This window comes from Sturnus vulgaris, unplaced genomic scaffold (assembly GCF_052056855.1).
Source record: "Sturnus vulgaris isolate bStuVul1 unplaced genomic scaffold, bStuVul1.hap1 Scaffold_194, whole genome shotgun sequence".
Taxonomy (NCBI): domain Eukaryota; kingdom Metazoa; phylum Chordata; class Aves; order Passeriformes; family Sturnidae; genus Sturnus; species Sturnus vulgaris.
Window position 1 is genome coordinate 6,678,890 of NW_028276164.1, and position 72,089 is coordinate 6,750,978.

Sequence of the window (72,089 nt, forward strand, 5' to 3'; positions counted from 1 at the left end):
AGGAGGAGTGCAAGATCACTACAAGGAAGAATTGATAAAAAATATAACTAAGGTGTTCAAAGGAACAAAGACAAACCATGGGGGAAATTTTAACTTGTATGAAAAAATAAAACAACTCAGCGAACGGGACTTACCCACCTTGGGAAAAAATTTATTTGTAGAATTAATGAAAGAAATCACTACTGAACTGAACTTAACTCACTGTTGGATATGTGGAGGAATGGAAATGACTGAACAATGGCCATGGAGGGGGGAGGGATTAGGCCCAGAGCAGTTGTTACAGTGGAATCAAACGGAAATATCGAGGGGAGTCAATAGACCTGAAGGGTGGGTTCTAAGTCATGAGGTAATAGGAGAGGTATGTATAACACGTCAGGGAAATAACTTTACCCAATATGTGGGGCACACCCCCTGTAAGACTATCCTGATTACAAATGCAAGCAATCAGTCTTGGTGGCCCAAAGCTCCAGAAGGATATTGGGGAAAGTTAAGTAAAGGTAATTGTATAAAGAACAATTTTACAGGACTATGCTGGTATAATAAAAATAGAGCCAACCCATATGAAGAAGTAAAAAGTGTAAGGACCTATTGGCAACAAACTGAATCAGTTAAACTAAGCTGGAAAGCCCCAGACGGAATATTTTGGATCTGTGGGAAAAAAGCTTATAATACCCTACCAAAAAGGTGGAGAGGGACTTGTACTCTAGGGATTATCCAGCCTGCGTTTTTTACATTACCAAAGGAAAAGGGTAATAGAGTGTTAGGAGTTCCCTTGTATGAAACTTTGTATCGAAATAAAAGGAGCACAGACATAGGGGGAACACAAATATGGAAGGATGATGAATGGCCCCCAGAACGAATTATTGAATATTATGGACCAGCTACCTGGGCTCAAGATGGGAGCTGGGGCTATCGCACTCCAATTTATATGTTAAATAGAATTATCAGGCTACAAGGCCTAGTAGAAATTACTTCAAACCGGACAGCCCGAGCAATGGAATTGATAGCTAAACAACTTACCCAAACTAGAGCAGCAGTATATCAAAACCGACTGGCTCTAGACTATCTGTTAGCTGAAGAAGGGGGAGTGTGTGAGAAGTTTAATAATTCTGCATGCTGCTTAGAAATTGATGATAATGGTGAAGTAATTACTAAAATTGCAGAAGAAATAAAACAAATAGCCCATGTACCTGTAGAAACCTGGAACTCTATGCTTCATGATAATTGGTGGAATAACCTGTTGGGGGAAACTTGGTGGAAGAAATTAGGTTTTATGTTAACATGTGCATTATTAGGACTACTGTTCATCCCTTGTCTTGTTCCATGCTTCATTCGACTAATCCAGTCGGTGGTTCAAGGAATGCAAGTTGCTACAATACCAATAGACCCTGAGAAGGCAACAAAATTAATGGCAGTACAAGAGGTACTGACAAAATTTGAAACCAGAACACGAATCAATGGGATCAAAAAAGAGAAGTGGGGAAATTGTGACAATTGATAGAAGATTCGTGTTAATCACAAAAGCATTGGGGTTTGTATAAACCAGAATACTAAGCTCTGAAGTGAAGCATGGACACTAGATAAAGGAAATTATATGATTAAATAATTCTGTTTAAAGTCACCCTGTTATGTTATATTATGTTATATTATCTTACATTATAATATGTTATGTTATGTTTTCCAAATAAGTTGTATCGATACCAGCTTGCAAAATCGGACTTCCCAAAAAGCCCTTCCTGCCTTTGTCTAATCAATACTGCCTATCTCAAGGACCAGACTCCCAGAACTTCTCTGGTGCTTTTCTACAAGGACCAGATGGCTATCTGTGACTGATTATCGCCCAAAGGCTTTGTGAATTTGTGTAAAGATGTTTGTTCAACCACCACTGCTCATGACAACAAAAATCCAAAAATTATTGATTTCAACGAAAAACCACAGTATAAGAAAAGGCAGCAAACCAAAGTTCACTGAAACGTGGAGTGGGTGGTGACCCCTCAAGTTCCCCAGCGCACTACTTGCTCTTTCTATATCAAATAAAGCAACCTAAATTTTGCTAAATATCGAGACTTTGGTCTCTCATTTATAACAGTCGTTTCGCACACCATGCAGAGCCAGGGTAGGAGGTGGAGCTGGAAGGAGAGAGGGGCGAGGGAAAGCTGGTTTGAAGGGTCTTCATTTACTTCTCATTATCCTGCTCTGAGTTTTTGGAGTTTCTGCCAGAAATCTCTCCCCTCTCCCACGCATCCCCATGGATTTGGGTAGGTTTTCCCTTTTTGGGGGAAATCAAAGCCATACACTGAGGCTCCTAATTAGGGGGTAGGAGAAGTGGGGTTCCAGGGCTTCCCGCTGAGCCGGAGACATCGAAAACACGGGGCTGGGAAAGGCGTGCCGGGAGCTGCGGAGAACTTTGTTTGTGTTTCCAGGCCAATGGCGGCTCGGGCCCGGGCCCGTTCCAGGGCTGTTCCTCATCTCCGCCTTTGCCCTCCCACAGCCCGGGGGGCCCTGAGAGCGCGGGCCGAGGCTGGGCCGTGTGCAGAGCCCGGCCCTCGCTGCCATTGGCTGATTGTGCCAATGGCACTCCTGGTTCTCGCGCGCTGATTGGGCAGAGCAGCAAAGGCGCCATTGTGGCAGCGTCAGTGCGGGCCCGGCAGCGGCGGCAGCGGCCGGAGCCCGGGGAGGCGGCGGCGGAGCTCGGAGGCGGCCCCAGCGCAGGTGGGAGCCGCGCTGGGTTGTGCGGGGGCTCGGGGCTCGCTGCGGGCCGAGGGGGCGGCAGGGGGCTCTGGCGGGTTGGTTGTGCCGGTGCCGGCCCGTGTTGGCGCTGGGCTGAGGGCGCTGCGGGAGCGGCTGCCCGCGGTCTCCTTCCCGCTGGGGCCTCGGCAGGAGCCGGTGCCGGAGCAGCGCTGGCTCGTCCCGGTTGCTGTGGGTGGCACAGAGGTGTCTGCCCTGTGCCCGGGGCTGTGCGGGAAAATTCCCGTGGCCAGAGGTTTGTGTGCCCGCAGGAGACAGAGGAGTCCTGTAAAAGTGACTTTATTCCTGAACAAAGAGAGAGGCCATGCGGCATTTGCCATGCGGTCTCTAAAACGCAGCCTCCTTTTTATCCTCATTTTCCCGTCTGCATCTCCCTCTCCCATTCCCCTCTGGCTGACGTTTTTGGAAGGTTCAGACTTCCCGTTTCCCGTTTTCCTATTGGATCTGGATTTCTCCTCCTATGATGTTAATGAGGTCCTACTCCTGGATTTCTTTCTCAGCCTTTTCCAGACCAGGTGTCTCCATCTATGCCGGGGCAGTGTCTGGGGTGGGTGTTCCTTGATGTTTGCTGGTGTTTCCTTGATGTTTTGTTGAATGTTGTTATCTTTGTTGGTATCTTTTGGGCTATTCCCAGTCTGTTGAGATGTTAAACTCTTCTCTGTTGAGTGGTCTAACAGTCCATAAAAATAACTTTTAAAATTTCTTTCCTGAGAGAAAGTAAACCAAGCCTGACTAGTAAAATGGAATGTTAAAAAAAAAAAATTCTTTATACTTGGTGTATTTTGCAACAATGGAATCGCAGGCAGCCCAGTGTGTGAGTGTAATTGAGAGGCAGAGTCCTGGGTGGATGCTGTGAACAGCAAAGTGCCAAGGCAGGCTCTGTGCCAGCCCAGCTTCCTGTGGCAGAGATTTCACAAGAGACAGGATTCTGGCCACAGACTGCTTGAAATATCCATCCCTTATCTCCACCCCGCACTAGGTGGAGAATTCCCAGGGTAAGGAATTCCACAGATCAATTCCAAGGGAGATAATTGAATATCTGCCCTGGCTCTGGCCAAAGGTTATAATGGCCGGATGCTTGGCCTTCAGCCAAGGGCACACACTGACTCAGAAAACACTTCCTAAATGCAGCAACGTGTTGCATATTCATAGACCTTCATGCATTATTCTGAATCTTTCTCCTCCGACCTGTAAATCATTATTTTTCCTTCCCTGGGGTTTTGGTGTCCCATAATCCAAGAATGTGAAGCGTTTCCTGATTATCTTTTTTACCATTCTCTGAGTTAGTTACATGAAGAAAAGCTTTTTACATCAAAATTTTGTAGTCCAAAAAAATACATTTATCACACAACTATTTCTAAGTTCTGTTAATCGCAGAACTAAAAGAAACTGTGTTCATACAGGAAAGTTTTCCAACATAGAGGACTCATTTTAATATTTTCAAACAGCCAATAATATAATATGTACTTCTAACGCACTTTGGATTCAGATTTCTGAGTATGGAAGAGCCATAGCTGGGGCACCACACATTTTATTATTTTTAATTTTCTCAGGTTTTTTTCCTTTTCTTCTGTCCATACCACAGCCTTGATGTTTTTGGGGTTTAGAAAGTAATAAAACGTTATGGGTAGAACAGAGAATCCTCAATCCAGGTCCTGCAATGTCCTATTAATGCTCAGAGTTCTTACACCTCCTTTTCAGTCCTGGATGACTTCTGAGATTCCCCAGACACTCTTTAGGTCAATACACCACAAACCTTCAGACAAAATATGTCCCAAATATTTAATTATTTTCTCTAGCATTTGCTCTTTTTTTTTTTTCAAATATTCAAAGATGCTTTTTAGCCTGAACATTCAGCCATTTCACAGAGGCTTCTTCTACCACTTCTTGTCCTCCTGATTGCAGCAAGTCATCCACATCCTGCATTAACCCAATCCCTGGGGGTGGGGTAAATTCTTGTGATATTTTCTGCAAGCCTTGCCCCAATAAGGCTGGTGCTTCCGTGCATCCCTGCAGAAGGACCGTCCATGTCTTTTCCATTTTTCTTTCTACCTCTTGTTCCCACTAAAAGACAAAATCCAGTTTACCATCCTGTGTAAGTGGGCATCCCCAGAAAGCATCTTTGCCATCAAGGACTGAATGGTGTCAGTGTGAGGAGGGCACCTGGTTGAAGATGGTGTAAGGATGTGAGAGCCCCTGGGTGCTGGGGCCCCCTTGGGCCCTGGGGTTCATCCCTCAGGGGCTGTAGAAACTCTGCCATGGCCTTTGCCTTCCCCTTGGCCTTTTCCTCCTCCCTTCTTGCATTCCCCTGCTGTGCCTTTGTGACCAAGTGCTCCAGGGGCTTCTTCTGCCCCTCCTGCAGCCCCCTCAGTGCCTGGGGGTGCTCATCCTCTGACAGCTGCTGAGCTTTCTGCTAAATCATTCCTTTCTGCAGTGACCCAAGGAAAATGCTTAAAAGTTAATCTGGATGCTTGCACGTCCAATGCCCATTTTCCAGCTGTTCCTTTGTGCTGCTGCTCCTTGTGCTGTGGCTGCCGTGGCCAGCCCGTATCCCAGAGCCGGTGCCTGTCCTGCCGCAGTGTCCAAACGCGGCCCCCCCGGCGGGCAGGGCCGGCAGCTCCACGGGGCCGGGCAGCGGCCGGGGCGTCCCGCAGCCTCCTGGGGGCCGGGGGCCACTGCCGGGCCTGCAATTGCCGGGGGGTGCTGGGCTCAGGCAGCGCCCGGCGCTGAGCCCCGGCTGCCCCACAGCCCCGGCCCGGCCCCGCAGCTCCCCACAGGCCCCCAGCCCGTGCTCCCGGTGCCGCCCCTCTGTGCCCGCTCCTGCCGCTGCCCAGCACAGAGAAACCCCCTGCAATCCTGACCTCCCTGTGTGCCTGTCCTGGCAACCGGGGATACAAAGGATCTGCATCAGCTGGCAACTTCTGAGGATAAGACCCTGCTGAAACACATCCCCATCCTCAGTATTTTTCTCTTTCTCCTCTTTTCCATCATTCTTTGTCTTCCCACATAGATTCTTTCTGCTGCTTCTTGCCTGAACCATATTCCCTGCACTTCTCATCACACCAACAGCATCGATCCCCTGTTGTCTAAATCCCTTCTGGACTTCCCTTATTGCCTCCCTGAGTGTCCATGTCCTTGATTACCTCTGTGAGAATGTGCAAACTCCATCAACATGTTCCCGAGGGACCCTTCAGAGATATTTTGGGATCATCATCCCTTTTGCCGGGATCCCTTCCTGGCTTTCCCTTTCTACCCTCCACGGGTGCCCTGCCATGTTTAGTCCCCGAAGATGCCACTGTAGTCACTGCTGAGATTTTCAGTGCTCTCTGGCTGCCGACTCTTCCCAGCCCCCCTGATCTGTCAGTCGTCTGTCTCCTGGCCCCAGCGCCCCCCGGCAGGGGAATTTGGGGAGGTGGGAGGGGTGTCACGATCCGCTATTAATGCAGAGCGGGGGTCGTGATGGTTCTTTTGATCTCAAAGGTGCAAACAGGCAAAATGCAGGGGACAAAATCAGTTTATTCAACAACAGAAAATCAGTTTAATCAACAACAGCAATGCATTTCATCAAATGCCAACAATTCAGTTACGGTAAAGGGGAGAGGTATAGGATAGGGAAAGGGGAAGGAAAGGAAGGGATGGGAGAATAGCTACCAACAGATGAGACGGGCGTCCTCGCGGGTCATCCGATAGACGAGTCCTCGTCCGTGGGGAGATCTCAGGGGTCTTCATCAGTGGAGAGATCTCAAAGGGTCTTTCCCAGAGGGTCGCTCTTTTATAGTCCTTCTCCAAAGCGAGTGGCCTCTAGCCAAAAGGTGGGAAGATTTATGGACCATTGTGTGGTGCTGCAGGAGACAGGTACGGACAAGCAGTCCTCAGTTGGTACAACACAGTCTCTGGTTGGTGCCACAGCAGCACAGTCCAGTGAACACAATACACCAGCACACAGTCACGAGCTTCCACCTGGCCCGGCCAGTAAACCATTGTCCAGAGTCAGCCTGGGTGGGGTCCTCGAGGTCTCCTTGCGACGGTCGGGAGGCAAAATCGAGGGGAACTTCGGACCGACCCTTACACCACCCCGTGACTCACGATCGTCGTCAAGAGCGCCCTTTTGTAGAGTTGTAGTGAAGTCTTCAGTTGTGGTGTCTTCAGGACTCGTCCCCGTTGGTAGCATATCCCAGAAAAAACAGAGACAGGAGAGTAGGAAAGAGATAAGGGACAGGATAAGGAAAAGGAGAAAAGGGAAAACAAAACAGATTAATTATGTTCAATTTTGTTGATTGCTAACGTCTTCAAACAATTTGTTCAATTTTTGATTAGAAATAAATCAATTTTTAAAGCAAGTTTTTGATCTCAATTCTTTAAATTTTTTCAGTATTGATTAGAAATAAATCAATTTTTAAAGCAAGTTTTTGATTAAACAATTCTTTGTTCAATTTTTGATTAGAAATAAATCAATTTTTAAAGCAAGTTTTTGATTAAACAATTCTTATTAAAAAAAAAAAGGAAAATATTCATTTTTTATTTTATCTGAAACCTTGTGTCAATAACCCTGGGGATGTCAACAGTAGCCGATCTGGGTACATCTGTCACAGATGCCAATTGTGTTAATCGTTTCGTTATTCTCCAAGTCATGATGTATAGAATTGCTAATAAAACAAAACCAATTAAAACTAAAATCAAGAGAACAATGGTGGGATGACACAATTTGTTCAGGATACCTGTAGCAGTAGGTGACCACCCAAATAGAGTATCCCACCACCTGTGTTCAGCATCTGCCTTTACTCTTTCTAAAACACGATGTATTTTTTCCACATTGTGATGAACAGCTATTAGAGTTTTCTGTCCGTTTTTTTTGATCTTCTTCAAAATTTCGATCAGATCTTGGTGGAGCAACAATTGCTTCACCAGAGAGAGGTTCATTCCAGTTGGAGTGGGCAATAGATGGTGGATCAGTGTGTAATTTGACTGCAAAAGATGGTGAGAAGTAACTGGGGCTACATAGGAAAAATCACATCCTGAAATCCTAGTAAAGTTGCAGACACAAAAGTTTGAATGATTTTTAGTATTCAGTACCAAATTTTCTATAAAAACACTATCACAAGCGGTTCTAAAGCATGCACATCCATTGCCTATATATACTAATACAGTTTCAGGAATCTCATTTGGATGGATTTCAAAGTTACAAACATTCTGTTCTGTGTCCAAGCAGATATCTTGAGCTCTGATTGCATTACTTTCGCAGATAAACCCTTGTTGTTCCCGGACAATGCAAGTTTCCAAATTGACAGTTTGCCACCTCCCACCGATTTGACGGGCCCATTCCCTATGCTCGAAAGGATGGAGAATAGCTCCATCATGGTTCAACCCTAATGCACTGATGGGGAATATTGAATGCACTGAAGCATTACGAATCGTCAGTACAAAGGCTGTGGCAATGCTTGTGCTGGGATCATAGGTAAAATTTACTAAGTTCCACCAGGACTGGAATTCTTTTTCAAAATCAGTGGCACTGTCCCAGACTATTTTTCGGATTTCAGTGGGAAAAGTGCTTTCCTCACCTTCTCTTATAATTAAAGCAGCAACTGACTGCATCCACAACTGGGCCTGGATACAACTGAGAGCCAAAGAGATGTTATTTTGAGTAGCACCAAGTGCATCGATTATCAATTTGTGGTCATTTACGTTTACCTTTTCCCAACTTGGTAATATGTTTGATAACAACCATTGTTGGGTCCCCAAAGCTGTTAAGGCTGTTTGCAGGGGCCGTTGTAATTTGGTTACATCTCCAGCTGTGGTAGCCAATTTATTCATTAGTACTTCCGAATCGATGCTATTCAAAATTCCCAATCCTGTTCCCACAACACCGGTAATGTCTCTTGCCATTCGTTTTTTAGCAGGATTTCGTTTCCACAGCCAGGTTGTCCATCCCTCAAAAGAAGTCTGTAGAAAGGGTGAACAAGCTGGTTGGACTTCTGAGACATTATTTTGCATCAATAATTTGATTTGTTTGAGAGACCATGCCGGATTAAACAATATTTGTTGTTGGCCAGTTTTTCTAATTACGTAAGGTCCAAATTGAAAAATCGTAGGGCTTAGCACAACCGGTGGTTGGGTAGTAGGTGTTACAACATTAACATCAAGCTCTCCCCAGTATTTTGTATCATTTTTTCCACACATGATTTTATAGGAAAATTGTACAGCAGTTAGGTTTAGCCAACAGTCTTGCTTTTGGGTTTTGCAATATAAAGTCCGGCCATGAGATCCTATGCCATAACTGTATGCAGGTTCGGTGAGGGATCCAGTTGCTAATTTACAAGTTATTGCGACATTATCACCTTGTGTCACCATGAAAGGAGGGAAAACCTTGTTTTTGTCATCCAACACTAAGGGGGGTGCTTCTTCATGTCCCTCGGTGTTCTTCTGTGAAAAGTAAACACAAACAGAGTCTGCCTCCAGGAGGCATGAGATTAAAATGATGGAACTATCCAGTGTGTAGCGTGGACTGGAATTCTGTTAACTTTCCAATCATTTTGCTGCCAAAAAGGAAGCCACTCTGTACCTCCTTTAAACACAGCAAAAGGAGGCCACTCTGTACCTCCTTTAAACACAGCATAGGTGTCAGTGTAGATGTAAACAAGAGAGATATTCTGTATCTCAAGTCGGAAAACACTCCAAACAACTGTCAGCTCACCGGTCTGAGAGCTGCCTTCTCCCTCAGTAATAATTTGTTCACCAGCAGAAGTGGGGAGGGCTACTGCCCTGTATTTCCCCACCTTTCCCTCTCGTTTGGCAGAAGCATCAGTGAACCAAGAATTTGCTGATTGTTCAGGGGAGAAAGGAGTGGCTACTTTACTTACCAAGGCAGGTTTGTCATGGCTATTTGCCAAGCTCTCAGTTTCTTGTATTGCCAGATTTTTTACAGCTCTTTCTATCACTAAGAAGATGTTACAGTAATGTTTTATCTGGGCATACCACTTCCCAACTGAGGATCTCTGGGCCACCCCGTCATGGGGAGGGGTCTCAATAGTGACTGTGATGTGTTTTCTCCAGAACACTAATAATTCTAGAGCCTGTTGGATATCTTTCCTGGATTCAGGCAATTTAATTTGATCCAGAGAGGTTAGAGTATCAGGTGGAATACATGTCATACTTCCTTTCCACCAAATTCCCAAAAACTTCACCTCCTGAGAAGGTTTTTGAATTTTCTCTGAGGAAATTTGCAAATCAGGGTTTTCCAAATGAGAGATTATTTTTTGTTTGGTATCCCCCACTACTTTTATTTCATCCCCTCCCACCAGAATATCATCAATGTATTGATAGACAGCTGTATTGTCAGGTTTGGGTATCTTTTCTAATTCCTGGGCTAAAGTGTGGTGGGCCGAAGTGGGGGAATGTTCAGACCCTTGGGAAAGCCCAGTGCAGGTGAACTGCTTTGGCTCAACTCCCAGAGCCTGTGCAGGAGATTGATTTGGTGCGTTGTTCAGAACTTGTGGAGAAGTTTGCTCTGGTACACTGCCCAGAACCTGTGGAGAAGGTTGCTCAGGAGGTGCATCACTGATATAATCATATTCTATTTTAATCACAGGTTTCAAGTTGGGGCAGCAGTGTTCCCCACAATTTTTCATCAAAATTGGGTCTTTTGGAGAGTACATTGGATTAATGTGAATAGCTTCCTTCTCCTGTGTTCCTTTTGGTGAATCAGCACGCTTTGAATTTTCATCCCATTCTTCTCTTAAGGCAGCTTTTAACAAATTATTTTCATCTCGCAACAAATGGTTCTCATTCCTTTCTTGATCTAATTGTTTTTGCAAAATTTGAACAAGATTTTGTAGAGAGTCTATAATTGTTCTTTCCTCATTTCTGTGCTCAGAGCGAGTTTCTATAGCTGCCGTAAGACAAGCTCCTAAAACCGAGCAGAGTATGGTTTTATCTTTGCCCAGTTTGAACTTTGACTCATGTTGCAGAGAATATATTCTATCAATCATATTCTCCAGATTAAACCAATTATTGTTCGCCCATTCCTCCCCACCTTGGGACGGTCTGGCGCTATACTTAGCTAATAGAGCATAGAATGCAGCTTTATCTGTTACAGTGGAATTCTCAATCATTTTGTGAAGGGATAAGTAAAAACCACAACAGGGAGGTCTATTGCTTAAGTTACCACACACAACGAAACAGCTTCGCTGTGTGCCCCCCTTCGCTTCCCTGTGTTGGTGAAGAGACCAAACTACTTGGGAGGCACTCCTTAGTTACAAAACACCAGGTTGTCTCTTCACTGCACCAAGTAGTCAAACATCATAAAACAACAACAACAACAACAGTGTCCCGCCTTTTGCACCAGTAAATCTTTTGTGAAATTCTGACGACAGAACCCTCAAGCGAGTCTGGGGATGCTCCACACCAAGGTGTCTGCAGTCTGTGGGAAATCAGAAAAACCCCCCTTGCTTTCTAGACAGGCTCACCCATCCAAGGTGGCCAGCTAGGTGCGGCTGGAGTAAGTCTTCCTTCCCCTGATACAGACTACAGACAACCTTGCATCCCTTCTGTCTGCCAGAAAATCCTGTCCGTGACGCCAATTTAATGTCACGATCCGCTATTAATGCAGAGCGGGGGTTGTGATGGTTCTTTTGATCTCAAAGGTGCAAACAGGCAAAATGCAGTTTATTCAACTGCAGAAAATCAGTTTAATCAACAACAGCAATGCATTTCATCAAATGCCAACAATTCAGTTACGGTAAAGGGGAGAGGTATAGGATAGGGAAAGGGGAAGGAAAGGAAGGGATGGGAGAATAGCTACCAACAGACGAGACGGGCGTCCTCACGGGTCATCCGATAGACGAGTCCTCGTCCGTGGGGAGATCTCAGGGGTCTTCATCAGTGGAGAGATCTCAAAGGGTCTTCTCCAGAGGGTCGCTCTTTTATAGTCCTTCTCCAAAGCGAGTGGCTTCTGGCCAAAAGGTGGGAAGATTTATGGACCATTGTGTGGTGCTGCAGGAGACAGGTACGGACAAGCAGTCCTCAGTTGGTACAACACAGTCTCTGGTTGGTGCCACAGCAGCACAGTCCAGTGAACACAATACACCAGCACACAGTCACGAGCTTCCACCTGGCCCGGCCAGTAAACCATTGTCCAGAGTCAGCCTGGGTGGGGTCCTCGAGGTCTCCTTGCGACGGTCGGGAGGCAAAATCGAGGGGAACTTCGGACCGACCCTTACACACAGACACAGGACGTATGGCCCAGGGCACGAATGCTGCTCTGAGTCCTGGGAGCAGTGAAATCGGCAGGTGTGGCAGAGTCCCTGCCAAAGGAGACCTGCTGCCCCCAAGGCCTGCCAATGCTGGTGCCTGTTCCTGCCACAGAGACCTGTGTCCCCTGGGGACTTCTCTGCCAGAGGACAGCCAAAGCCCACGTGCATTGGTGTGTGTGCTCCTTTCTGCAGGCGGCTGTTTGCAGGAGCACCTGGTGGCAACACTTGGTCTCTGTCAGAAGCTGTTACTCCTTCCTGGAATGATTTTTGCTTGGAAGTGATTATCTGCAGCACAAAAACCCCATCCACTGTTGACTTTCACAACACAATTAGATTCTTACGGAGATCCTCTCAAGTTTCCTTGTGTCCTTCTGACTGTTTTTCTTGCTTTCTGGTAAAAACATCAGCCCAGCACGTGATGCCCAATGCTGGAGGTTGCTGCTTGTCTGGCTGTGGCCAGCAGCTCACGTCCAAACACAACTGGGTGCCTGCTGGGCAAGGGAATGGACAGGAACTCGCAGTGAATTTCCCTGGTGAACTTGCAAGGAACCTGGGCAAGATAGGGATAACTCTGGGGTGAGACAACCTGTTTTGTGTCTCTGATGATGATGGTGCCAGCCCCATGAAGGAACAGCCAAGACAAGCACTGAGAGCAAACGTATCCTGCCACTTTCTTCTGTTTGATGGGCACGGAACACACTTGTTCCCACAGCTCCACAGGACTTGATCCAGGAATAAGGGAGGGCCTCCAACAAGACCAGAGCAGAATCCTCACTCAGCAGAGCCTGAGCCTATGACCTGGGCCATCTGTTCAGCAGACACCAAAGTCCTTACTTCCCTCTATCCCTGAACCTCAGCCACACGAGTCCTGCTTTTCTTCAGCATCTGCTGCTTCTTCCTTCTTTCTCAGCAAGGTCTCCATTTCCAGTGTAGACGCTCACGCTGTTTTTAGAAAGGTGCCTGAATGGAGGAGAGTGTCAGCAGCTGCAGCTAAGGGCTCGTGTCCCATCAGAGTCTCTAACGATGGCACCAACGCTGCTGCCTCGGGACAGCCGACTCTGGAAGGCGAGTGTGCCCTCGAGCAGAGCCGCTGAGGTCAGTCAGGGGGACAGGCTGCAGCTGAAGCTGCCAAGCGTTGCTGTGATTCTGGCAAGTCAAGAGAAAACCATGGTGACCATTTTCCCTTACACCCTTTGCCAAGCCGCGAAAAATTGTGCACACAGCATCCCCTCTTTTGGCATCCTGTCTGGTGTGCATGTCTTCCTGAGGAGGTACAAGCCTTCTGGGTGCTGCTGTTCCTGTGCACACTCTGGTCATTTTTCTCTGGTGTCCAGAGCCACGTTGACAGCAGGAGCTCCACAGGCCAGCTCCAGGAGACATCGTTCTTGCCATGGTGGCAGCAGCTCTGTGGGTCCCGAGCTCAGTGTCAGGGGAGTCTTGGCCACACAGCACAGTGGCCTGGACAGCTCTGGGGACCCGGGCTGATGGCCAGCGCTGCCACTTCCCACTGCTCCTCGCCTGCAGCAGCCAGTGGCCGTGCTCCAGCAGGGCCTGCTTGGGGTCCTTGTCCCTCCTTGTCCCTGGCCAAGCAGCCTGGGCACCTCGGGGCTGTCCCCACTGTCCTGCTGAGGCCAGGCCTCGAGGGCTTCTGCCACAGGCACCAGAGACGCGTCGGGGAAGCGCCAGAGCAGCCGGCTGGCAGGAAGAAGGTGGCTGTCTGGGGGCTGCTTATGGCCTCTGCCACCCAGTTCCTCAGGGCTTCCCACCAACCCATCCACACAAGTCCTCCTGGCCCATCACAGCCTCCCGCCACCCAGCACCACACGCATCCCCCTCACGCCTTCCCACTGCCTTCTCCGGGCAGGCCTTGGCAGCACCGCAGCCCTTCATGGCCTCCCACTGTCCCGTGCCCTCCACGCCTCCCCCAGGCCTGCCTGGCTGCTGAAGGAGCTCCAGAGGAGCCGCATCAAGAGGCACCTCAGAGCCCTCAGCAATCCAGCCAGCAACACACGGGCAGGACACAGATGGCGCTTCCAGGCTGGCAGAGGGGTGCTGGCCATCTCCAGGGACCGGTCTCTCAGGGATCCCCGGCGCAGCTCCGGCCTCTGCCCGCCCGCTCTGTCAGAAGCCTTAAGGCTTCCACAGAACCACCAAAGGCCAAGGGCCTTTTGGCCACGTTCCCTTCCACACCGCACGCTTGGCCAACTTGGCGAGCACAAGCATCCTTTTTGCCCTCTTCCCCATTGGCCTGAAGACTCTGGGCACCAAAAGAAAGCTCCTGGACCTCTGTGTATGACAACAGCAATTTACTAATCCTACAATGGCGTGAAACAAAGTGCTTGCAGAGCAGAGGTGTTCCCTGCAGACTCAGGTGGCCCCAGCAGACGCAGCCTCCCGGATCAGTTCTCCACAGTGCTCACGCAGGACAACCAGCCCCTGAGACACAGAGAAGGCCGTGACTTCCAGAGGCGGCGGAATCCATCTCGCATCTGCTGGAGTCGGGAGGAGGGAATGCTCTGTACAGCTCTGTTGATGAACAGAGTCTGAAGAGCCAGGCATGAGATGGCAGGGCTGGTGTCATCTGTCATGTCCTGAAGGGCTGGAAGAGAGAAGAACAGAGCCACAGTCAGAGCCTGCATCTGCAGGGACCTGGGGAGACCCTCCTGCCCCATCCCTCCCACACGGCAGCTCTTGCCATAGCCTGAAGGAAGCAGGAGACAGCAAGGATCAGCTGGAAGGCGCTGGCCACGAATGTCCCTCCCGCAGGCCCCTGGAAGGTCTCTGTGCTCTGCCCACGCCGCCCCTCGTGCGCGCAGGGAGCAGAGCCCTCCCAGCCGGGGCAGGGAACGCAGCTGCCAGCGCCAGCCCCCGCTGACAGCCCGCTGGCCTCACTCACCCCTGCACATGAGCTGCAACTCTCGCTGCTGCTCTCTCAGGAACCGCCCGGCCATCCCTGCCAACACAGAGCCTGTCACGGCCCCAGCCGCACAGCTGCCCCGCAGCGGCGCTGCCAGCCCTGCGGCCACAGCAGCGCCTTCCCCTGCAGGGCTCAGGCCGGGCCCTCGCCGCATCCTGACGCCCAAGGACACGGCTGCGAGAGGGCGGCAGCGGCGCCGAGGGCAGGCGGGGCTCCAGAGCCCCGGCCCGGATGGCGCTGCCGGGGCAGCAGGCGGGGCTGGGGCCGAGCTGCGGCGGGGCGGGGAGGGAGCCGGGCTTGTGGCTCACCAAGAAACCTGAGGGCCGCCTCTCGCAGGGGCTCCTGTGGGCTCCGCAGGTACGGCAGCGCCTGGCGCAGCAGCTCGGCCGCTCGGCTCCTGTCCTGTGCCAGCTGGAGAGAGCGGCAGGGCACGGAGGGAAGGGTTGGCGCGGGCTCTGTCCCTTGGCCTCGGCCTGCCCTGCCCGCACAGCCCTGAGCGGGGCAGAGGGCCCGGCAAGCCGCGGGCTTGATGGAGCTCGGGGCTCCATCAGCTCCTGGCCTGGGGCCAGAGGAGCCTGGAGAAGAGCCCACGTGGGCAGCCCAGGGAAGGGAGCGGCGTTCTTACCAAGCACTCGCCAAACCTCCACATCTGATCTGCCATCAGCAGGTGCTCAAGATCTCTCCTCTTCAGGAAGGTTAGTGCTGAAAGCAGCGTTTCACAAGAGGCCTGCAGAGCAGCAGAGACCCAGAGATGGCACCGCAGCCCAGGGCACAGGAGCTGCCTCCCTGTGCCAAGGCCAGGAGGAGGCTGGAGCCCATGAGGTGCCCGGGTGCAGGGAGACAGCTGAGCCCCCTGCCAGGAGGACAGCAGCGCCCAGGAGTCCTCACCTCTGCCACACGCATGTTCTCATCGTGGCAGTTGAAGAAGAGTGGCAGCAGGCTCTTGCTCACAAGCATCTTGAGGGGCTTTTTACCCTTGGCCGCTACCAACCTCATCACCTCTTGGAAGAGGCGAATGGAGAGCAGCTGCACATGGCGGTTGTCCTGTTGGAAAGGAAGCAAAAGCCCTCCTCATGAGCTGCTCCAGACCCCTCTGTGCACAGGCCCAAAAATCCACGGGGCCCCACACTTGGGGACAGCACCCAGTGGCCGTGGCTGGGGGCACAGAGCCTTACGTTGTCCAGCAGTGGCCAGAGTGCGCCAGCCAGCCGCAGGGCGATGGGGCTGGGTATTGCGAGGTGTCTGTGCGAGAGCAGAAAGCTGAGCACCGTGACGGTCATCTCAACGATGTCTTCATCTGCATCCCACAACAGGTCCACAAGGCTTTCTGTCAGGCTGTACATTCTAATGTTCTGCATGGAAGACAAGGCAGGGCAAGCCCACGCTGCTGCTGCTGCTGCCGTGGAGCCCAGGGGCCGAAGGCCTGTCCTGAAGCACTCGGGCAGCTGAACAGCAACGCAGGAGAGCTGGGAGCAGCTGCCACAGCTCCCAAAGCCCAGCCAAGCCCAAGGGGCTGCTTTCCCCAGCCCCACGCTGCCCGCACAGCTTCAGCCGCTGCTGTCTTCTCACCATCGAGGGGTCCTTGCTGAGCTGCACGAGGCCTCTGAGCACCAGGCGACGCATCTCCCTGGACGTGCTCTGCAGGCGCCTTGCCATGATCTCCAGGAGGCTGTCACCCCATTCATTGATGTCCAGGAGGTCCAGGACCTGAAAGGCACAAAGCAGTGACCGGGGTGCCCAGCTGGCAGGAGCTCAGAACTGCACAGGCCTGAGCCAAGGCAGCAGCACAGGGCACGGGCACCGTCCCAGGCAGCTGCGGCTGTGAGAGGGCAGAGAGGTGGGAGGCAGCTCAGCTGTGCTGCCCATGGGGCTCACCTCCACAAGGAACGCCATGGCAAGCAGCTGCCAGTCTGAAATGTCTTGGCTGAGGAGCTCCAAGAGGCAGGAGATGAAGCTGCAACACCAGATCATGGAGACACAGCGCATCTCCCTGGTGGGGGGAAAAGGCATCATTGCCCCTGAGCCGGGAGGGCAAAGCTCTCCCAGGAGTGACCCACGGAGCTCTGGTCTTTTCCCAAGCACCCCGTGGGCACTTTGTGAGGCGGCTGTTCCCGGGCACCCTCCTCTGCCAGCCTTTTCCAGTCTGCTCGTCCGTCTCTTTGTGACAAAGCCCTCTCACCCCTGCCCATGGGAACTGTGTGGGGCACCCTGGGCACAAGTGCCGGGGGCAGCAGGGAGAAGGGGGTCTCACCTGGCCAGGAGTCCCACTGCATAGTGGTGGGTGTCAGTACAGAGCAGCGTGTCCCAGCCAGCCTTGCCTTCCATGGCTACCACAACACGCTCACAGTGCACTCGGCAGAGCAGGACCTTCAGGGTCTGCACCGCAAACCTGTGTGCAGAGCAAAGCCCAGGTGATGCTGGCAGCCCTGGCTCCTGCCTTGGAAGGGATGGGGAGACTGGGAGGACTGGGATGGAGCACCTTTGGGGGTTGGTGGCAAGGCCCAGTTGCTCCTGGCACCCCTTCCAGAAGGTATCAACCTCCTCTGGCGTATCCAATGCGCTGATGTAAACTTGGAAGAGCAGACACAGAAAGAGACGGGGAAAATACTCCAACACTATGGGTGGACACCAGGTCAGGTTGAAGACCCTCCACAGTGTCACGGTTGCCTGCAAAAAATGAACCACCCAGAGACAACACTCAGTGCCAAGACATCCGTGTGGCAGGGCCCGAGCATGCCAGGGAGAGGCCGGGGGAGACACCGCGGGGGGGCCCAGCCTGGTGCCCCTGAACCTTGCCCCTAAGGCAGGTTTCAGCCCAGTGCCTGAGGCAGAGAGATGCAGCTAGGGGGAGGACAGAGAGCTAGCTGCTGGAGAGGTGGCCTAGGGGCAAGCCAAGGTCAGTTGCAGGAACTCACAGCCAGGGCAAAGACTCCTGTGCTGTCCCCATCGGAGGTGTACACACTGTCCACTGGCCAGGCGTTCAGCACATTGAGGAGTATCTGCAGCGCCGGCTCCGCAGTCCCAGTGGAGGACATGATCACTCCCCACATGGCCGTAGCAGCTCTGTGGGGTCAGAGCTCTGTGTCAGGGGGGTCTGGGCCACAGCACTGTGGCCTGGGCTGCTGCAGGGGCCCGCGCTGGCCGTCAGCCCTGCCTCTGCCCACCGGCCCTCGCTGGCAGCACCCAGCCAGCCCACGGGGGTGCAGGCATCTTGAGGGGCAGGGAGGGAGCGTGGCAGCACGCTCAGGGGCTGACATGGCAGCACTGGCAAACGGAGGAGCCAGAGGCTCCTGGAACTGTCCCCCTGTCTGGCAGTCACCAGGGACAGGCTCTACAGGGTAACGGGCCGGGGAACCCTAAACCCTCAAGGCAGGTGGGGCTGCCGTACCTGTCACCCGATGGGGCCCAGCGCAAGAGAGTCATCAGCACATCGCAGGGGTATTCCCTGGTCAGCTCCAGAAGGGCCTTGTCCAGCCTGTGCCCAGCAGACTCATTGGCCGTGAGCCACTTGTGGATGTACCTCACCATGGCTGGCACCTGCAGAAGGCCCGGGGAGACTTGGACACCTGCCCGAGCAGCAGGTTCCCCAGCTTCCCCTGAGAAGTGCTGCCCTTCCCACCCTATTGGTCTGGGCCTCAAAGACTGAAGGAACCCAGCAGAGCTGGCTTGAGGCACCACACAAATCCTGGCCACAGGCTGCTTACTTGCTTTGGATTGGAGACACCCTTCTCCACAAGCAAATCCAGCATGGCAGCCCCGGTCTCAGCAGTGAAGAGAGGAAAGTTTGCCAAGAGCCCAGTGCCCACACCGGTGGTCTCTTCCCGCCAAATGCACATGATGAATTCATAGATCATCTGCAGGAGAAGGGCAGGAAGAGAGGGAGAATCCATGGAGTGCTCCAAGCTCGGTGCTGGGCTGAGCAGTGACAGCAGGCCCAGCCCAGGTGGGGATGGCTGCAGTACCTGCGCTGTTCTGCGGAAGCGGCCACGGGCAGGGTCCTGCTCTTGTGTTGGGTCCATGGCGGCACCTGGCAAAGAGCGAGCGCAGCCAGGGCTGAGGGGCTGTGGGAGAGGCCGGAGAACACAGGCCAGCCCTGCATTCCCAGGCAGGGACAGCCCTGGGATGCTCCAGGGATGGGGTGTGGCTGCCAGGGGGTTCAGCCCCAGCCCCTCTTCTGTCCTATCCATGGGCATGTTGGATGGGATGGGATGGGATGGGATGGGATGGGATGGGATGGGATGGGATGGGATGGGATGGGATGGGATGGGATGGGATGGGATGGGATGGGATGGGGCTAAGCTGGCTGCAGGCACCAGCCCTGTGGCCCAGCTCTGCTACTCACCCTCCTGCAGCAGCTGGATCTGCTCCAGCTCTTCAGGCTGCTGTGCTGAGGGAGCTGCAGCCTCCTCCTTCACCCAGGCCAGCTTGGGCACTCTGGGTGGTGTCTGCTCCATGTCACTGTATGGAGTTGGGACTGCTTGCAGGAGAGATGTCTCGGAAAAGCTCCAGATGAGCAAGTGCTGCAGTTGTGCTTTGTGGGCACCTGCAACAGAGAAGCCTTGGGAAGGCTACAGGACACCGTGTCCTGCAGTCTGTCCTCGAGGTCACCTGCAGAGGAAACGCTTTGGAAAAGCTCTGGGTCAGTAAGGAACAAGCTGGCTGTGTGGGGGCTCCTCACAGCACCGCTCTCTCCGTCCTGTCCCGACGAGTGCACCGAGCACTGTGGTGTGGCCGTGTCACCGCCAGCACCTATGTCACGACGTGTCACAAAGGGTCACCCTTGTACGTTCTGTCCCTTTCCTATTGCACGGTGACCACGGTGCACTGTGTCACAAAGAGCCCTAGGACACACCTCCACGTGCCCTGGGGACACCCCCACCCCCCCACCCCCCAAAGTGGCCCAGCTTGCAAGGAAGACGTTCCCCCAAGGTTCGAGGACAGCCCAACCGGAATTTTAGGAATGGCTCAAACAACAAGCAGATGCTCCTCTGCTCTGCCTGCTCAGGGCAGCAGAAGGAGCCCCCACGGTTGCCGATGCAGCTGCAGCAGCAAGGGCATCGGGGCCTTCCACAGCAGCTGCCAGGGCCGCTCTGGGACAAGACCCGGTGCTGGGTGGCCGTCACACACACAGGAGTGTGACACACACACGGGACGTATGGCCCAGGGCACGAATGCTGCTCTGAGTCCTGGGAGCAGTGAAATCAGCAGGTGTGGCAGAGTCCCTGCCAAAGGAGACCTGCCGCCCCCAAGGCCTGCCAATGCTGGTGCCTGCTCCTGCCACAGAGACCTGTGTCCCCTGGGGACTTCTCTGCCAGAGGACAGCCAAAGCCCACGTGCATTGGTGTGTGTGCTCCTTTCTGCAGGCGGCTGTTGGCAGGAGCACCTGGTGGCAACACTTGGTCTCTGTCAGAAGCTGTTACTCCTTCCTGGAATGATTTTTGCTTGGAAGTGATTATGTGCAGTGTCCACGCATCTCCCCAGCCCATCAGTGCCTCACACACGAGTTGACCACCAAGCCACTCTCCGGCCATCTGACCCGCAGCTGAGCCCTTCCCAGAGTGCCCACACCCGCAGGGAGCGCAGGGCTGGATTTGGCCGCCAGAGAGTTGGTGACCCTCGTGAGATCCTCGGTGCATTTAGTTCCTACAGAAGTGTGGGCACCGCTGGAAAATGATCTGCATGCCTTGTTAATTGGATGTTCTTCCACCGCTAGCCTGGGGCAGGATCTCTCCCGGTCCTCCTCTCAACTCCCGGGCCTCTCCTCAGCCAATCAGAGAAGGCACCAAAATAATTGAGCCAATCAGAGCGGGCGGCGCTGATGACTCCTCAGGCAGTCCCAGAGCGCCCAGAGCTCCTCACCTGGACTCCACCCGCGCCCCGCCCCCAGCGCCCCCCGCCAGGAGAATTTGGGGAGGGCGATATAGGATTTTATCTTCTTTTTTATTCTTCCAGAGTCAGGATTAAATGCTCGACAGACGGAATTTAGTGTTTGGACTCAAATATTTATTAATTCTTATCTATATTACAGTGAGTTCTACAGCACTTCTAGCTAACAGGCTAAAAATGGACACGTATCTCTCTCTCTACAAGGCCTTTTAAGGGCCAATCTGTCCAATTAAGAACAGACACCTAAATTCTTTTTACTATTAACCCAACAATCAATCAGCTGTGACCTGAAATGGGGAATTATCTATCCAATTACAAAAGTGCCACCTAGACCCGTGAAAAAGGCGAAAAAGAAAGAAAACTCCACCCTAAAACCTCCATCTTGTTTTATATGTATTAATATATTCTAAAACCCCAAATTCTAAATTTTCCACCATGGGACATTACACACTTCTATTCAAACTACACACCAGTGATCCCAGTTCTATCACACAATTCTGGAAAGCGTCTTCATGGCCTCTGGTAAAAAGCAGTGTTTTCCTGGGGGTCAGTGCCTGTCAGCACAGAAAGCCCAAACCCCTCAGTTTCCAGGGTTCCAGCAGGGGGGAGGTGTCAGACCCTGCCCGGCTCTGGCCATGGGGCGTGTGGGGCAGCTGGGGCCCTACTGGTGCCACTGGGAGCCCCCTTGGCTGGGGGCGCGGAGCTCTCGGGTGAGTGGGAGGGGGGGGACGGGAAGTGGTGGGAACGGTGGGGATAGAAAGGGAAATGGGGAGGTGGGACCCCCAAACAGATGTTGGGGAGGGCTGGTGACTGGGGAATGTTGGGAAAGGGGGAGGAAAATACAGAGAAGAGTGGAAAAGAGGATCTGGGACTGCGGGAAGAAGGGTCCCATGGCAGCCATGGGGCACTGGGGGTGCGGAGTCCGGGTTGCCCCGGAGCTCTTGGCTACTGTGGGCTGCTGGGGGGCTGCTGGGAGGACACCCCCGGACCTGTGTCCTGCACACACAGCGCTGTTCCAGGAGATGGTTTAGTCCGAGTGTCACTGCATTCACGGCACCGACTGGCTGAGGTTCGTGGAGAGGAACATCTCCAAGCGGGAGCAGTTCCTGCACTTGGGCAGCGATGTGGGGCTGCACGTGGGGACACCTCCTTTGGGGACAAGGCTGCCAGGCACTGGAACAGCGACCCGCAATGGATGGAGTACAGACGGGCTGCGGTGGACAGGCACTGCCGGCACAACTACGAGTTGTCCAGCCCGTTCCTCGTGGAGCACAGAGGTGAGCGTGGGGCAGAGCGTGTCCCCTCGGGCCCTACCCTGGGAATGACCCTGGAGCCCCTCAAAACCTCCCTGGGAATCACCCGAGACACGTCAGCCCTTCTTGTGCCCATCCCCGGGGCCTCCTGCCCCCTCACGCCAAGTGACTCCAGTGGCTCTCCCAGTCCCTTGTCACCAGAGTCCCTCCAAATTCCTCTCAGTCCACAGCCATTCCATTCCCAGTCCACTCCCAGACCTCCACCCTCTCTACCAGTGAATTCCCAATCCCTCCCAGTCTGTTCCAAGTCCTTTTCAGTCCAATCCCGAGCCTCCACTCTTTCTCCCGGTCCCCAATCCACTCCACTCTCTCCCAGTGTTCTCCCATTTTCTCCAGTTTCATTCCCAGTCCCTCTCAGTGCCACACCAGCACTCTCCCATCTCTCCTAGTCCCCCCCAGCTGATCCCAGTGTGTCCTCACTCTCTCCCAGCGCCCCCCAGTGTCCCCATCTCACTATGGCCCTCGAGCTCCCAGCCGGGCCCCGGCTGCCTGCTCTGCTCCGTGATGGATTTCTACCCTGCCGACATCCAGCTGAGCTGGTCCCAGGGCCAGCAGAATCTCTCAGAGCATGTGGTGGCCACCAACCTAGTCCCTAATGGGGACTGGACCCACCAGCTCCTGGTGCTGCTGGAAAACCCTCCCGGAACAGGGTCAGCTCCAGCTCCAGGTGGAGCTCGTCAGCCTGGAGCACCCCCTGAGCCGGCACTGGGGCACGGCCCGGACCCCACAGTGTGAGGGGAGTGGGGGAGACGCTGGGGGAGCTGGGAGAGGGATTGAGGTGTGCTGGGAGTAACTGGGAGCGAGTTTGAGATAGCCTGGATTAAAACAGGAGAAGGGATTGGGTGTCTAGAATGGCTGAGAATGAGTTTGAAGGATGCTGGGGAGGGTGGGATGCGGTTCTAGGGGTCCTGGAGGGCACTAGGAGGGAGTCTGGGGGTGCTGGGTATAACTGGGAAGGATCTGAGTGAGCCTGAAGGAGCTGGAAAAAGATCAGGGATTGGAAAGCAGGGGTTGGAATGAGGTTGGTTGTGCTGGAAAGAGACTGGGAGGGGTCTTGATGAGTCCTGGTGGAGTTGGGAAGGGACGGGGAGTTGGTTTGGGGGTCCTGGGGCAGTGGGGGGCAAATGGGAGGGAGTTATGGCATTTTGAGAAGGACAGGAGGGGCTTTGGTGGATCCCAAGGAAGTCAGGAAGAGATTAGAAGAATTAGAAGAATGTTTTAGGGAGCCCTAGGTGGGCTGGGGGAGATTGTGAGGATTCTTGGAGAGGCTTGAAATGTCCGTGAGAGGTTTTGGGTGGCCCAGACCCCTGTGATCACCCAGAGATGTCGCCAGACGTCGCTCACAGCAATGTGCTGACAGAGATTGGTGGCTCCGTGTTGGGCTTCGTCTTCCTGGTGCTGGGGCTCGGCTTCTACCTGTGCAAGAAGGTGAGGGAGGGACCCGGGGTTCATATTCCCCCGCCCCCAGGGTGTGTGTGCTCCTCCTGGGGACCTCCAGCCGGGTGTCACCCCCTTTTCTCTGCCCACAGAGCTCCTGAGCCGGCAGCGGCTGCAGCCCCTCCCCATGACCTCAGGCACAGCCAGGACTCCCCGCTCCGCACCCACATTGATTTTGGGAGGGTTGTGGGTCTGCCCCAGCCCTGCTGTAACTCTGCCTAAGCCCAGCTGCTCCCAGTCCTCCCAATAAAGCTTCCCAGTTACACCCAGTTCCATTTACTGGGGGGCGGGACTGGGAAAGGACTTGGGGGAACCCCGCGGGGGGATCGTGACTGGGGGATAGGGTGGGGTCCAGGTGGGGAACACTGCAGGGTGCTGCAGGTCTGCCCGGCAAGCGGTGAGTCATCACAGCTGCTCTCTCTCATTGGCTGAATCTTCTTCATCGCATTCTCTGATTGGCTGAGGAGAGGCCCGGGAGTTGAGAGAAGGAACAGGAGAGATCCCGCCCCGAGCACCTGCACGGGAACAACAGAGCCAGCCTGGGCACAGCGAGGGAATTTATTACCAACCAAATCACAGCGGGACAAGGAGAAGAGAGAGAAATCTCTCCAACCCCTTCGCCGACCCAACGGGGATAACCAGGACCATGGATCACCAGGGCTCTGCCCAACGGGGGTCACTGGGGATCATCCAACACCGATCCTCCCATGGGGGATGGAGCTGGAGCAAAGCACGAAGCTCTTCCCACACTCGGGGCACTCACAGGGCTTCCCTTAGTGGTGACTCCGTTGGTGTCGGGTCAAGGTTGAGCTCCTGGAGAAGCTCTTCCCACACTCAGGACACTCGTAGGGCCTCTCCCCAGTGTGGATGCGACGATGGTCAGTGAGATGGGAGTTGCGGTTGAATCCCTTCCCGCAGTCGGGGCAGCGGAAGGGCCTCTCCTCTGTGTGAATCCGCTCATGTAGAAGGAGATTGGAGCTGGTCTGAAACCTCTTCCCACACTTGGGACACTCGTAGGGCCTCTCCCCAGTGTGGATTCGCTGGTGGCTTCTCAGGTTGCAGCTCCACTGAAAGCTCTTCCCACATTCCAAGCAGGTGTAGGGCCGTTCCCCTGTGTGGATCACTTGGTGCTGCATTAGGTAGTTGCTGTCCCTGAAGCTTTTCCCGCATTTCCCACACTCATAGGGTATCTCCCCAGTGTGGATCCTCCGGTGCCGGATCAGGTTGGAGCTCCAGCTGAAACCCTTCCCACATTCCAAGCACTTGTGGGGCTTCTCCCCTCCAGGAGGCTTCTCCACCAGCTCTGAGCTCTGCCTGGATCTTCGGCCGCCTTCCTGGCTCGGGGAGGGTCTTTCCTCCTCGCAGCTCCCTGGGATGGGTTTGCAGCCTCTCCTCGAGAGGGATCTCTGGGGCTTTTCTGCATCCTCCATCCCCGCACACCTGAGGAATGAAAATTCCTGGTTTAGGGGGAAATAACAAGAAGAGAGCTCCATAAACTGGGTGTTCCTCCTTGCCCAAGTTCATCTCTTGAAGTCATTGGGCATCTTGTGTCTGTAATAACCTCTCAAACACCAAGATTCCTACCCAAAATCCTCCAAACTTTAAGACACGCATCAAATCTCCCCAAATATCAAGCTTCAGCCAAAATCCCCTCCAAAATTTTGCAGGTTTAAAAGCAAAACCAGTGAGAGACTCCAAGTCAGAAATACAATTTGATAGGAAAAAAGAAAAGAGAAATAAAATACATGAAAGAGTACAGAAGAAAGCAACTGACAGAATCAGAATACAACCTGACACCCCGCTAGTTAGGGTGGTGGTAGCAGTCCCGATGAAGTGGTCTTCTTGAAGCAGTGATGCTGTAGAAAGGTCTGGTAGCTCTTGTCCTCTGGAAACCAGTGGGTAAGGGCTGCCTTGGTGTTCCAAATCTCAGATTTTATCTAGGTAGGAAAGGCTTGGCTCCTCCCCCTGGCTGGAGCATCTCCCAATGGGATGATGGAATTTTATCAGTCATGCAGTGGCACTCAATGGCCCATTAACAGAAGATATCTTCCTGGAGGAAGGATGGGTTGTGGAAATGATAAAGAACACTGCCCCACCTGGTTTTAACAGATGGCCCATTAGCAGAGGATATCTCCCACAGAGATAAGGATCACTGCTCCACCTGTTTTTTTCCACCACTCTTTGTTCTTTTGTTTCTTCCTGGGACCTCTGACTGGTTACTTCATGTTTGCTGCTGATTTCTTCTTCCTTTTGAAGATGAAAATGGTAAAAGTGTCTTTGACCTGCCTTGCTGGATATTGTGAAGAGGAACAGTCATCTACTGCAAGTGGAAGTGTCACAGGTGGAGCAGAGTTCTGTGAGTGCTGTATCAAACCAGACCTCATCAGACCAGCCAGAACAACTGGTCCATGCTGCCCTTCACTGCTCTGCCTGTTCCCCACTGTTTCATGCCAGAGTAATTTAACTGCTGTTAATTGGGTGTGTGTTTCACTCGAGCCAGTCCAGCAGAACCAGCAGAAAGCAGCCCCAGAATGAATGGGGCTCTGCAGAGGAGCCCCAGACTATTCATCAGCCTGCCCGCAGAACTGGCTCCAACTCTGAAGCCTTGTGACCACACTCTGAAGAAGACACACTTCTGATATTTCTGAGGCACTTATGACTGAGGCACTGCACGTGCTTGTGCAGGTAAGAATCCCCAAGTTCTTTCTGTCAGGAAAATTAATCCACAAATACCAGAGGTTTATGTCCAAAAAGGAGACAGAGGAGTCCTTTTTGATTTATTCAAATAAAGGGAGAGGCCATGGGTCTCCCTTGGGATCTCTCAAATTTTTGGAGGACACAGCCTCCTTTTTATCCTATTTTCCCGGCCGCATTTCCCTCTCTCTTTCCCCATTGGCTGAGGTACTTGGGAGGCACAGACTTCCCAGAACGCCTGATACCTGAAGTTCCCCTCTAATGTATAACCCTCCCTTTTAATTTTTAATTCTTACAGAATTCATAGTTTCCCCCCGTTGCTTCTTTCATCTTTCAATATCCAATTTCATTTATCAGCAGCCCTACAGTTTGTTTGTAAAGGCAAATATCTCTTTCCATTCATCAATCAGTGGAATCCATCCCATTGTTTCTTTTATCTCTCAGTGCTAGCCTTATCTACAGGCAGATCCACAGCTCATTTGTAAAGACTAATTCAACATTCTTCTCAACCCCTCCTCTTTTGTTTTTTAATAATTGTCTTTACACACTTTAGGTATCATTGACTTAATTTCTTGTTCCTGAGTCTTTTTTGGTTTTGTAATTATTTGGGGTGACATCAATTTCTGTCCTTTTGTAACCATCTCTGGATCAGTAGGCGTGGCTCTTACCTGCATCCCTTTGATCACATGTTGAATAAGTTGTACTAAGCAAGGGAACATGCCTGGCAAAAAGATTAGAGTTGCTACAGCACGTAAGAGGAAAAAAAAGCAGTTGTTTAACTTATAGTCCACCAGGTAGCCAAGAAAACATGTCCCATTCCCATCCTTTTCATCTTTGGACTGGCACATGAGCTAATTTTTTAAATTCATTTTGCAATTTGTTTCACCACTTTTCCATTGTCATCTATTTGCCTATTTAGGCAATAAGTGTCTTTTTCAGAAGAATGAAGCCGCCATGGACTTCCTTCTTCATCCCAAAATCCTGTTCCATTACAGACCTTACTCAGGGTGTTAATCTACTATTGAGGTTTTACTGGGCTGGCCACCCATGGCCAGTTTTCAGATTCTCCTGGCCCTCCACAGACCCAACAATTGCTAAGGTTAAAGGTTTTTGCTACTTCTTCTCCTAAGGTCAAAAAATTATTTTCCCATTCTTGGCCCCAACCTAACCAATAATATAAAGGTAACATTATTAAGAGAAACATTCTGATTGTGTAATCTAATCTCCTAACTTAATTTTTACTTTCACGTTGTCTTTCACACCACCTGTGGCGAGTGAAGGCACAGAAACAGCTCAACATAAAGAAAACAATGACAGCAAGGGTTGGCCCCCAGTGCCTGGAGATCTGAGAGGAGGGATGCCCACACAGACTATTTCAGCAGGCACTCTGTGGGTGGGCACACGAGGCTTCCCCCGATGTCGACGCCCTGGCTGCTGCTCCAGTCCCCTCCTGCCGAGTGTCAGTCGCGGCTTCCCGTCCTTCTCCTCCAGCTGAGATGTCCAAATCTCTGGGGCTGCAGAGACCTTGGCCCGAGTGTGATGGGTCCAGCCGTGTTCAGCTGTCTTGACGGCTGTGTCTGTGCTCAGCAACACCTGGAAAGGTCCATGCCACTTGGCCACCAGTGGTGCTTCTTCCCACTCCTTAACCAGGACCCAGTGTCCCGGTTGGATGTTGTGAACAGCAAAGTCCAAAGGCAGGGTCTGTGCCAGCTGAGCTTCCTGTCGAAGAGATTTCACAAGAGACAGTATCCGAGCCACATATTGTTTCAAATACACATCACTTATCTCTATCCCCCCACTCGGCTGAGAATTACAAGGGTAAGGAATTCCAAACATCAATTCAAAGGGAGATAATTGAATATCTCCCCTGGGTCTGGCTCTTATTCTTGTTAAAGCCAGGGGCAGGAGCCGTACCCATGGCATTTTAGTTTCTATCACCAGCTTCAGGAGATGTTTCTTTATTTCTCCATTCATCCTCTCAACCTGACCCGAACTCTGTGGGTGCCAGGGGGTATGGAGTTTTCACTGTATCCCTAAAGCAGTCATAACTCCTTGAAGAATTTTTCCTGTAAAATGAGTTTCCCTATCTGAATCTATTGCTTCCACCATCTCATATCTTGGAATTATTTGTTCCAAAAATATTTTAACAACTGATCCTGTAGTTGCTGAAACAGTTGGAAATGCTTCTGGCCACCCGGTTAATTGACATACTATTACCAGAAGATATTTAAATCTTGCCACTCGAGGCATTTCAGTAAAATCCACCTGGCATCTCTGGAAGGGACGTACTGCCCAACGCCTCCCTCCCCTGGCCAGTTTCTTTGTAACTTTGTTGTTGGTTTTAGCACAAGTTAAACAACATTCAATAGCTCGCTTTGCCAGGCTAAAGAGACCAACAGCAGCGTTCATTTTGAGGAAGGCTTCTGCCAGTCCTCGGGAGCCCCAATGACTCCCTTCATGAAGTTGTTTTAACAATTGTAAGGCTAGAGCTCTTGGTATCCACTGCTTACCATCCCTTGTAAACCAATTATTTTCTCTTTTCTCTGCCCCACTCTTTTTCATTATCTCAAGTTCCTCTGGTGGAAAAGAGAGTTTCTCTGGCAGCGGTGCAGTTACTGGGAGCAAAGGCAGGAGCTTAGAGACTTCTGGCAACAATGCAGCTTTTCGAGCTTCTTCATCAGCCAGTCGGTTTCCTATTGCCTCTTCCGACCATCCTGCCTGATGCCCCTTAATGTGGATTATCGCCACCTTTTTTGGTAAATTCACTGCCTCCAATAGGCGAGAGATTAAGTTCTCGTGAGCTAATGACTTTCCTCTGCAGCTTAATAAACCTCTTTCTTCCCATAGTTTTCCAAATGCATGTATTACCCCATATGCATATTTAGAATCAGTAAAGATATTTACTGTCTTGTCCTGGTATAATTCACAGGCTCTCACAAGCCCGTACAGCTCTGCTGTCTGAGCTGACCAGGTGTGTGGTAACCTCCCCCCTTCCTTTAATTGCTTCCCATTCACGATAGAGTATCCTGTAAATCGTTTCCCTCCTACCACCTTGGAGGACCCATCAATGAACACATTCTCTCCCTCAGGCCAGGGAATATCCCGTAGATCTTCCCTAGCCCGTGTCTGGAGGTCTATAACCTGGATACAATCATGGATTTCTTCCTGCCCCGCCTTTTTTTCCAGGGCCATTTAAATATAGGCTGGATTAAAAATTTCCCCACCTTTAAATTCTAAATCCTCCTGTTCCATTAAACAAGATTCATACTGTAATAATCGAGCACTCGTCATCCACTTAGAGGCTCTCTCAGTTAACAAAGCTTTAATCTGATGTGGGACTTTAACAATGAGATCCCCTCCCCTTGTCAGCTTTCGGGCCTCAGCCACCATCAGAGCTGTGGCTGCACAGTTCTGCAGACAATGGGGCCGCCTCTGGCCACCGGGTCTAACAACTTAGAAAAACAGGCAACAGGCCTCCGTGTTCCCCCATGCTCTTGCACCAAAATTCCTTTAGCATGACCCTGTTTGACATCCACATAGAGCTGAAATTCTTTTTCTGCATCTGGAAGAGCTAAGACTGGGGCCTTAACCAATTTGTCTTTTAATTTCTTAAAGCTTTTCTCTCCTTCTGGTGTCCATACCACGACATTAGGACTGTTTTGAGTTAAAAAGTTATATAAAGGTCTGGCCACCACAGAAAAGTCCTCGATCCATGCTCTACAGTACCCCACCGACCCTAAAAACCGCTGTAACTCCTTTTTAGTCTGGGGTAATGGTACCTGTAAAATCCCTTGTATCCTTTCTGGGTCAATACACCATAACCCTTCAGACAGAATGTGTCCCAAATATTTCACCTTCTTTTCTACTAACTGTGCTTTTTTTTTTTTTGGATACTCTAAGTCCCTCTTTTGCAAGAAAATTAAGCAGCTTTACAGTAGCCCCTTCAACCACCTTTTCCTGTTCCCCTGATAAGAGCAAATCATTTACATACTGCAACAACTTGACTCCTGAGGGTGGAGTAAACTCTCTTAATATTTTCTTCAAAGCTTGCCCAAACAGAACTGGTGACTCTGTATATCCTTGAGGGAGTACTGTCCATGGCAATTGTTGTTTTATCATTTTCCCTCCTTCCTCCTGTTCCCACTCAAAAGCAAAATACTGTTTACTATCTTCTGTGATTGGACACCCCCAGAAAGCATCCTTCAAATCCAGTACAGAATAATACTGATGTGAAGAAGGGATTTGATTTAGGATTGTGTATGGATCTGGAACTGTGGGATGCCTTGGTTTGACAATCTCATTTATTATTCTTAAATCCTGCACCATTCTGTAGGTTCCATCTGGTTTCTTAACCGGCAGGATAGGAGTGTTATAGGGAGACATACACGGCTCTAAAAGACCTGCTTTTAGCAGGGACTCAATAACAGGCTGTAACCCCTTCTTTCCCTCCCTTGAAAGAGGGCATTGCTTTTTAGACACCACTTGTCCTGGTTGCTTCAAAGTAATTTGGAGAGGCTCTATGTCCAGTTTCCCATATTTCCCTGGAGCTGCCCATACTTCCGGATTTATTTCAGCATAAGCCTTTTCAGACATTTTACACAAAGATATCACAGTTTCGGACTCCGTGTCACTTCGTACAATACTAATTTGCATTCCCATTCTAGCCATTAAATTTTTTTTCCCAGTAAATTACAATCACAATTAGGAACAAACAAGAGTTCATGCAGTTCAAATCTGTCCCCCACATCTATTAACAGCAGTTGAATAAAATGCACTCGCTCATCCTTCCCGCTTACTCCTTGAATAACCAAGGATCTTTTTGACAATTTCCCCCCCCTTAGGTATAAAATTTAAGGTGGACCGAGACGCCCCCGTGTCTACCAAAAAACACACCTCCTCTCGATCCGGACCCACCTTAAAAGTTATCAAGGGCTCCTGAGTGGTGGGTCCTTGGTATAATAGGAGCCCCTGACACCCCTAACAATCCATTTCCATTATCCTCTGGACTTCCTGCTCCTGAGGGTCCAGTTGTTTCTGCGGACACTCGTTTTTCCAATGCCCTTCTGCCCTGCAGACAGCACACTGGTTCTTCCCCAGCCGCTGTTTGGGTCGGCTGTCCCCTGCCGAGGAGGGAATCCCTCTGCCACTTCCTTGTGGCCGACCCTGTCCCCTCTGTCGCTGGGGACCCCTTGGACCCTGCAGTTTATTCCTCCGGGGCTGCAAAAACTCTGCCATCATCCTTGCTTTAGCTTCTGCCTTTTCCTCATCCCTTCTTACATATATCTGCTGTGTTTTTCTAAGCAATTCCTCTAGACGCTTATTCTGCCACTTTTCATCTTTCTGTACCCCTTTCCTTATATCAGGCCAGGCCTTAGTAACAAATTGCACCTTAAGCAATGTGTTGAAGGCTGGCCCTTCAGGATCCATCCCCCCGTGCTTCCTCAAGGCATCCCTAATCCTCTCCAACCAATGAGGGCTTTCCTGTTTCTCCTGTTCTAACGACAGAGCCTTAGCTATGTTGTTAGTTCTGGGAGCCACTGACTTGATTGCCCTGATCAAATAAGCATGGCAATCACGGTGAGCCAGACTGGCCTGGTTATTTGGGTCCCACTGGGGGTCTGCCTGGGGGATGGCATCACCCACCGTAGGTGCATTGGGTCCAGCCCCCCCTGCTGCTTGTGGGTGTTCATCCTCCCACAGCTGACGAGCTTTCTGCAAAATCATTCATTTCTCTGATAACCCAAACAAAATTCCCAAAAGAAAATCCCAATCTTTCCATGTATAATCCACATTTCCCAAATATTCCTCTATCTTTTCCCCCACCCCTATGGGATCATCCAAATATGGGGGCAATTCTTTTTACAACCCTCTTATATCCTGGGTAGTAAGTGGTACAATTACAAATCCAAATCCTCCCCCTTGACTCCCCAAAGGAACTTGACAGAGTGGCATCTGGTGTACCCCTGTCTCTTGGGGGGCTTCTGATGCCCTAAACTGAGTTCCTCTTCTAGTTCTGGGGGGTGATACAACATGCTGCTCCCCTCCCCCCACACCATCATCCTTCTCAGGTGAGGCTGTAGGAATAACATTTTCCTGATCCCCTTGCTCTGGAAGTTGAGGATACAGAAGACCTGCAGCTGGCCCTGGGTCAGCCAGCAACACTGGAGGACAAGACGGGGGAAGGTGCTGAAAAACATCCCAATCCTCACCACTTTCCTCTTCCTCCTCTTTTTCCTCTTCTCCTTTTTTTTCTTAACACATAAATTTCTCTTGTTCCTTGTCTGACCCATATTAATCCACATTCCCTTTCAATCCATCCTTTCCAATTCTCCTCTAGATACCTCCACAAAATTCGACACAAATGAATTTTATCTGTTCCATAAGTAGCCATATAAGTCCCCTTGCCAGCTTATACTCTGGCCACACAAAATAACAATATTTTACCATCATTTCCACAGTTACTTCTGGGTGAATATACAATCTGTCCCAAGACCTCAGCATTCTCCCCAAGGGACCCTCCGGGGGTATTATGGGATCGTCATCCCATTTGCCGGGGCCCCTTCTCGGCTTCACCTTTCCAACCCTCTCTGGGTGCCCCGTTTTACCTGTGCTACCCTCCATGGGTGCCCTCCCAGCTTTGCTCCCCGAAGATCCCATTTTACTCACCGGTGAGATTTTCAGTGGTCCTTCCCTGCGGACTCTTCACGGACCCCCCTGGTCCGCCACTCGTCTGTCTCCTGGACAGTCTCGGGAACCCAATGGATCGCCCGGTACCGGCCGGCACCAAGGGGAGCTGATCACCCAAACTGGGTGAGGCGCCTTCAGCTCCACTCGCTGCCCCGGATGGTGGAAAGATCCCGGACGAGCCCCCAAAATTGTCAGGAAAATTAATCCACAAACACCAGAGGTTTATGTCCAAAAAGGAGACAGAGGAGTCCTTTTTGCTTTATTTGAATAAAGGGAGAGGCCATGGGACATTCCCCTGGGATCTCTCAAATTTTCGGAGGACGCAGCCTCCTTTTTATCCTATTTTCCCGGCCGCATTTCCCTCTCTCTTTCCCCATTGGCTGAGGTACTTAAGAGGCACAGACTTCCCGTAAAGCTCAATACCTGAAATTCCCCTCTAATGTATAACCTTCCCTTTTCATTTTTATTTTTTATAGAATTCATAGTTTTCCCCCCGTTGCTTCTTTCATCTTTTGATATCCAATTTCATTTATCAGCAGCCTTACAGTTTGTTTGTAAAGGCAAATATCTCTTTCCATTCATCAGTCAGTGGAATCCATCCCATTGTTACTTTTATCTCTCAGTGCTTAACCTTATCTACAGGCAGATCCAGAGCTCATTTTTAAAGACAAATTCAACATTCCTCTCAGCCCAGAGGAGAATCTAGCACAAAATATTCTCCCTGTGTACTGCACGACAAGAAATATTCAGGGGAAAATACAGTGGCAGCTGAGGCTTGTGGAACTCCCAGAATACTGAGCCTGCAGAGGAGGCAAACAGCCCTGGCAGTGCCTGAGGGGACTTCTCCTCACAGACTCCTCTCAAAGTGTGTCACTTCAGCAGGGGAAGGCTTTCAATCCTTTGCCTTTCCTTCCTCCTGTGCTGAAATTTAAGACTCCTCCTGAGAAAATACTGACCTACAAATAGTTCTCCATTCCTCAACAAAGCTACTCAGGTGCTCAACCGAAGAAAGAGCAAAACTAAAGGTGGTCAGAAATTTCCTATCAAGGCCTATTTGCAGAGAAACCCCACCATATGGGAGCAAATATTTATTAGCATCAGTTCACACAAAAGAAAGCCAACCCTATATTAAGCAGCGTTTTAAACGAACTTGAATTCGTTTTCCTCACATATCTGCTGGACTGGTTTGCTCCTTTTTTATCCTTGAGAGAATATTAGAACCATTTGCTCTTGACAGGATTCCTCTGGTGGTCCCCAGCCCTGGCTCCTCACCACGCCTTGCCTGGGCTGTTAACGCAGCCTGTCAGCACCACCTGCCTTTGGCAGCCTGTTCAGACCTCGGGCATGGCTGGTGCCACGGTCCCCTCTGGTGCCACGGTCCCCTCTGGCTCCTGGCGTGTCCCTGCTGCTGGAGGAGCCCTGCTCGTGCTGCTGCCTGCGTTCAACAACGCCCGTCCTGCTCCCCAGGCAAAGAGAGACCAAAATCACTGCTTTGGGCAGCTCGTTTGAACGAGTTGAACACTTACTCATCTCTAACACAGACCTCTTAACATCCACACACCAACACCAGGAAGTCACCTCATCTACAGAGGTGAGGAAGCCTGAGCGAACAGAAGGTCAGCATTCAAACACATCGAGTTTTTAATTTAGTGGAAGCGCTCACTCGTTCACCAGCCTTACTTGTCAAACTGGATTGTGCGATGCTATTTGTCTGGCTTGTGTTAGAGAGAAACCAGGGAGAAATCAGCTAAGAAATAAGAACCACACTTGGGGCTCGGGCTTGGCAGACAAAGGGAGCAGGGCGGCACCTGCCCGCTTTGCCCGAGTCCCTGCTCCTGCTGGACAAAGGCGGACGCGGCTCCGTGCGGGGCGAGCCGGGCGCTCCGTGCCGGGGCCGGGGCCGAGCGCTCGGGCGGGCGGCGCTCAGGATGCTCGGGCAGCGCCGCGGGCCGGGCGGGCGCGATGGAGCCGCCTGAGGGCTGGGACCCCTCCGGGCGGCCGGCCCGGCGCACGCAGTGGCTGCTCAGCGCCCTCGCCCACCGCCCCGGGCTGGAGCGCGGCGTGGAGAACGAGATGGTCGTGCTGGCCAGCGGCCCGGAGCAGTCCCTGCAGGAGATCTTCCAGCAGCGGGACTGCGCCGGGCCGGGCCGCATCCCCGGCGAGGAGTCCCGCACGCTGTGCCGGACGCTGGCGCCGGAGGAGGCGGCGGAGCCCGAGGAGTGCGCGGGGCTGTGGGACGGGCTCTGGGCCGAGCTCACCTTCCGCCAGCTCCACGCGCGGCTCTGCGGCCACTTCAGCACCCGCGCGGGGCCGCGGCTGCCGCTGGGCCGGGAGGGCGAGCACATCGAGAGCCACATCCGCCCGCGCAGCCCCCGCCGAGCCCGAGCGGCGGCCGCCGGGGCCCTGCTCCCGAGAGCGCTGCGAGGAGATGGTGGCGCTGGAGCGGGCCGAGGAGCGCATGGCCGAGCTGCAGCAGGAGAAGGGCAGCCTGCGGCAGCTGCTGGAGGACGTGCGGGCCGCCCTGCAGAGCAGCGATGCGTGGTGCCCGGCGCTGCGGCTGAGTCCGGGCCGCCTTCTGCACCGCGCTCCCGGCGGCGCCTCGGGTGGCCCCGAGCGCTTCAGGAGAGATGCTGCTCGCGGAAAGTCAGTGTTTAGAACCCCTCCACCTCCGGACTGAGGCCGAAGTTGCTCCGTCATCCTCGGTATTAACTTTCTAGCAAAGTTTAGTTACAAGGGAGGCTTTTAGGAGAAATGTATGGCACCGGTGTGCCATGAAATATGTTTGTGATGAGCACTGTTCAAAGTGTAGGGGAGTTCAGCTTAACAAACCCACGTGTACAATGCTGCTGCTGCTTCTCCTGTGCGTGCAGCCAGGATGTGCTGATAGCAGATGCTGGGTATGCACTGCTGCAGGGTTTTTCCTGAAGTAAGAAAGAGCTTTGGGATCCTTCCCTGCACAAGCACGTGCAGTGCCTCAGTCATAAGTGCCTCAGAAATATCAGAAGTGTGTCTTCTTCAGAGTGTGGTCACAAGGGTTCAGAGTTGGAGCCAGTTCTGGGGGCAGGCTGATGAATAGACTGGGGCTCCTCTGCAGAGCCCCATTCATTCTGGGGCTGCTTTCTGCTGGTTCTGCTGGACTGGCTCGAGTGAAACACACACCCAATTAACAGCAGTTAAATTACTCTGGCATGAAACAGTGGGGAACAGGCAGAGCAGTGAAGGGCAGCATGGACCAGTTGTTCTGGCAGGTCTGACGAGGTCTGGTTTGATACAGCACTCACAGAATTCTGCTCCACCTGTGACACTTCCACTTGCAGTAGATGACTGTTCCTCTTCACAATATCCAGCAAGGCAGGTCAAAGACACTTTTACCATTTTCATCTTCAAAAGGAAGAAGAAATCAGCAGCAAACATGAAGTAACCAGTCAGAGGTCCCAGGAAGAAACAAAAGAACAAAGAGTGGTGGAAAAAAACAGGTGGAGCAGTGATCCTTATCTCTGTGGGAGATATCCTCTGCTAATGGGCCATCTGTTAAAACCAGGTGGGGCAGTGTTCTTTATCATTTCCACAACCCATCCTTCCTCCAGGAAGATATCTTCTGTTAATGGGCCATTGAGTGCCACTGCATGACTGATAAAATTCCATCATCCCATTGGGAGATGCTCCAGCCAGGGGGAGGAGCCAAGCCTTTCCTACCTAGATAAAATCTGAGATTTGGAACACCAAGGCAGCCCTTACCCACTGGTTTCCAGAGGACAAGAGCTACCAGACCTTTCTACAGCATCACTGCTTCAAGAAGACCACTTCATCGGGACTGCTACCACCACCCTAACTAGCAGGGTGTCAGGTTGTATTCTGATTCTGTCAGTTGTTTTCTTTTCTACTGTTGCATGAATTTATCTCTTTTCCTATAAAATTGTATTTCTGACTTGGAGTCTTTCACTGGTTTTGCTTTCGAATCAGCACAATTTTGGGGGGGATTTTGGCTGAAGCTTGTTATTTGGGGAGGTTTTGATCTGTGTGTTAATGTCTGGAGGATTTGAAGCAGGAATCTTGGTGTTTGGGAGGTTATTACAGACACAAGATGCTCAATGACTTCCAGAGATGAACTTGGGCAAGGAGAAACACCCAGTTTATGGAGCTCTCTTCTTGTTATTTCCCCCTAAACCAGGATTTGTCATTCCTCAGGTGTGCGGGGATGGAGGAGGCAGAAAAGCCGCGGAGATCCCTCAGGAGGAGGGGCTGCAAACCCAGCCCAGGGAGCTGCGAGGAGGAAAGACCCTCCCTGAGCCGGGGAGGCGGCCGAAGATCCAGGTAGAGCTCAGAGCTGGTGGAGAAGCCTCCTGGAGGGGAGAAGCCCCACAAGTGCTTGGAATGTGGGAAGGGTTTCAGCTGGAGCTCCAACCTGATCCGGCACCAGATGATCCACACTGGGGAAAAGCCCTATGAGTGTGGGAAATGTGGGAAGAGCTTCAGAGACAGCTCCAGCCTGCTCTGGCACCAGATGATCCACACAGGGGAACGGCCCTACACCTGCTTGGAATGTGGAAAGAGCTTTGGCAACAGCTCCAACCTGAGACAACACCAGCGCATCCACAGTGGGGAGAGGCCCTACAAGTGTCCCAAGTGTGGGAAGAGGTTTCAGACCAGCTCCAATCTCCTCCTACATGAGCGGATTCACACAGAGGAGAGGCCCTTCCGCTGCCCCGACTGCGGGAAGGGATTCAAGCAAAATGGCAACCTCACTGTCCACCGGCGCATCCACACTGGGGAGAGGCCCTACGAGTGTCCTGAGTGTGGGAAGAGCTTCTCACAGAGGTGTAACTTGACCCAACACCAACGGAGGCTCCACTAAGGGAAGCCCTGTGAGTGTCCCGAGTGTGGGAAGAGCTTCGTGCTCTGCTCCAGCTCCATCCCCCATGGGAGGATCAGTGTTGGATGATCCCCAATGACCCCCGTTGGGCAGAGCCCTGGTGATCCGTGTTTCTGGTTATCCCCGTTGGATAAGGGGAAGGGGTTGGAGAGATTTTTTTTCCTTGTGCCGCTGTGATTTGGTTGGTAATAAATTCCCTCGCTGTGCCCAGGCTGGCTCTGTTGTTCCCGTGCCGGTGCTCGGGGCGGGATCTCTCCTGTTCCTTCTCTCAACTCCCTGGCCTGTTCTCAGCCAATCAGAGAATGCAATGGAGAAGATTCAGCCAATGAGAGAGAGCAGCTGTGATGACTCACCGGTTGCCGGGCAGACCCGCAGCACCCAGTGTTCCCCACCTGGACCCACCCTCCCCCCCAGTCACGATCCCCCCGCGGGGTCCCCCAAGTCCTCTCCCAGTCCCGCCCCACAATAAACGGGACGGGGCGAACTGGGAAACTTTACTGGGAACACTGGGAGCAGCCAGGCTGGGACAGAGTGACAGCAGGGCGGGGGGGAACACACGATCCCCCCTAAATCAGCGTGGGGACCGAGCGGGGGGTCCCTGCCTCACCCGAGGCCATGGGCAGGGTCTGCCGCCACTGCTGGGTCAGGAGTTCTGTGGGCAGAGAAAAGGGGGTAGCACCTGACTGGGGGCCCCATGGGGAGCGCACACGCTGCGGGGTCGGAACACGACCCCCGGGACCCTCCCCCCACCCTTCTTGCACAGGTAGAAGCCGAGCCCCAGCTCCAGGAAGACGAAACCCAACACGGAGCCCCCGATCCCCATCAGCACCTTGCTGCGGGCGGTGTCCGGCGGCATCTCTGGGGGTCCACAGGCGTCAAGACCTCCCAAAATCTCTCACAGACACCCCAAGCTACTCCAATCACCCTCCCAGTCACCTCTAACCCACCCAGGACTCCTTAAATCCTCCTCCCAATATCTTCCCAGCCTCTCCAGGACCCACCAACGCTCCTGCTTTCCATCTCAGCATCCCATAACCCCCTCTCAGTTGCCCCCCACCACCTCAGGACCCCCAAACCCTCTCCCAGTCCCTACCCGGTCTCACCAGGACTCACCAGAACTCCTCCCAGTCTCTTCCCATCACAGCCAACCTAATTCCAACCCTTGATTTCCAGATCCAGATCTTTCTCCATCCCCTCCAGGCTCACTCAAATCCCTCCCTGTTCCCCCCAGCTGATCCTAGTGTGTCCCCACTCTCTCCCAGTGTCCCCTAGTGTGTCCGTCTCACGGTGGCCCTCGAGCTCCCAGCCCGGCCCCAGCTGCCTGCTCTGCTCCATGGATTTCTACACTGCTGAGATCCAGGTGAGGTGGTTCCAGGGCCAGCAGGAGCTCTCAGGGCATGTGGTGGCCACCAGGACCAGGTCCCCAACAGGAGATGGCTGGTGTGGCACTGAGAGGGACTGGGAATGAAACTGGAGAGAGTGGAGGAACACTGGGAGAGAGTGGATTGGATTGGGGCAATGGGAGAGAGGGTGAAGGTCTGGGAGTGGACTGGGAATGGAATGGCTGGGGACTGAGAGGAATTGGGAGGGACGCTGGTGACACTGGGAGGGACCGTGAGGACACTGGAAGAGACTGGGATGGAGTGGGAGAGCCACTGGAGTCACTTGGGGTGAGGGGGCAGGAGGCCCCGGGGATGGGCACAAGAAGGGCTGACGTGTCTCGGGTGATTCCCAGGGAGGTTTTGAGGGGCTCCAGGGTCATTCCCAGGGCAGGGCCCGAGGGGACACGCTCTGCCCCACGCTCACCTCTGCACTCCACGAGGAACGGGCTGGACAACTCGTAGTTGTGCCGGCAGTGCCTGTCCACCACAGCCCGTCTGTACTCCATCCATTGCGGGTCGCTGTTCCAGTGCCTGGCAGCCTTGTCCCCAAAGGAGGTGTCCCCACGTGCAGCCCCACATCGCTGCCCAAGTGCAGGAACTGCTCCCGCTTGGAGATGTTCCTCTCCACGAACCTCAGCCGGTCGGTGCCGTGAATGAAGTGACACTCGGACTAAACCATCTCCTGGAACAGCGCTGAGTGTGCAGGACACAGGTCCGGGGGTGTCCCCCCAGCAGCCCCCCAGCAGCCCACAGTAGCCAAGAGCTCCGGGGCAACCCGGACTCCGCACCCCCAGTGCCCCACGGCTGCCATGGGACCCTTCATCCTGCAGTCCCAGTTCCTCTTTTCCACCCTTCTCTGTATTTTCCTCCCCCTTTCCCAACATTCCCCAGTCACCAGCCCCCCCCAACATCTGTTTGGGGATCCCACCTCCCCATTTCTTTTTCTCTCCCCACTGTTCCCCCCATCCCACCACTTCCCGCCCCTCCCGCTCACCCGAGAGCTCCGTGCCCCCAGCCCGGGGGGCTCCCAGTGGCACCAGTAGGGCCCCAGCTGCCCCACACGCCCCATGGCCAGCGCCGGGCAGGGTCTGACACCTCCCCCCTGTTGGAACCCTGGAAACTGAGAGGTTTGGGCTTTCTGTGCTGACAGGCAGTGACCCCCAGGAAAATGCTGCTTTTGACCTGAGGCTGTGAAGAAGGTTTCCTGAACTGAGTGATAGAACTGGGATCACTGGTGTGTTGTTGGAATAGAAATGTGCAGTGTCACATAGTGGAAAATTAAAATTTGTGATTTTAGAATGTAGTAATATATATTAAACAAGATGGAGATTTTAGGGTGGAGGTTTCTTTCTTCTTCACTTTCTTCACGGGTATAGGTGGTACTTTTGTAATTAGATAGAAAATTCCACATTGCAGGTCATGGCTGATTGGTTCTTGGGCTATTATGGTGTCTTTTTTTAATTGGTCTCATTGGCCCTTAAAAGGCCTTGTAGAGAGAGGTACGTCGCCATTTTTAGCCTGTTGGCTAGAAGTGCTATTGAACTCACTGTAATATAGATAAGAATTAATAAACATCTGAGTCCGAACACGAAATACCATCTCTCGAGCATTTAATCTCGACTCTAGAAAAACAAAAAAGAAGATAAAACGTGATAGCCCCCACCTCAAATTCTCCTGGCGGGGGGCGCTGGGGGCGGGGCGCGGGTGGAGTCCAGGTGAGGAGCTCTGGGTGCTCTGGGACTGCCTGAGGAGTCATCAGCGCCGCGCGCTCTGATTGGCTCAATTATTTTGGTGCCTTCTCTGATTGGCTGAGGAGAGGCCCGGGAGTTGAGAGGAGGACCGGGAGAGATCCTGCCCCAGGCTAGCGGTGGAAGAACATCCAATTAACAAGGCATGCAGATCATTTCCCAGCGGTCCCCACACTCCTGTAGGAACTAAATGCACTGAGGATCTCACGAGGGTCACCAACTCTCTGGCGGCCAAATCCAGCCCTGCGCTCCCTGCGGGTGCGGGCACTCTGGGAAGCGCTCAGCTGCGGGTCAGATGGCCGGAGAGTGGCTTGGCGGTCACCTCGTGTGTGAGGCAGTGATGGGCTGGGGAGATGTGTGGACACCACATGATCAGAGAGCTGACTGGGTAAGGGGACACATCAACAGCGACACCGCAGTGACAGGCAGCCAATGCGGGCTTGTTTCACTAAAGTTTGGGTTAAGTTTCTGTTGGGGGTTGTTTTTATTTTTTTTTTTTCCCCCGCCTAGTTCTCTGGAATTTTTTCCCATTGACATGCTAAGATGGCTAGTGATAGGGGGAGACTCCCTGACCCTTTTTGGAGTTTCTCTCGTAGGGCAGGGGGGATGGGGAGGGAAGAGGGAGAACACTGCAAAATCAGGGGCAGGTAAAGGAGAGGTGTGTGCAGCTGCTCGCTCTCTCGCTCGTTTGGCTCTGAGAAGGACGGCTACTGGAAAACCTCGCCCTGCCATCCCAACGCCGGGAGCTTGGCTGTGGGACCCTGCACTCTCCTGGTCGGACACTCTCCCACTTCAGCCTGCCACCTCCACACAACCTATTGGAGCACTGGGACTGACACTGCCTCCAAGGATCCATGAGCAGAGTCTTTCCTCCACCCTTCCCACCCAGGACACAGCCGCCATCACCCCCAGCACTCCTGCAGCCACACGGGATCACCGCATCTGCCCCTGCCCACCGGGAGCCGGCTGGCACTGACTGCCAACTTGGACAGAAACTGCAGCAGAGGGGAAAGGTGTCCACAACCAGAAAAACTGTTACTGGGTTCCCGTCTTCTATTTATTGTTAATTACTTAGTTGTTGTTGTTTTGTTTGCCTTGTTATATATATGTATATATACTAGTAAAGAACTCTTATTCCTATTCCCATATGTTTGCCTGAAAGCCCCATAATTCCAAAAGTATACTAATTCAGAGGGAGGGATTTATTAGCTCAATTTCGAGGGAAGGCCCTGCTTTTCTCCAGCACACACCTGTCCTTTTTCAAACCAGGACAGATTTTTGGCACCCAACATGGCCCCTTTCCCTATGGGAGTGGCTTTTAATGAGTGTGAGAGAGAGGTTTGTCCACAGAGAGAGAATGCAGGAGCACCATCATAGAATGTGCTGGAAGACCCTTAAGGAAGGGATCCAAGAGCTGAGAGAAGTGGCAGTGCTGGAGGTGCTCTTTGGGAGGGATGGACAGCATGACAATGACCCTGACAAGGTCAGGTGCACAGAGCAGATGTTGTGGAACCTGGCAAACCTGGGGCCATCTCAATACACCACCTTCATTGCAATGGTTAGTGCTGAAAGCAGCCGAGAAACAGTGGGTTCTGTCACCAACAAACTTAGAAATTAGGAGAATATGATCAATGGCCGATGCAGGCTCGTGTCTCTGCTGTGATTAAGGAACACAAAGAGAAGTTTAAAGAGGAGATGAGGGAAGAGATGAGGAAGATCAGTGCAGCACCAGTGCGAGTCACAGGCCCCAAAGTCAGAGCCCAATGTCCCCCAGCTAGGGAGAGGGTACACTCCACGAGCTGACCTGTGTTTCTTTCTGCGTGGCCATGGGGAAGACATGAGAAGGTGGGATGGGAAACCCACTTCTGTCCTGGCAGCACGGGTGCATCAGCTCAGGGGGGGAAACACAAACTGAGGGAGCTCTGATAAAGTGAAGGTAGCCTCAGCCTCCCATGACCGAGGTGCAGGGTATTACAGAAGGGAGGATGATGTGTCAGATCCCCTTGAAGGAACCTCCAGCATGTATCCCCAGGAAAGAAAAAATAACCAGGGCTAGAGGGGCCCTGCCTCTAGCCAGAGAGAGGGACGGGAAAACCGGGTCTTTTGGATGGTGTGGATCCAATGTCCTGGCACGTCAGAGCCACAGAAATATAGAGTGTTAGTTGATCCTGATGCACAGAGTACCCTAATGCCATTGGGACATGTGGGGACAGATCCTGAGTCCATTGCTGCGGTGATTGCAGGAATTGACTCTGCTGGAGACTGAGGTGAGCCTGACTGGGAAGGAGTGGCAGAAACATCCAAATTTGACCAGCCACTTCCCTGGTGGACGTTGCCCATGGTCTCTCTGCTGCACCTCTTGCTGCTTTATCCAGTCCATGGCTCTGGGCCCCTTCTCTTTCTTCTCTGGAAAATCACATTCCTGTATCTCCATCTGCTTCGTCTTTTTGTAAGAATCTTCTATTTACAAGGGTCCCCAGCAGGTTCTTCTATTTACAAGGTCTGGACCTCCACAGCTCTCGACTGCTGGCAGCTCTTCCCAGTCACCTTCCCCCACTGGGGTTCCAACTCCACCACTATCCCCACAGCCGGGCTATTGCCTATCACATCGGGGTCACCACTCATTGCAGTTGAGACAGAGCAAAGACAAAAAACTCCATGTTTGTGCAACAAAAACCAACTTTTATTGAGGGCTGTTCTCCCTATATAGCCTTTGAAGTCTGCACGGTTAGCTCAGCTTGGCTAAATTAGTTGTCACCTTGCTAAGTGGCCAGTGGCTGCCCATGTCCCAAATGGCCTAGACCTGCTCCCCAACAGCTCAGACTGCTCAAGTTATATCATTACAGTAGTTATATTATTATTTACATTATAAAATTACAATCGGGATTAGTTATAACTGGAAGGCCTCCAGGCCAGCTGTTAGCTACTACAGGTTTAGTGCTGGCCAAATCTTCCACTAGAATTATTTACTCATTTCCTGATGTGAGATAGGATTAGGAGGAAGGCAAAGCCAGCTCAAGCTTTAAAGGGTATAAAGAAAGAACTTTATTAACAGAACTAAAAGAATTACAAGAATCAGAATAAAACCTTCAGAACACTTCTCTGTAAGGCTTTTTCTCGGCCCAAAACAGGGTCTTTCACCCTTCCTCCGGTCTAGCTCAGGTGTTAGGGTGAAATTCCCCTGGGCCCTAGCCACAGAGACGTAGTTAAGATATCAAAAGAGGCTCTTTCCCCTAATAAAGTTACAGGTTTATTTCTCGTGGGTAGTGAGTGAAAAGGGAAGGGAAAAGAGCGGGGGAAGAGAGAGAAAAGAGGGGGAAGGACAGGGTAAAAGCGTGGGGGGGGAAAAGAGAACAGGGGAAGAGAAAAAGCACGGGGGAAGAGAGTGGGGGGAAAAAGAGAAAGAGCACGGGGGAAGAGAGAGATGCGGGATAAGAGAGCAAGGTCAGTGGGTCCTGACCTTTTCTAGGGTCTGGAAAGGGGGGGCGGGGAGAAATTGGATCCCAGCCAGCTCTGTGTGGCCAGGAGGGGAGAGGGACCAAGATACAGGGCACAGCAGGGGTCATGGAATGTACCATTTACAATGTATCTAGGAAACGCAACATCTCCCCGTTTTTTGTTTAACAAAGTTGAAAGAAGGATATTGGTATCATTCAAATTACGATTTTGCCCACCACTTGTAGCTGGCGGGAGGGTTAGATTGTTTCAAGTCCTTCATTTCTATGTGATTGACTACTGAGGTAGAGGGAATGAGACTATGAATAGCCTTGAAAACCAAGTGACGTAGGATCCCGAATGCCATTATTACAAGGAAAAGAATAACAAAAATTAACATAATTGTTTTGACTATAGATGTCCACCACCCTCTGAGTCCCCAGCCTTTGAACAGTCCATTGAACCAATCTTCAGATTCTTGCTTCACTTGTCCGATCAAGTTGTTCATGTTTCGGAGGGCAGCATGGATGTTAGGAGCTTTCGAGGTCAGGTCCATACAGTAAAGTCCTTCAAATTCCTGGCACTCATGTCCGTGCAGTAGCAAGAGAAAATCTATTTTCTTGTTGGAGCGTCTGTGCCAGGGTCACCCAGGTGTTCTGACGTGGCTGAGGGACGATCCATGCAGCTGCTAGACTGTTCAGTGTTAGCAGGAAGACAGCTTGGATGGGGTTCATCACAGGACTGAGAGAAGAGAAGGTTTTCTCTAGAAGGAAAAACAAACATTATAAAACCTATTAAAAGTCTCTATCTGCCGGAATGCCACCTTCTATGAGGATTTCTTTTCCTTTTTTCCGGCGGCGTCTTCTTTTTGAAGCCACTGCTACCTGCTCCTCATTCTCCTCAGTCGGAGCAGGATGTCTGGGAACAAACGGTTTCACCCACTTTTGGGGAATCCACCGAGGGCCTGAGGGAGTGGATACACATGCATAGCCACGCCCCCAGGTAACAAGCTCATAGGGACCTTTGATTTCCCAGGTTTCTGGGTCCCTAATCAAAACTGGAGGATGTTGGGATAACTTGAATTGTTTACTACTGTTAAAGTGACGTACCACAGGTGGACTCATGTTTTCAAATGAACAATTTAGGAAATTGATAGTAAACATGGCTTTGCAGAGCTTCTGCTGTGGAGACATCCACACAGTTGAACTGCTCTGTTTAGCCAAAACCTGCTTGAGCGTCTGATTGGCTCGCTCCACTATACCTTGGCCTGTGGGGGAGTGGGAGGTGCCAGTTTTATGTTCCACTCCCCACTGCTGGACGAATTCCAGGAACTCCTTGGACTTATACGCTGCGCCCTGATCAGTTTTGATTTCCTTAGGGATCCCCAACACTGAAAAGGCTTGCACTAGGTGTTGTTTGGCATGCATTGCCCTTTCTCCTGCATGGGCAGAGGCATAGACTGCACCTGAATATGTGTCAATGCTAACATGCACATATTTGAGGCGACCAAAACTAGGAATGTGTGTGATGTCTGTTTGCCATACCTCACAACTGCCAAGACCTCGGGGGTTTACCCCCATGCCTATTGAGGGCATGGTGTGCAGCTGACAGTTGGGACAGGTGGCCACAATGGCTCGAGCCTGACTCCGTGTTAGCTGGAACTGACGCATTAGACCTGGTGTATTCTGGTGATACTGCTGGTGGCTCAGCTTTGCCTGTTGGAAGATGTCAGGAAGGCGTGCTTGTTCTGCTGGGGTTGCTTGTTCTGCTGGGGTTGCAAGGGAGTCTGCCTGACGGTTCCCTTCTGCAATTTCACCTGGCAAATCTGTGTGTGATCTCACATGAATCACATAGAACGGGTGTTCTCTATGAGAAATCAAATAAATTAGTTTGGAAAGCAACCTGAAAAGCTGCTCATTTTCGATGTCTCTGAGCACTGCCTGCTCTGCCCTGGACACTATCCCCGCTACGTAGGCTGAGTCTGTCACCAAGTTTATTGGCTCTGAGAACTTTTAAAGGCTCTCACGACTGCTGCCAGTTCAGCTACCTGGGGTGACCCTTCCACATACTCAACATCAGCTTCCCAATGCTGAGTCTGAGGATCTCTCCAAGTCATCACCGACTTGTGGGATGCCCCAGATGCATCTGTGAACACTGTGAGAGCTTTGAGTGGTCTCCGACTCCTCTTCTCACGAGGAATGAGGTGGAATTCCTCATTAAACAGCTTGTGAGACCGGGCATGGACTGATATTTGTCCTCTGTAGCTGTCCAGGGCTAATTGGAGACTGGCATTGCTCTGGAGCAAATGCTCAAACATCTCTTTAGTCAATTTGTCAGGAGAGTTCTTTCCCTCCTCAGACAGTTTAACAGGGAGGTGAATACATGTGAAGTCACAACCAGCTAGTTCATACAGTCTGATCCTTGCTTTCCGAATCAGTTGTGCTATTAACTCTTGTGGCTTAGTGATAGTTTTGGATCTCTGGTGGGAGAGGAAGACCCACTCTATGATTAAGAGTGACTCTCTCTGCTCCTTGATCCATTGGAATATTAACCCGTGTAAGTGTGGCAGTTTTCCTAGGACAATGAATTTGAAGGGCAGCTCGGGCTGGTAACGGTGAGCTTGCCTCTCTCCTAAGGTCTTTTGTACCTTTTCAATTGCAGTCTTTGCCTCTGGGGTCAGTTCCCTGGGAGAAAGCAGCTCTCTCTCCCTTTTCAATAAATTGAAGAGAGGTTCTAGGTCCTCATTAGTGAGGCCTAGCCAGGGCCTAACCCAATTCAATTACCCACACAGGGAATGGAGATCTGCTAAGGTTTTTGGATTACAATTAATTTCCAATTTCTGCGGAACAATGGTCCGTGCAGTAATTTCCAGGCCCAGGTACTTCCAAGGTGGCATCCTTTGGACTTTGTCCTCCTGCAATTCAAATCCAGCAGAGGTTAAAACTTTAACCACTAGGTCAAGTGTGTCCTGTAGTAGAGAGTTATCGGGTGCACACACTAGCACATCATCCATGTAATGAAGGATGATGGCCTCCCCTCTCTGGGCACACACCTGGGACAGCAATGAGGCCACATACCACTGGCAGATGGAGGGACTACATTTTAATCCCTGTGGAAGAACTCTCCAGTGGTAGCGCTTCATTGGGGCCTCTCGATTGATGGTATGAACCGAGAAGGCGAACCGTGGGGCATCCTCTGGGTGTAGGGGAATATAGAAGAAACAATCCTTGATGTCTAGAACAGCCAATTGCCAATCTCTGGGAAGCATTGTTGGAGAAGGCATTCCAGGTTGGAGAGACCCCATGTCTTCAATTACTTTGTTTATTTCCCGGAGGTCGTGGAGCAGCCTCCACTTGTCTTTCCCTGGTTTCTTTACCACAAAAATCGGGAAATTCCACGCACTTGTGGTCTCTTCTATGTGGCCTTTAGCCAATTGTTCCTCCACAAGCTCCTCAAGCGCCCTGAGCTTCTCCTTACTCATCGGCCACTGTGCTACCCACTTTGGGGTATCATCTAGCCATTTCAACTTTTGGGTAGGGCGCCCCACAGTGGCCGCTTCTAAAATTCCCGAGGAGTTTTAGGAATAATCAATTTCACCCCCCACTGGGACATGGTGTCTCTCCCCCATAGAGGGCATTTATAATCTGTAACAAATGGACGGATGCTAGCCAATTTTCCATCCGGCCCCTCAATTTGTAGGATGCTTTTTGATATTTTTGCCAATTTGACTCCTCCTACACCCTGGATTCTGCCTGCCACAGGCTGAAGTTCCCAATGTGACGGCCACATCCTTTCGGGTATGATAGTCACATCAGCACCCGTGTCCAGTACCCCCTCCACATGGAGGTGATCTGATCCACGGGTTAGGTTGCACGCCAGAGAGGGCTTGTCCTCACCCACCACTTCTGCCCAGTAGACTTCAGGTGATTTTCCATCTACTGGGACCTCCACTGGAACAGGAATGGCCTGGGCAAGGATTTGTCCCTCAGCCAGGTAATATGGTGGTAGAGGACATTGTGCCAGGAGAATGAGGCCAGTTATGCTTCCCTTGGTGGTCATGGGAGCCACCTCAACCTCTAGGGGTGTGTGTGCTGTGTCACCGACAACAAAGTACTCACTGTCCAGTTTCATGTGGTTTAACGTCACGTCCTGTGTACTGTTAGGTAAGTCCACTGTTATGACTGTCCAATCAGGTGACCTGAAATGAAAACCTCTGGTAGTCACAAGCCTAAAACGGCCTAGTGGCTTCCAAACCTTGTTAACTGAACATTTGATATTTTCATTGACATACATCCCCACACCCTCTATCCCATCCTCCCCCTTTTTGTTTATTAAGAGAGAGTCTTTTGCGAGTGTGGAGACAGCAGCATTTATAGCCGAGCGCGCTATGGTGTTAATGGCGGGTACGCGCTGTAAAGTTAGTTTTTTTGTTTGTTGGTCTTCTTCTGTTTCTGGTTGTGTGGACAGTCTCTGGCGAAGTGTCCTGGCTGCTTGCACTGGAAGCAGATGATGTGCTGCAGTTGCTCTGGTGACATTGGTTGCTTCTTGGCTTCTGGTGTCACAGCTGCCATGGTTCTTGGGTGTGCCAGTCCTGGATTTCTTTCGTGTCCACTGAACAGTTCTGCTTTTCTGGCGCAAGCCTCTATCATTTGTGCTAAGCTAGGTGCTGGCTCCAGGGGAAGGCCAAGGATAACCCTACGGCAGGTTTCATTAGCATTCCTCTGAGCCATTTCTTTAATTAATTCAGCTTGTAATACTGGATCAGACACTTGTCTTTCTACTTGCATACGAAGGCGGTCCACAAACTGTAAGAAACTCTCAGAAGTAAACTGTTTAATGTTAATATAACTGCCTTTAGTATCTACTCTTGGTAATTGATTAAAGGCTTTTTCTGCAGCATTGCATATTTTATCTAGGACAGACTTAGATAGTACTCTGGTTTGGTTTTCAGGGCAATGCCAATCTTTCTCCCCACATAGGTGTTCATATGTCATATCATTATTATCAGCATCCTTTGCATTATCTGAGCTTTTTAAAAGCTCTTGTAAAAGCACTTTTAAAGATCTTTTCCATAGGCTTTCCCATAGATCATATTCTGAAGGAGTTAACAGACATCAGAAAAGCTCTTTGATATCATATGGAACCAGTTCGTTTGAATTAAAAGTGGCTCTCATCATGCCTTTAAAGATTTCACTATTCCTACCAAATTCTCTTTGTACTTTACAAATTTCTTTTTTATCTTGGTAGGACAAAGGTTGATAACTTCTTTTTCCGTTTCTCTTACCAAGATAAACTACAGGAGCAACTGATGGTATATACTCTTTCTCCTGGTGCTGACTTTCAGGGTTAGGCATCCCCCCCCCCCCCCCGGGCCCGGGAGGCTGCCCACCCCCCCCCCACCACGGGAGCACCATCCATCCCCCAGGGGCTGTGAGCTGATACCTCCCCACCCCCACCGGCACTGAAACTAGCAGGGGCTACATTGCCCTCCCCCACCCCGCAGCAGCTTGGAGGGAAGGAATGTGAAACCGGAGAGGGGGAAGGGTGGTGGAATCCAGGGTTGCAACACCTGTGGGCGGGGTCGCCAGGTACCGTGCAGGGCAAGGTCTTGGAGGGGGGAGGGGGCGGTGGAGCCGAGGGCAGGGATGAGTTATGGGAGGGGACAGGCTTAGGGGCTGGGACCGGAGGGTAAAGGGGGTTGCAGGATGAAGGAGGAGACACGTGGCTGTCACCATATCGGCCCCCCCCCTCTCCCTGAACCGCATGACCAATGCTATCTGGGACCCCGATCCTGACCTGTCCAGATACGGCCACGTGTCCATGGCCCGGGGGGGGGAGGGAACAAGGAAGGAGAGCTGATAATTTTCGAAAAATTGTCAGAACCGGGATACTGGGGAGGATTTGGGGGTTCAGAACAGTTACAGCCGTGCTGAGCATGCTGCATTTCCAAGGGAGACCCAAGGGTGCTTTCCAGGTTATGGTTATAGGGATTTTTGGAAAGGGAAGGTGAGTTTGAATCATTTTGCTGCTGCTGTCTGTTGTTTTCTGTCTGAATTAAAACTTTCCGAATTTGTAAGAATATCGGAAGGAATACAGAGGCAGTTTTATCTCCATTTTCTACTTTTAAAGTTAATAAATCCCCTATTTCATCCCAAAATGAAATCGAATTTATATTTTGCAATTCAAGGTCAGATATTTCAACAGACAGCCAGCTGGCAAAACGGGCTAGTTTTTTATTAGATATTAAAACATTTCCTGAACTTAGTATTTCCTTGAGTTGTTTTGTTATACTCTTTTGTAAGGCAGATTGCTGTATTCCCATGGTATTAGCAATTTGCACTATATCCACCCCACTACAGTTAAAACACAGGAAAGGAGTTAGTTGTTAAGACGTGCTAAGTACACTACGGTTTTCAGGCTTTACTAGATGCGGAACCGATGTTAATTTCGCCGTTTTTCGTCAGCAAAACCTAATGTGGTGCCCGCGCCGCTGTAGGGACCGACCCCGCCGCAACAACCCGTAAAACCCGCAAAAACGCAAAAACTCCCTGTGCCGCAGCTTTGAAACCGATCAAAGCTGCCTGCCTGCCGCGCCGCGCCTGGGGTGGCTGTGTCCAGCCCCCCCCCGAGCCCCCGCGCCGCACCACGTGGCCACGAGCTGCTGAGCCGCGCGCACACTGCAAACACGCCCGTGCCGCCTCTCCTCCCAAGAACAGCGCCGGGCCAGCAAAATGCCACCGGTGAGACCCCCCCGCGGAGCTCCGGGAACCACCCGCCGCAAAGGGACGCTTCACTCACCTTTTGTCCTGCAGGCAAAGACGTCTGTGTAACGGTAGTGGATCCACTTCCCGAACCGACCTGTCTGGGACTGACAGGCTGCCGGTTCGTGCTGAAAAGTCTTCGAACTGCACAAAATGCAGCTTAAAGAAATTTGAGCTAGTTGATCAGCTCCTATGCTGGTCGAATCCCGAAATTAGGAGTCACATCGAAACGTGGGTGCTTTGTAGAAACCATGCACGTGGAGCGCCAACTGTACGGCTTTTTCTTGGCCCCAAAACAGGGTCTTTCACCCTTCCTCCGGTCTAGCTCAAGTGTTAGGGTGAAATTCTCCTGGGCCCTAGCCACAGAGACGTAGTTAAGATATCAAAAGAGGCTCTTTCCCCTGATAAATTTACAGGTTTATTTGTCGTGGGTAGTGAGTGAAAAGGGAAGGGAAAAGAGCGGGGGAAGAGACAGAAAAGAGGGGGAAGAACAGGGTAAGAGCGTGGGGGAAAAGAGCAGGGGAAGAGAGAAAAGACGGGGTAAAAAAGAGTGCAGGATAAGAGAGTGGGGGAAAAAAGAAAGAGAGAACAGGGGAAGAGCTTGGGGGGAAAAAGAGAGCACGGGGGAAGAGAGCGAGGTCAGCGGGTCCTGATCTTTTCTAGGGCCTGGAAAGGGGGGGCGGGGAGAAATTGGATCCCAGCCAGCTCTGTGTGGCCAGGAGAGGAGAGGGACCAAGATACAGGGCACAGCAGGGGTCACGGGATGTACCATTTACAATGTATCTAGGAAACGCAACAATGGGATCCCTGGGATGGGATGGGATCGAAGGGATGGGATGGGATCCCTGGGATGGGATGGGATGGGATGGGATGGGATGGGTTGGGATGGGATCCCTGGGATGGGATGGGATCCCTGGGACGGGATCCCTGGGATGGGATGGGATCCCTGGGATGGGATCCCTGGGATGGGATGGGATCCCTGGGATGGGATTCCTGGGATGGGATGGGATGGGATGGGATGGGATGGGATGGGAATGGAACCCTGGGATGGGATGGGATGCCTGGGATGGGATGCGATGGGATCCCTGGGATAGGATGTGATCCCTGAAACGGGATCCCTGGGATGGGATGGCATGAGATGGGAACCCTGGGATGGGATGGGATCCCTGGGATAGGATCTCTGGGATGGGATGGGATCCCTGGGATGGGATGGGATGGGATGGGTTGGGATGGGATGGGATGGGATGGGATGGGATGGGACGGGATCCCTGGGATACGATGGGATGGGATGAGATGGGATGGGAAGGGATGGGATCCCTGGGATGGGATGCGATGAGATCCCTGGGATAGGATGGGATCCCTGAAACGGGATCCCTGGGATGGGATTGGATGGGATGGGATGGGATCCCTGCTATGGGATGGGATCCCTGGGATGGCATCTCTGGGATGGGATGGGATAGCTGGGATGGGATCCCTGGGATGAGTTGGGATGGGATCCCTGGGTTAGGATGGGATCCCTCGGATGGGATCCCTGGGATGGGATGGGATGTCATGGGATGGGATCCCTGGGACGGGATGGGATCCCTGGGTTGGGATCCCTTGCATGGGATCCCTGGGATGGGATGGGATCTCTGGGATTGGATAGGATGGCATGGGATCTCTGGGATCGGATAGGATGGCATGGGATGGGATCCCTGGGATGGGATGTGATGGGATCCCAGGGATAGGATTGGATCCCTTGTATATGATAGGATCCCTTGGATGTGATCCCTGGAATGGGATTGGACGTGATTGGATGGGATCACTGGGATGGGATACCTGGGATGGGATGGGATGCCTGGGATGGGATGGGATGGGATGGGATTGGATGGGATGGGATCCCTCGGATGGGATGGGATCCCTGGGATGGGATGGGATTGGATGGGATGGGATGGCATGGGATCTCTGGGATGGGATGGGATGGGACCCCAGGGATAGGATTGGATCCCTTGGATGGGATCCCTGGGATGGTATGGGGTGCCTGGGATGGGCTGGGATCCCTGAGATGGGATGGGATCCCTGGGATGGGATGGGTTGGGATGGGATGGGATGGGATCTCTGGGATGGGATGAGATGGGATGGGATCACTGGGATGTGATGGGATGGGATGGGATGGGATGGGATCCCTGGAATGGGATGGGATCCATGGAATGGGATGGAATGGGATGGGATTCCTGGAATAGGATGGGATTCCTGGGATGGGATCGCTAGGGTGGGATGGGATGTCATGGGATCCCTGGAATGAGATGGGATGGGATGGGATCCCTGGGATGGGATGAGATCCCTCGGATGGGATGGGATCCCTGGGATGGGATGGGATCCCTGGGATGGGATCCCTGGGATGGAATAGGATCCCTGGGATGGGATGCGATGGGATCCCTGGGATAGGATGGGATCCCTGGGATGGGATCCCTGGGATGGGATGGGATGGGATGGGATGGGATGGGATGGGATGTGATCCCTGGGATGGGATCCCTGGGGTGAGATGGGGTGGGCTGGGATCCCTGAAATGGGATCGGATGTGATGGAATGGGATGGGATCCCTGGGATGGGATCCCTGTGATGGGATGCGATGACTGGGATGGGATAGGATCCCTTGGATGTGATCCCTGGAATGAGGTCGGATGTGATTGGATGGGATCCCTGGGATGGGATCCCTGGGATGGGATGGGATCCCTGGAAAGGGATCGCTGGGATGGGATGGAATCCCTGGGATGGGAACCCTCGGATGGGATGTGATCTCAGGGATCGGATGGGATGGGATCCCTGTGATAGGATGGGATCCCTGGGATGGGATGGGATCGAAATGATGGGATGGGATACCTGGGATGTGATGGGATTCCTGGGATGGGATGGGATGGGATGGGATGGGATGGGATGGGATGGGATGGGATGGGATCCCTGGGATGGGATCCCTGGGATGGGATGGGATGGGATGGGCTGGGATTGATGGGATGGGATGGGAGAAGATGGGATGGGAAGGGATCGGATCCCTGGGATGGGATGGGATCACTGAAACGGGATCCCTGGGATGGGATTGGATGGGATGGCATGGGATCCCTGGGATGGGATCCCTGGGATGGGATCCCTGGGATGGGATGGGATGCCTGGGATGGGATGCCTGGGATGGGATGGGATGGGATGGGATGGGATGGGATGGGATGGGATGCCTGGGATTGGATGGGATGGGATCCCTCGGATGGGATGGGATCTCAGGGATCGGATGGGATGGGATCCCTGTGATAGGATGGGATCCCTGGGATGGTATGGGATTCCTGGGATGGGATGGGATGGGATTCCTGGGATGGGATGGGATGGGATGGGATCCCTGGGATGGGATGGGATTCGATGGGATGGGATGGGATCCCTGGGATGGGATGGGATCTCTGGGATGGGATGGGATGAGATGGGATGGGATCCTTGGGATGTGATGGGATGGGAAGGGATGGGATCCCTGGGATGGGATGCGATCCCTGGAATGGGATGGAATGGGATGGGATCCCTGGAATAAGATGGGATTCCTGGGATGGGATCACTGGGGTGGGATGGGATGGCATGGGATCCCTGGAATGAGATGGGATGGGATGGAAACCCTGGGATGGGATGAGATCCCTCGGATGGGATGGGATCCCTGGGATGGGATGGGATGGGATCCCTGGGATGGGATCCCTGTGATGGGATGGGATCCCTGGGATGGGTTGCGATGGGATCCCTGGGAGAGGATGGGATCCCTGGGATGGGGTCCCTGGGGTGATATTGGATGGCATGGGATCCCTGGCATGAGATGGGGTGGGATGTGATCCCTGGGATGGGATCCCTGGGATGAGATGGGATGGGATGGGATGGGATGGGATGGGATGGGATGGGATGGGATGGGATGGGATGGGATGGGATGGGATGGGAGGGGAGGGGATGGGATCCCTGGGATTGGATGGGATCCCAGGGATTGGATCCCTGGGATTCGATGGGATCCCTGGGATGGGATCCCTGGAATGGGATCGGATGTGATGGAATGGGATGGGATCCCTGTGATGGGATGCCAGGGATGGAATAGGATCCCTTGGATGTTAGTCCCGGAATGGGAACGGATGTGATTGGATGGGATCCCTGGGATGGGATCCCTGGTATGGGATGGGATGCCTGGGATGGGATGGGATGGGATGGGATCCCTGGGATTGGATGGGATCCATGGGATGGGATGGGATGGGATGGGATGGGATGGGATGGGACGGGATGGGATGGGATGGGATGGGATGGGATGGGATGGGATGGATACTCTGGGATGGGATGGGATGATATGGGATGGGATCCCTGGGATGGGATGGGATGGAATGGGATGGGATCCCTGGGACGGGATGGGATCCCTGGAATGGGATGTAATGGGATGGGTTCCCTGGAATAGGATGGGATTTCTGGGATGGGATCACTGGGGTGGGATGGGATGGCATGGGATCCCTGGGATGGGATGAGATCCCTGGGATGGGATGGGATCCCTGGGATGGGATGGGATCCCTGGGATGGGATCCCGAGGATGGGATGGGATCCCTGGGATGGGATGCGATGGGATCCCTGGGATAGGATGGGATCCCTGGGATGCGGTCCCTGGGGTGGGATTGGATGGCATGGGATCCCTAGGATGAGATGGGGTGGGATGTGATCCTTGGGATTGGATCCCTGGGATGGGATGAGATGGGATGGGATGGGATGGGATGGGATGGGATGGGATGGGATTCCTGGGATTGGATGGGATCCCTGGAATGGGATCGGATGTGATGGAATGGGATGGGATCCCTGCGATGGGATCCATGGGATGGGATGCAATACGTGGGATGGGATAGGATCCCTTGGATGTGATCCCTGGAATGGGATCAGATGTGAATGGATGGGATCCCTGGGAGGGGATCCCTGGGATGGGTTGGGATGCTTGGGAGGGGATGGGATGGGATCCCTGGGATGGGACCCCTGGGATGGGATGGGATCCCTGGGATGGGATGGGATCCGTGGGATAGGATCCGTGGGATGGGATCCCTGGCATGGGATCCCTGGCATGGGATCAATGGGATGGGATGGGATCCCTGGGATGGGATGGGATCCCTCGGATGGGATGGGATCTCAGGGATCGGATGGGATGGGATCCCTGTGATAGGATGGGATCCCTGGTATGGGATCCCTGGTATGGGAGGAGATCCCTGGGATGGGATGGGATCGAATTGATGGGAGGGGATCCCTTGGATCGGATGGGATGGTATCCCTGGGATGGGATGGGATGGGATGGGATGGGATGGGATGGGATGGGATGGGATGGGATGGGAACCCAGAAATGTGATCGGATGCGATGGGATGGGATGGGATCCCTGGGATGGGATCCCTAGAATGGGATCGGATGTGATGGGATGGGATGTGTTCCCTGGGATGGGATCCCTGGGATGGGATCCCTCGGATGGGATCTCTGGGATGGGATGGGATGGGATGGGATGGGATGGGATCCCTGGGATGGGATCCCTGGGATGGGATGGGACCCCTGGGATGGGATCCCTGGGATGGGATGGGATCCCTGGAATGGGATCCCTGAGCCGGGATGGAATCATTGGGATGGGATCACTGGGATGGAATCACTGGGATGTGATGGGATCCCCGGGATGGGATGGGATGGGATGGGATTTCTGGGATCGGATGGGATGGGATCCCTGGGTTTGGATCCCTGGAGTGGAATGGGATGGCACGGAGTGGGATGGGATCCCTGGGATGGGATCCCTGGGACGGGATTCCTGGGATGGGATGCAATGCCTGGGATGGGATGGGATGCGACAGTATGCCTGGGATGGGATGTGATCCCTGGGATGGGATCCCTGGGATGGGATGGGATCCTTGCAATGGGATCCCTGGGATGGGATGGAATCCCTGGGATGGGAACCAGGGGATGGGATGGGATGTCATGGGATGGGATCCCTGGGATGGTATGGGATCCCTGGGATGGGATATTGAGGATGGGATCCCTGGGATGGGATATTGAGGATGGGATGGGATCCCTGGGTTGGGATCCCTGGGATGGGATCCCTGGGATGGGATGGGATGGCATGGGATGGGATTCCTGGGATGGGATGGCATCTCTGGGATCGTATAGGATGGCATGGGATGGGATCCCTGGGATGGGATGGGATGGGATGGGATGGGATGGGATGACTGGGATGGGATGGTATCCCTTGGATGGGATGGGATCCCTGGGATGGGATGGGATAGGATGGGATGGGATCCCTGGGATGGGATGGGATGGCATGGGATGGGATTCCTGGGATGGGATGGCATCTCTGGGATCGTATAGGATGGCATGGGATGGGATCCCTGGGATGGGATGGGATGGGATGACTGGGATGGGATGGTATCCCTTGGATGGGATGGGATCCCTGGGATGGGATGGGATAGGATGGGATGGGATCCCTGGGATGGGATGGGATCTCTGGGATGGGATGGGATGAGATGGGATGGGATCCCTGGGATGTGATGGGATGGGTTGGGATGGGATGGGATGCCTGGGATGGGATGGATTCCCTGGAATGGGATGGAATGGGATGGGATCCCTGGAATAGGATGGGATTCCTGGGATGGGATCACTGGGGTAGGAAGGGACGGCATGGGATCCCTGGAATGTGATGGGATGGGATGGTATCCCTGGGATGGGATGGGATCCCTGGGATGGGATGGGATCCCTGGGATGGGATGCGATGGGATCCCTGGGATAGGATGGGATCCCTGGGATGGGGTCCCTGTGGTGGGATTGGATGGCATGGGATCCCTGGGATGAGAAGAGGTGGGATGTGATCCCTGGGATGGGATCCCTGGGATGAGATGGGATGGGAGGAGATTCCTGGGATTGGATGGGATCCCTGGGATGGGATCCCTGGGATTCGATGGGATCCCTGGGATGGGATCCCTGGAATGGGATCGGATGTGATGGAATGGGATGGGATCCCTGGGATGGGATCTCTGGGATGGGATGCGATGACTGGGATGCGATAGGATCCCTTGGATGTGATCCCTGGAATGGGATCGGACGTGATTGGATGGGATCACTGGGATGGGATCCCTGGGATGGAATGGGATGCCTGGGATGGGATACCAGTAATGGGATGAGATCCCTGGGATGGGATCCCTGGGATGGGATGGGATCCCTGGAATGGGATCCCTGGGATGGAATCCCTGGGATGGGATCCCTGGGATGGGATGGGATCCGTGGGATAGGATCTGTGGGATGGGATCCCTGGGATGGGATCCCTGGGATGGGATCAATGAGATGGGATGGGATCCCTGGGATGGGATGGGATGGGATCCGTCAGATGGGATGGGATCTCAGGGATCGGATGGGATGGGATCCCTGTGATAGTATGGGATCCCTGGTATGGGATCCCTGGGATGGGATGAGATCCCTGGGATGGGATGGGATCGAAGTGATGGGAGGGGATCCCTGGGATGGGATGGGATCCATGGGATGGGATGGGATGGGATGCGTTGGGATGGGATGGGATGGGATGGGATGGGATGGGATGGGATGGGATGGGATGGGATGGGATGGGATGGGATGGGATGGGATGGGATGTGATGGGATGGAATGGGATGGGATGGGATGGGATGGGATCACTGGGATGGGATCCCTGGAATGGGATCGGATGCGATGGGATGGGATCCCTGGGATGGGATCCCTAGACAGGGACCAGATGTGATTGGATGGGTACCGTGGAATGGGATCCCTGGGATGGGATCATTGTGATGGGATCCCTGGGATGGGATGGGACCCCTGGGATGGGATCCCTGGGATGGGATGGGATCCCTGGAAAGGGATCCCTGGGATGGGATGGAATCATTGGGATGGGATCCCTGGAACGGGATGGGATCCCTGGCATTGGATAACTGGAATGGAATCACTGGGATGTGATGGGATCCCTGGGATGGGATGCGATGACTGGGATGCGATAGGATCCCTTGGATGTGATCCCTGGAATGGGATCGGACGTGATTGGATGGGATCACTGGGATGGGATCCCTGGGATGGAATGGGATGCCTGGGATGGGATACCAGTAATGGGATGAGATCCCTGGGATGGGATCCCTGGGATGGGATGGGATCCCTGGAATGGGATCCCTGGGATGGGATGGAATCCCTGGGATGGGATCCCTGGGATGGGATGGGATCCGTGGGATAGGATCTGTGGGATGGGATCCCTGGGATGGGATCCCTGGGATGGGATCAATGAGATGGGATGGGATCCCTGGGATGGGATGGGATGGGATCCGTCAGATGGGATGGGATCACTGGAACGGGATGGGATCCCTGGAATTGGATCGCTGGGATGGAATCACTGGGATGTGATGGGTTCCCTGGGATGGGATGGGATGGGATGGCATGGGATGGGATGCGATTTCTGGGATCGGATGGGATGGAATCCCTGGGATAGGATGGGATCATTGTGATGGGATCCCTGGCTTTGGATCCCTGGAGTGGAATGGGATGGCACGGAGTGGGATGGGATCCCTGGGATGGGATCCCTGGGATGGGATTCCTGGGATGGGATGCAATGCCTGGGATGGGATGGGATGCAAGAGTATCCCTGGGATGGGATGTGATCCCTGGGATGGGATCCCTGGGATGGGATGGGATCCTTGCAATGGGATCCATGGGATGGGATGGAATCCCTGGGTTGGGATGGGATGGGATGGGTTCTCTCGGTTGGGATGGGATCTCTGGTATTGGATGGGATGGGATCCCTGGGATAGGATGGGATGCCTTGGATGGGATCCCTGGGATGGAATGGGATCCCTGGGGTGGGATCCCTGGGATGGGACGGGATGGGAAGGGATGGGATGAGATGGGATGGGATGGGATGGGATGGGATCCCTGGGATTTGGTGGGATCCCTGGAATGGGATCCCTGGAATGGGATCGGATGTGATGGGATGGGATGGTATCCCTGGGTTGGGATCCCTGGGATTGGATTCCTGGGATGGGATGGGATGCCTGGGATGGGATGGGATGGGATGGGATGGGATGGGATCCCTGGGATGGGATGGGAGCCCTGGGATAGGATCACTGGGATAGGATCACTGGGATGGGATGGAATCCCTGGGTTGGGATGGAATGGGATTGGATGGGATGAGATGGGATGGGATCCCTGGGATGGGATGGGATGGGATGGGATGGGATGGGATGGGATGGGATGGGATGGGATGGGATGGGATGGGATGGGATGGCATGGGATGCCTTGGATGGGAGCCCTGGAATAGGATCGGATGTGATGGGATGGAATGGGATCCCTGGGATGGGATCCCTGGGATGGGATGGGATCCATGGGGTGGGATCCCTGGGATAGGATGGGATGGGATGGGATGGGATGGGATGGGATGGGATGGGATGGGATGGGATGGGATGGCAGGGCATAGGATGGGATGGGATGGGATGGGATGGGATGGGATGGGATGGGATGGGATGGGATGGGATGGGATGGGATGGGATGGGATGGGATGGGATGGGATTGGATGGGATGGGATGGGATGGGATGGGATTCCTGGGATGGGATGGGATTGGATGGGGTCTCTGTGATGGAATGGGATGGCATCCCTGAGATAGGACGGGATCCCTGGGATGGGATCCCTGGGATGGGATGTGATGGCATGGGATGGGATCCCTGGGATGGGATGGCATCTCTGGGATCGTATAGGATGGCATGGGATGGGATCCCTGGGATGGGATGGGATAGGATGGGATGGGATCCCTGGGCTGGGATGGGATGGGATGGGATCTCTGGGATGGGATGGGATGAGATGGGATGGGATCCCTGGGATGTGATGGGATGGGATGGGATGGGATGGGATCCCTTGGATGGGACGGATTCCCTGGAATGGGATGGAATGGGATGGGATCCCTGGAATAGGATGGGATTCCTGGGATGGGATCACTGGGGTAGGATGGGATGGCATGGGATCCCTGGAATGGGATGGGATGGGATGGGATCCCTGGAATGGGATCCCTGGCATTGGATGGGATCCCTGGGATGGGATGCGATGGGATCCCTGGGATAGGATGGGATCCCTGGGATGGGTTTCCTGTGTTGGGATTGGATGGCATGGGATCCCTGGGATGAGAAGGCGAGGGATGGGATCCCTGCCATGGGATCCCTAGGATTCGATAGGATCCCAGGGATGGGATCCCTGAAATGGGATCCCTGGGTTGTGATGGGATCGAAATAATGGGATGGGATCACTGGGATGGGATGGGATGGGATGGGATGGGATGGGATGGGATGGGATGGGAAGGGATGTGATGGGGTGGGATGGGATGGGATGGGAAGGGATGGGATCCCTGCGTAGGGATCACTGGGATTGGATTCCTGGGATGGGATCGGATGCCTGGGATGGGATGGGATGTGATGGGATGGGATGGGATGGGATCCCTGGGATGGGATGGGATGGGATGGGATGGGATGGGATGGGATGGGATGGCATGGGATGCCTTGGATGGGAGCCCTGGAATGGGATCGGATGTGATGGGATGGAATGGGATCCCTGGGATGGGATCCCTGGGATGGGATGGGATCCATGGAGTGGGATCCCTGGGATAGGATGGGATGGGATGGGATGGGATGGGATGGGATGGGATGGGATGGGATGTGGTGGGATGGGATGGGATGGGATGGGATGGGATGGGATGGTATCCCTGGGATAGGATCCCTGGGATGGGATCCCTGGAATGGGATCCCTGGGACGGGATGGAATCATTGGGATGGGATCACTGGAACGGGATGGGATCCCTGGAATTGGATCGCTGGGATGGAATCACTGGGATGTGATGGGTTCCCTGGGATGGGATGGGATGGGATGGGATGGGATGGGATGGCATGGGATGGGATGGCATGGGATGGGATGCGATTTCTGGGATCGGATGGGATGGAATCCCTGGGATAGGATGGGATCATTGTGATGGGATCCCTGGCTTTGGATCCCTGGAGTGGAATGGGATGGCACGGAGTGGGATGGGATCCCTGGGATGGGATCCCTGGGATGGGATTCCTGGGATGGGATGCAATGCCTGGGATGGGATGGGATGCAAGAGTATCCCTGGGATGGGATGTGATCCCTGGGATGGGATCCCTGGGATGGGATGGGATCCTTGCAATGGGATCCATGGGATGGGATGGAATCCCTGGGATGGGATGGGATGGGATCCCTCGGATGGGATGGGATCTCAGGGATCGGATGGGATGGGATCCCTGTGATAGGATGGGATCCCTGGTATGGGATCCCTGGTATGGGAGGAGATCCCTGGGATGGGATGGGATCGAATTGATGGGAGGGGATCCCTTGGATCGGATGGGATGGTATCCCTGGGATGGGATGGGATGGGATGGGATGGGATGGGATGGGATGGGATGGGATGGGAACCCAGAAATGTGATCGGATGCGATGGGATGGGATGGGATCCCTGGGATGGGATCCCTAGAATGGGATCGGATGTGATGGGATGGGATGTGTTCCCTGGAATGGGATGCCTGGGATGGGATCCCTCGGATGGGATCTCTGGGATGGGATGGGATGGGATGGGATGGGATGGGATGGGATCCCGGGGATGGGATCCCTGGGATGGGATCCCTGGGATGGGATGGGAACCCTGGGATGGGATCCCTGGGATGGGATGGGATCCCTGGAATGGGATCCCTGAGCTGGGATGGAATCATTGGGATGGGATCACTGGGATGGAATCACTGGGATGTGATGGGATCCCCGGGATGGGATGGGATGGGATGGGATTTCTGGGATCGGATGGGATGGGATCCCTGGGTTTGGATCCCTGGAGTGGAATGGGATGGCACGGAGTGGGATGGGATCCCTGGGATGGGATCCCTGGGACGGGATTCCTGGGATGGGATGCAATGCCTGGGATGGGATGGGATGCGACAGTATGCCTGGGATGGGATGTGATCCCTGGGATGGGATCCCTGGGATGGGATGGGATCCTTGCAATGGGATCCCTGGGATGGGATGGAATCCCTGGGATGGGAACCAGGGGATGGGATGGGATGTCATGGGATGGGATCCCTGGGATGGTATGGGATCCCTGGGATGGGATATTGAGGATGGGATCCCTGGGATGGGATATTGAGGATGGGATGGGATCCCTGGGTTGGGATCCCTGGGATGGGATCCCTGGGATGGGATGGGATGGCATGGGATGGGATTCCTGGGATGGGATGGCATCTCTGGGATCGTATAGGATGGCATGGGATGGGATCCCTGGGATGGGATGGGATGGGATGACTGGGATGGGATTGTATCCCTTGGATGGGATGGGATCCCTGGGATGGGATGGGATAGGATGGGATGGGATCCCTGGGATGGGATGGGATCTCTGGGATGGGATGGGATGAGATGGGATGGGATCCCTGGGATGTGATGGGATGGGTTGGGATGGGATGGGATGCCTGGGATGGGATGGATTCCCTGGAATGGGATGGAATGGGATGGGATCCCTGGAATAGGATGGGATTCCTGGGATGGGATCCCTGGGATGGGATGGGATCGCTGGGATGGGATGGGATCCCTGGGATGGGATGCGATGGGATCCCTGGGATAGGATGGGATCCCTGGGATGGGGTCCCTGTGGTGGGATTGGATGGCATGGGATCCCTGGGATGAGAAGAGGTGGGATGTGATCCCTGGGATGGGATCCCTGGGATGAGATGGGATGGGATGAGATTCCCGGGATTGGATGGGATCCCTGGGATGGGATCCCTGGGATTCGATGGGATCCCTGGGATGGGATCCCTGGAATGGGATCGGATGTGATGGAATGGGATGGGATCCCTGGGATGGGATCTCTGGGATGGGATCCCTGGGATGGGATGCGATGACTGGGATGCGATAGGATCCCTTGGATGTGATCCCTGGAATGGGATCGGACGTGATTGGATGGGATCACTGGGATGGGATCCCTGGGATGGAATGGGATGCCTGGGATGGGATACCAGTAATGGGATGAGATCCCTGGGATGGGATCCCTGGGATGGGATGGGATCCCTGGAATGGGATCCCTGGGATGGGATGGAATCCCTGGGATGGGATCCCTGGGATGGGATGGGATCCGTGGGATAGGATCTGTGGGATGGGATCCCTGGGATGGGATCCCTGGGATGGGATCAATGAGATGGGATGGGATCCCTGGGATGGGATGGGATGGGATCCGTCAGATGGGATGGGATCTCAGGGATCGGATGGGATGGGATCCCTGTGATAGTATGGGATCCCTGGTATGGGATCCCTGGGATGGGATGAGATCCTTGGGATGGGATGGGATCGAAGTGATGGGAGGGGATCCCTGGGATGGGATGGGATCCATGGGATGGGATGGGATGGGATGCGTTGGGATGGGATGGGATGGGATGGGATGGGATGGGATGGGATGGGATCACTGGGATGGGATCCCTGGAATGGGATCGGATGCGATGGGATGGGATCCCTGGGATGGGATCCCTAGACAGGGACCGGATGTGATTGGATGGGTACCCTGGAATGGGATCCCTGGGATGGGATCCCTGGGATGGGATCCCTGGGATGGGATGGGACCCCTGGGATGGGATCCCTGGGATGGGATGGGATCCCTGGAAAGGGATGCCTGGGACGGGATGGAATCATTGGGATGGGATCCCTGGAACGGGATGGGATCCCTGGCATTGGATAACTGGAATGGAATCACTGGGATGTGATGGGATCCCTGGGATGGGATGGGATGGGATGGGATGGGATGGGATGGGATGGGATGGGATGGGATGGGATGGGATGGGATGGGATGGAATGGGATGGGATTTCTGGAATCGGATGGGATGGGATCCCTGGGATAGGATGGGATCATTGTGATGGGATCCCTGGGTTTGGATCCCTGGAGTGGGGTGGGATGTCATGTAGTGGGATGGGATCCCTGGAATGGGATCCCTGGGATGGGATCCCTGGGATGGGATGGGATGCCTGGGATGGGATGGGATCCCTGGGATGGAATGGGATCCCTGGGATGGGATGAGATCTCTGGGATGGGATGGGATCCCTGCGACTGGATCTCTGGGATGGGATCCCTGGGATGCGATGGGATCCCTGGGATAGGATGGGATCCCTGGGATGGGATGAGATGCGATGGGATCCCTAGGATGGATGGGATCCTTGGAATGGGATCCCTGGGACGGGATGGAATTCCTGGGATGGGATCCCTGGGATGGGATGGGATCCCTGGGATTGGCTCACTGGGATGGGATGGGATCCCTGGAATGCGATCCCTGGGATGGGATGGAATCCCTAGGACGGGATCCCTGGGATGGGATGGGATCCGTGGGATGGGATCCCTGGGATGGGCTCCGTGGGATGGGATCCCTGGGATGGGATCCGAGGGATGGGATCCCTGGGATGGGATCATTGGGATGGGCTGGGATCGCAGGGATGGGATGGGATGGGATCCCTTGGATAGGATGGGATCTCTGGTATCGGATGTGATGGGATCCCTGGGATAGGATGGGATTCCTGGGATGGGATCCCTGGGAGGGGTTGGGATCGAAGCGATGGGATGGGATGGGATGGGATGGGATGGGATGGGATGGGATGGGATGGGATGGGAAGGGATGTGATGGGATGGGATGGCATGGGATGGGATCCCTGGGATGAGATCCCTTGGATGGGATGTGAACCCTGGGATGGGATCGCTGGGATGGGATGCGATTCCTGGGATGGGATGCCTGAGATGGGATGGGATGGGATGGGATAGGATGGGATGGGATGGGATGGGATGGGATGGGATGGGATGGGATGGGATGGGATGGGATGGGATTGGAGGGGATGGGATGGGATGGGATGGGATGGGATGGGATGGGATGGGATGGGATGGGATGGGATGGGATGGGATGGGATGGGATGGGATGGGATCCCTGTGATGGGATGCGATGGCATCCCTGTGCTGGGATGCGATGGGATCTCCTGGATAGGATGGGATCCCTGAAACGGGATCCCTGGGTTGGGATGGAATGGGATGGCCTGGGATGGGACCCCTGGGATTGGATGCGATCCCTGGGATGGGATCTCTGAGATGGGATGGGATCCCTGCGATGGGAGGCATCCCTGGGATGGGATGCCAGAGATGGGATCCCTGGGATGGGATGGGATGGGATCCCTGGGATTGGATGGGATCCCTGGGATGGGATCCCTGGGATGAGATGGGATGGGATGGAATGGGATGGGATTCCTGGGATTGGATGGATCCCTGGGATGGGATCCCTGGGATTCGATGGGATCCCTGGGATGAGATCCCTGGAACGGGATCCCTGGGATGGGATGGGATTCCTGGGATGGAATGGGATCTCTGAGATCGGATGGGATGGGATCCCTGGGATAGGATGGGATGGGATGGGATCCCTGGGATGGGATGGGATCCCTGGGATGGGATGGGATCGAAGTGATGGGATGAGATCCCTGGGATGGGATGGGATGGGAGGTGATGGGATGGGATGGGATGGGATGGGATGGGATGGGATGGGATGGGATGGGATGGGATGGGATGGCATGGCATGGCATGGCATGGCATGGCATGGGATGGCATGGGATGGGATGGGATGGGATGGGATGGGATGGGATGGGATGGGATGGGATGGGATGAGAAGGCGAGGGATGGGATCCCTGCCATGGGATCCCTAGGATTCGATAGGATCCCATGATGGGATCCCTGAAATGGGATCCCTGGGTTGTGATGGGATCGAAATAATGGGATGGGATCACTGGGATGGGATGGGATGGGATGGGATGGGATGGGATGGGATGGGATGGGATGGGAAGGGATGTGATGGGGTGGGATGGGATGGGATGGTATGGGATGGGATCCCTGCGTAGGGATCACTGGGATTGGATTCCTGGGATGGGATCGGATGCCTGGGATGGGATGGGATGGGATCCCTGGAATGAGATGGGAGCCCTGGGATGGGATCACTGGGATGGGATCACTGGGATGGGATGGAATCCCTGGGTTGGGATGGGATGGGATGGGTTCTCTCGGTTGGGATGGGATCTCTGGTATTGGATGGGATGGGATCACTGGGATTGGATGGAATCCCTGGGTTGGGATGGGATGGGATGGGTTCTCTCGGTTGGGATGGGATCTCTGGTATTGGATGGGATGGGATCCCTGGGATGGGATGGGATGCCTTGGATGGGATCCCTGGGATGGAATGGGATACCTGGGGTGGGATCCCTGGGATGGGACGTGATGGGAAGGGATGGGATGAGATGGGATGGGATGGGATGGGATCCCTGGGATTTGGTGGGATCCCTGGGATGGGATCCCTGGAATGGGATCGGATGTGATGGGATGGGATCCCTAGGTTGGGATCCCTGGGATTGGATTCCTGGGATGGGATGGGATGCCTGGGATGGGATGGGATGTGATGGGATGGGATGGGATGGGATCCCTGGGATGGGATGGGATGGGATGGGATTCCTGGGATGGGATGGGATTGGATGGGGTCTCTGTGATGGAATGGGATGGCATCCCTGAGATAGGACGGGATCCCTGGGATGGGATCCCTGGGATGGGATGTGATGGCATGGGATGGGATCCCTGGGATGGGATGGCATCTCTGGGATCGTATAGGATGGCATGGGATGGGATCCCTGGGATGGGATGGGATAGGATGGGATGGGATCCCTGGGCTGGGATGGGATGGGATGGGATCTCTGGGATGGGATGGGATGAGATGGGATGGGATCCCTGGGATGTGATGGGATGGGATGGGATGGGATGGGATCCCTTGGATGGGACGGATTCCCTGGAATGGGATGGAATGGGATGGGATCCCTGGAATAGGATGGGATTCCTGGGATGGGATCACTGGGGTAGGATGGGATGGCATGGGATCCCTGGAATGGGATGGGATGGGATGGGATCCCTGGAATGGGATCCCTGGCATTGGATGGGATCCCTGGGATGGGATGCGATGGGATCCCTGGGATAGGATGGGATCCCTGGGATGGGTTTCCTGTGTTGGGATTGGATGGCATGGGATCCCTGGGATGAGAAGGCGAGGGATGGGATCCCTGCCATGGGATCCCTAGGATTCGATAGGATCCCAGGGATGGGATCCCTGAAATGGGATCCCTGGGTTGTGATGGGATCGAAATAATGGGATGGGATCACTGGGATGGGATGGGATGGGATGGGATGGGATGGGATGGGATGGGATGGGATGGGATGGGATGGGAAGGGATGTGATGGGGTGGGATGGGATGGGATGGGAAGGGATGGGATCCCTGCGTAGGGATCACTGGGATTGGATTCCTGGGATGGGATCGGATGCCTGGGATGGGATGGGATGTGATGGGATGGGATGGGATGGGATCCCTGGGATGGGATGGGATGGGATGGGATGGGATGGGATGGGATGGGATGGGATGGGATGGGATGGGATGGCATGGGATGCCTTGGATGGGAGCCCTGGAATGGGATCGGATGTGATGGGATGGAATGGGATCCCTGGGATGGGATCCCTGGGATGGGATGGGATCCATGGAGTGGGATCCCTGGGATAGGATGGGATGGGATGGGATGGGATGGGATGGGATGGGATGGGATGGGATGGGATGTGGTGGGATGGGATGGGATGGGATGGGATGGGATGGGATGGGATGGTATCCCTGGGATAGGATCCCTGGGATGGGATCCCTGGAATGGGATCCCTGGGACGGGATGGAATCATTGGGATGGGATCACTGGAACGGGATGGGATCCCTGGAATTGGATCGCTGGGATGGAATCACTGGGATGTGATGGGTTCCCTGGGATGGGATGGGATGGGATGGGATGGGATGGGATGGGATGGGATGGGATGGGATGGGATGGGATGGGATGGCATGGGATGGGATGCGATTTCTGGGATCGGATGGGATGGAATCCCTGGGATAGGATGGGATCATTGTGATGGGATCCCTGGCTTTGGATCCCTGGAGTGGAATGGGATGGCACGGAGTGGGATGGGATCCCTGGGATGGGATCCCTGGGATGGGATTCCTGGGATGGGATGCAATGCCTGGGATGGGATGGGATGCAAGAGTATCCCTGGGATGGGATGTGATCCCTGGGATGGGATCCCTGGGATGGGATGGGATCCTTGCAATGGGATCCATGGGATGGGATGGAATCCCTGGGATGGGATGGGATGGGATCCCTCGGATGGGATGGGATCTCAGGGATCGGATGGGATGGGATCCCTGTGATAGGATGGGATCCCTGGTATGGGATCCCTGGTATGGGAGGAGATCCCTGGGATGGGATGGGATCGAATTGATGGGAGGGGATCCCTTGGATCGGATGGGATGGTATCCCTGGGATGGGATGGGATGGGATGGGATGGGATGGGATGGGATGGGATGGGATGGGATGGGATGGGATGGGATGGGAACCCAGAAATGTGATCGGATGCGATGGGATGGGATGGGATCCCTGGGATGGGATCCCTAGAATGGGATCGGATGTGATGGGATGGGATGTGTTCCCTGGAATGGGATGCCTGGGATGGGATCCCTCGGATGGGATCTCTGGGATGGGATGGGATGGGATGGGATGGGATGGGATCCCGGGGATGGGATCCCTGGGATGGGATCCCTGGGATGGGATGGGAACCCTGGGATGGGATCCCTGGGATGGGATGGGATCCCTGGAATGGGATCCCTGAGCTGGGATGGAATCATTGGGATGGGATCACTGGGATGGAATCACTGGGATGTGATGGGATCCCCGGGATGGGATGGGATGGGATGGGATTTCTGGGATCGGATGGGATGGGATCCCTGGGTTTGGATCCCTGGAGTGGAATGGGATGGCACGGAGTGGGATGGGATCCCTGGGATGGGATCCCTGGGACGGGATTCCTGGGATGGGATGCAATGCCTGGGATGGGATGGGATGCGACAGTATGCCTGGGATGGGATGTGATCCCTGGGATGGGATCCCTGGGATGGGATGGGATCCTTGCAATGGGATCCCTGGGATGGGATGGAATCCCTGGGATGGGAACCAGGGGATGGGATGGGATGTCATGGGATGGGATCCCTGGGATGGTATGGGATCCCTGGGATGGGATATTGAGGATGGGATCCCTGGGATGGGATATTGAGGATGGGATGGGATCCCTGGGTTGGGATCCCTGGGATGGGATCCCTGGGATGGGATGGGATGGCATGGGATGGGATTCCTGGGATGGGATGGCATCTCTGGGATCGTATAGGATGGCATGGGATGGGATCCCTGGGATGGGATGGGATGGGATGACTGGGATGGGATTGTATCCCTTGGATGGGATGGGATCCCTGGGATGGGATGGGATAGGATGGGATGGGATCCCTGGGATGGGATGGGATCTCTGGGATGGGATGGGATGAGATGGGATGGGATCCCTGGGATGTGATGGGATGGGTTGGGATGGGATGGGATGCCTGGGATGGGATGGATTCCCTGGAATGGGATGGAATGGGATGGGATCCCTGGAATAGGATGGGATTCCTGGGATGGGATCCCTGGGATGGGATGGGATCGCTGGGATGGGATGGGATCCCTGGGATGGGATGCGATGGGATCCCTGGGATAGGATGGGATCCCTGGGATGGGGTCCCTGTGGTGGGATTGGATGGCATGGGATCCCTGGGATGAGAAGAGGTGGGATGTGATCCCTGGGATGGGATCCCTGGGATGAGATGGGATGGGATGAGATTCCCGGGATTGGATGGGATCCCTGGGATGGGATCCCTGGGATTCGATGGGATCCCTGGGATGGGATCCCTGGAATGGGATCGGATGTGATGGAATGGGATGGGATCCCTGGGATGGGATCTCTGGGATGGGATCCCTGGGATGGGATGCGATGACTGGGATGCGATAGGATCCCTTGGATGTGATCCCTGGAATGGGATCGGACGTGATTGGATGGGATCACTGGGATGGGATCCCTGGGATGGAATGGGATGCCTGGGATGGGATACCAGTAATGGGATGAGATCCCTGGGATGGGATCCCTGGGATGGGATGGGATCCCTGGAATGGGATCCCTGGGATGGGATGGAATCCCTGGGATGGGATCCCTGGGATGGGATGGGATCCGTGGGATAGGATCTGTGGGATGGGATCCCTGGGATGGGATCCCTGGGATGGGATCAATGAGATGGGATGGGATCCCTGGGATGGGATGGGATGGGATCCGTCAGATGGGATGGGATCTCAGGGATCGGATGGGATGGGATCCCTGTGATAGTATGGGATCCCTGGTATGGGATCCCTGGGATGGGATGAGATCCTTGGGATGGGATGGGATCGAAGTGATGGGAGGGGATCCCTGGGATGGGATGGGATCCATGGGATGGGATGGGATGGGATGCGTTGGGATGGGATGGGATGGGATGGGATGGGATGGGATGGGATGGGATGGGATCACTGGGATGGGATCCCTGGAATGGGATCGGATGCGATGGGATGGGATCCCTGGGATGGGATCCCTAGACAGGGACCGGATGTGATTGGATGGGTACCCTGGAATGGGATCCCTGGGATGGGATCCCTGGGATGGGATCCCTGGGATGGGATGGGACCCCTGGGATGGGATCCCTGGGATGGGATGGGATCCCTGGAAAGGGATGCCTGGGACGGGATGGAATCATTGGGATGGGATCCCTGGAACGGGATGGGATCCCTGGCATTGGATAACTGGAATGGAATCACTGGGATGTGATGGGATCCCTGGGATGGGATGGGATGGGATGGGATGGGATGGGATGGGATGGGATGGGATGGGATGGGATGGGATGGGATGGGATGGAATGGGATGGGATTTCTGGAATCGGATGGGATGGGATCCCTGGGATAGG